Source organism: Moschus berezovskii, chromosome 3 (assembly GCF_049115385.1).
Source record: "Moschus berezovskii isolate FMDL1 chromosome 3, NW_MosBer_1.0, whole genome shotgun sequence".
Lineage (NCBI taxonomy): Eukaryota > Metazoa > Chordata > Mammalia > Artiodactyla > Moschidae > Moschus > Moschus berezovskii.
In genome coordinates, this window is record NC_142462.1 from 93,884,773 (window position 1) to 93,956,861 (window position 72,089).

Genomic DNA, 72,089 nt, shown 5'->3' on the forward strand with positions numbered 1-72,089 from the left:
TATCACTATGTCTTTGAAAATTGAATGACATTGAATTTTATATTTAGCAGTAAAGGAGATATAGATGTTTTTCTTGGAGAACAGTGCAACGTTTGAAATATATTACATATGGGGATAAGCCAATCTTGCTCTGGCCAGTCATATTAGGAAAAAATGGTTTTGCTTTGTTCTAAAGGCTTTACTGGGCTTTTTAATGAACACCAGTTCTCAGCTCCAGCAGTGAGAGCAAGAGCAATAGAGAGAGAATAAGAAAAAAGAGAGAGGAGTCAGAGAATGATTGAGCCATCATGAAACTTGTAATACAAAAACAATGTACTTGGAGACATTAGATCTGATATCAAATCCTGGTGAAAGGGTGAGGATATCTTATTATTTCTATATATTTGTGTAGATATTATATTTTTTCCTTTTCCCTCAGGCCTACCATGAAAAATAAATTAATCATGTATAATGATCTTAATATTGTTTAATATTAATAATTACATTTTGAACTGAAGTGTTTATATAACAAAGGAATAGAAGTAACACTGCCATTGTGGTCTTCTTGTTATACATAAAGAAAGTATATTAAAAACTTTGAAAGACCCGGAAAAACGTTTTGTTTTTATAATGACAAGCCATGTTCTATTGCTGAGGAAATGCTGTTGTTCTCTGAAAAAATATTCTGTGAAACAAGGTAACACATTGAAAATGTTTACATCTAGTGAACATTGGAAAACATGTTAGTTCCTGCTTTTTCTAAATCTTTTTAAAAAGACTATTTTGAAAGATGTAGAGCTATTTTGTGTAACGTGGTTTCCAGGTATCACTATGTGGGTTGTGTCCTTTCTATTAGACCAAATGTCGCCATCTACCTCCCATGCGGATCAATGAACTAAGCAGTAATTGGAGATATTAACTAGATAGGTGCCTTCTCTGCATCTTTGCCTTAAATACCAATATATAACCATTCTAAAGTGAGAGAGTGATGAGGAGGAGCATTGTAGTAGAAAATCTAAACCCAGTCAAATGAGAAAAAGAGTCCTTCATGTTCCTATTATATTTTTGCTCGCTTTAGCACAAGTGCTACCTTCACTACTCACTTCGATTTGGTGATTAAAAACCCTTTCCTGTGCTAGGACCCATTCAAACAGAGGAAAAATTGAATCATTTCCAGGAGCTGTATGCCTCTTTTCCCCTAGGTTCCTTATAGCCCTCTGGATCACCCAGCCCTATAATCTAAGGCAAAGAAGCAAAGACAGTCTATCACTTTTCAGAGAAAGATTCCACTCTCCTATATTCTAGATATGTGACCTCTGCTTTTTGTCTCTCTCCTGGTAATCTAGGATCAAAGACACTACATCACTGGATTTATTCAAACTGTAAGACCTTTAATGAAATGCTAACTATAAAACATAAAAATGTTTTAATGTTTTCTGAAATGTTAGACTAAGAACAAAGTTTTGTTAAGTTATTAGGAAACATTAGGGTATAATGAGATGAAATGGAAATCAATAGACATAGAGATGTGGATTTAAGATTAGACACTGTTGCTATTTTGGTTTTGGAGGAAGTCAGTTCAGTTCAGTTCAGTCACTCAGTCGTGTCCGACTCTCCACGACCCCATGAATCACAGCACGCCAGGCCTCCCTGTCCATCACCAACTCCCGGAGTTCAGTCAAACTCATGTCCACAGAGTCGGTGATGCCATCCAGCCATCTCATTCTCTGTCGTCCCCTTCTCCTCCCGCCCTCAACCTTTCCCAGCATCAGACTCTTTTCCAGTGAGTCAACTCGTTGCATGAGGTGGCCAAAGTTTTGCAGTTTCAGCTTTAGCATCAGTCCTTCCAATGGAGGAAGTCAACTACTCAGCTAAACGCTGCTTTTTGCCACATTCATAAAGTTTAGGTGTGAATAGAGGATCAACATGGTATCAAATGCAATTCTAAGTACCAACATTCTAAGAGTTTAGGCTGCTCTGATACCAGAAGCTCTTCTTATGTCATTCTCCTTTATATTAAATATGAAGCAATCAGTTAGTGACTTTTTAAAATCAATTTTTGCATAGCAACCTCTAGTTAATCATATATTCAAAACCCAAATTTATTGGCAAATCTGATTGCTGAGATGATGTTGTTCAGTTGCTAAGTCAAGTATGACTCTTTGTGACACCGTGGACTGCAGCACATTTTTTTGGGGGGGAGGGAGTGTTAGTTCTAAAAGGTCTTGTATGTCTTCATAGAACCATTCAACTTCGGCTTCTTCAGCATTAATGGTTGGGTCATAGGCTTGGATTACTGTAATATTGAATGGTTTGCCTTGGAAACAAACAGAAATCATTCTGTCGTTTTTAAGATTGCATCCAAGTACTGCATTTCGGACTCTTTTGTTGACTATGATGGCTACTCCATTTCTTCTAAGGGATTCCTGCCCATAGTAGTAGATATAATGGTCAACTGAGTTAAATTCACCCATTCCAGTCCATTTTAGTTCACTGATTCCTAGAATGTCTATGTTCACTCTTGCCATCTCCTGTTTGACCACTTCCAATTTGCCTTGATTCATGAACCTAACATTCCAGGTTCCTAGGCAATACTGCTTTTTACAGCACTGGATCTTGCTTCTATAACCAGTCACATCCACAACTGGGTATTGTTTTTGCTTTGGTTCCATCCCTTCATTCTTTCTGGATTTATCTCTCCACTGATATCCGGTAGCATACTGGGCACCTACCAACCTGGGGAATTCCTCATTCAGTATCCTATCATTTTGCCTTTTGATACTGTTCATGGGGTTCTCAAGGCAAGTATACTGAAGTGATTTGCCATTCCCTTCTCCAGTGGACCACATTCTGTCAGACCTCTGCACCTGACACGCCTGTCTTGGGTGGCCCCAGACGGCATAGCTTAGTTTCATTGAGTCAGACAGGGCTGTGGTCCGTGTGATCATATCGACTAGTTTTCTGTGATTATGATTTCAGTGTGTCTGCCCTCAGATGCCCCCTCACAATACCTACCATCTTATTTGGATTTCTTTTACCTTGGTAGTGGGATATCTCTTCACAGCTGCTCCAGCAAAGTGCAGCCAATGCACCTTACCTTGGACAAGGGGTGTCTCCTCAAGGCTGCCCCTCCTGACCTTGAACATGGAGTACCTCCTCTTGGCCCTCCTGCGCCCATGCAGCCACCGCCTCTTGCCATGGACTAACTCCTCTCGTCTGCCGCCCTGACCTCAGGCGAGGGCTAGCTCCTTCGCCTCTGCCCCTGACCTCCTGCGTGGGGTACCTCCTCTCAGCTGGCTCCCCTGACCTCTGGTGTGGGGTAGCTCCTATCAGCTGCTGCCCCTGACCTCGGGCATTATAGGGGACTGGAATGCAAAAGTAGGAAGTCAAGAAACACCTGGAGTAACAGGCAAAATTGGCCTTGGAGCACGAAATGAAGCAGGGCAAAGGCTGTTTTGCCAAGAGAAAGCACTGGTCATAGCAAACACCCTCTTCCAACAACACAAGAGAAGATTCTACACATGGACATCACCAGATGGACAACACCGAAATCAGACTGTGGAAAATTCTGAAAGAGATGGGAATACCAGACCACCTGACCTGCCTCTTGAGAAACCTGTATGCAGGTCAGGAAGCAACAGTTAGAACTGGACTTGGAACAACAGACTGGTTCAAAATAGGAAAAGGAGTACGTCAAGGTTGTATATTGTCATCCTGCTTATTTAACTTCTATGCAGGGTACATCATGAGGAACGCTGGGCTGGAAGAAGCACAAGCTGGAATCAAGATTGCAGGGAGAAATATCAATAACCTCAGATATGCAGATGACACTACCCTTATGGCAGAAAGTGAAGAGGAACTCAAAAGCCTCTTGATGAAAGTGAAAGAAGAGTGAAAATGTTGACTTGAAGCTCAACATTCAGAAAACAAAGATCATGGCATCTGGTCACATCACTCCATGGGAAGTGGATGGGGAAATAGTGTCAGACTTTATTTTTTTGGGCTCCAAAATCACGGCAGATGCTGATTGCAGCCAGGAAATTAAAAGACGCTTACTCCCTGGAAGGAAAGTTATGCCCAACCTTGATAGCATATTAAAAAGCAGGGACATTACTTTGCCAAGCAAGGTCCGTCTAGTCAAGGCTATGGTTTTTCCCGTGGTCATGTATGGATGTGAGAGTTGGACTGTGAAGAAAGCTGATTGCCGAAGAATTGATGCTTCTGAACTGTGGTGTTGGAGAAGACTCTTGAGAGTCCCTTGGACTGCAAGGAGATCCAACCAGTCCATTCTAAAGGAGATCAGTCCTTGGTGTTCATTGGGAGGACTGATGCTAAAGCTGAAACTCTAATACTTTGGCCACCTCATGTGACGAGTTGACTCACTGGAAGGCTCTGATTCTGGGAGGGATTGGGGGCAGGAGGAGAAGAGAATGAGATGGTTGGATGGCATCACCGACTTGCTGGACATGAGTCTGAGTGAACTCCGGGAGTTGGTGATGGACAGGGAGGCCTGGCGTGCTGTGATTCATGGGGTCGCAAAGAGCCGGACACGACTGAGCGACTGAACTGAACTTGACTGCAGCACCCCAGGTTTCTCTGTCCTTCACTATCCCCTTGAGCTTGCTCAGATTCACATCCACTTAGTTGGTGATGCTATCTAGCCATCTCATCCTCTGCTGCTCGCTCCTTTTGTCTTCAGTCTTTCCCAGTATCAGGGTCTTTTGCAGTGAGTCAGCTCTTCACATCAGGTGGCCAAAGTATTCCACTTCAGCATCAGTGCTTCAACGGATATTCAGGGTTGATTTACTTTAGGAATGACTGATTTGATCTCCTTCTGAGATACTCTACTCTATAAAATACTTTTTTAAAAATCCTTTAAAGTCTTATGAATTTTGCATACTTTTCCATCTAGACAAGTATAATGAAGACTTTGTTTCACAAACAGATATTAGAGTATATCTAAATTTTCCATTTCTTAAGACAAAATAGAATCATTTAGGAAATGTAAAGACAAAGCAGAAGATTAGCGTTATATCTTCTTTAAACAAGATAAGAATACAATGGTAGTCATAAAATTTCCTAAATTTCTGTAAAATTCGACTTATATTTACATTATTTTCTTTCACCCAAAATTGGTACTTTTAAAATTTTACCAAATGTGGTTTATTGATTTATACAGGGGAAAGAAATCCACAGGATCTCTAATCATATTGCAAAACTAATTAGCTCTTTCAGGACTCAAAAAAAGTTAAATTTTTGAAAGCTTTGGATTCATTTCTGTGAGAAATATATGAGCAAATGTGTGATTTTAAAAGTAATAATGACTAAAAGATTGCCTTAAACCTTGAGCTAATTTCTCTGTGTGATGTCTAATTATGGAACCTCAGAAATTTCACTGAAAGAAACAGCCCATTTCAGTGATGAAGGGTTATCCTGCTTTTTTTTACACCCTCTTGTATGATTTCCTTTTCTCTGGTATGTGGAAAAACCCTTATGGATGTGTGCAGGAACAATGTGTTGGCTCTCAAAGAAATGGTGGGCAGACGAATTAGGTAGAAATGAACAGTTAATCTAAGCATCACAAGTGACTGTATGTAGAAGCAGATGATATGTCACTTTCATTTTTAGCAGGGGTATGCTTTTTCTTTCTCTTTTTAACGATCAAAATGACCCTAAAATTTATTTCCTTTATAATATTTCATTGTTATGGAGGTATGAGGTGTGATTTTACAACATATATGCTAATGATGTTTTAAAAATACCTTCATTGTTGTTGTGTCTTAAAACATCCCTCTGATCTAATATGAATATGTGATGACAATGTCCTCTATTTTACTTTTTGGTAGGTAACTATATAATCATATCGCTAAATTTAGATGTGTGTTAATTAAATTTTATTAAGACACACGTGGTATATGCAGACTTAATCAGATAGAAATGTAAGTAACTTAATTGTAGCTCCAAAAGTTTGAGTCAGAAAAATTCATTGTTAGACCTGAGGAATTACATCCTAAGAGAGAGAGAGAGCATCTGAGTCCTTCAGCATCTCAGTACAATTTATTGGCCAAGTGAAGTATCGCAGTGGGAATATCACCTGGAGCATTTGACTTTCACTTTTAATTAATTCAACTCTAGTTCCTATTTTCCAGCATGAGAAGTTGATTAGAGAAAAACGAATGTTAGGGCCCAGGGCGAGATGCCCCAGAATGTGCCTCAATGGCATATTGATTGTTATGAATTAAAGTTAGAGATGGTCAGAGCAAGAGGGACACTTTGACCCTCTTGTCTCCCTGAAAGAAGGAAATAAATCTCTCATATGAAAGGTATACTTCCTGTATCTGGAGGTGGAAGGACATCCTTATCCCCAGAGACAGGGAATTTGGGCCAAGAAGACTTTATAAACAAACCTTGTTACTTTTAAATTTTCTACCCCAAGCCCAAATTCTGTTGAAATTCTTCACTAACTAAGCACTCAAAGTTTGTTTCTTTGTTCTGTCAGTTCCTTACAAATTTACTGTATCTTTATCTAAAAAGTATAATAGCTGCCTGCTTTGGTCACTTCTTAGGTCCCACGTCTGTGAGAGTTCTATGTGTCCAAATAAAATGTGTTTCTTTCTCTCCCGTTAATGTCTTGTGTAAATTTTATTATTAATCCAGTCATAAGAACTCAAGAAGGGTAGAGGGGGAATTACCACTCTTCCCAACACATTGGGACTCAGATGATTAGTATTCTTGGGACAGTTATGTCCTCAGTTAGCTCTTTGACATTACCAAAACCCCAAACCTTTCTTATTTTTTAAATATCAAATGGAAAGCTATGTTGATCCAGTTTCTCACAGGACTATAATGAGAACCTCATAAGAAGTAGATCTCTGAAATCTATAAAGCACTATACCAACACTGGCTAACATTATTGATAGTGAAAATATAGGACTATACATTGAGAATTTTGGTAGTTTGTGACAATCATAAGTCAGTATTAGCTGATATCTCTAATAAATAACATTAAATTGTCTAAGTACCAACAAAATCACAGGTCTTCTCAAACTCTGATTAACACTCAGTATTTTTTTTTTGTCTTTCTTTGGTATTATTTTTTAATTGAAGGATAACTGCTTTATAGAATTTTATTGTTTTCTGTCAAACATCAACAAGAATCAGCCATAGGTTCACTCATGTCTCTTCCCTCTCACATTCAGTATTATAGCAATATTAATTCTATTCTACTATATTCAGATTTTAAAATCCTGATGTTAATACTTAAGTCATAAGCAACATTACCTCACTTAGCCAATATTATTGAGTCATTGTTATGCATGAAATTTTGATAAAGCAATATACGAGAATCAGATAAAGATCCTGGTGAAGATAAATCAGCATACAAGAATCAGGTAAATAACTGATTGTTCTAAAATATATATTTACACTCCAGGAATGTGCATGCAGAGAGGAAAGATCATGTGAGGACACTGAGAGGTTAGCCATCTGCAAGCCAAGGGGAGGGGCCTCAGAAGAAATCACACCTAACTCTCACCTTGATATTAGACTTCCAGCCAAGTTGACAGCAAAGTGTGATTTCTTCTGAGACCCATCTCCTTGGCCTGAAGGTGATCTTTCCTCTGCACATGTACTTTCCTGGTTTCTCAATGTAAGCCTAAATTTCCTTCTCTAACAAGGACACTAGTCAGACTAGATTGAGGCCCACCGATGTGATCTCATTTAATCTTAATTACATCTACAAGGACTCCATCTGCAAATACAGCTACATTCTGAGGTACTAGGGCTGATGTCTTAGCCATCAATGTATGAATTTGAGGGGACAAAATTTGTCCATAATAGTATAAGAAAGGAATCTCAGGGCTGAGATTTGTAAAGGAAGGGAATCTCAAGGCTGGGATTTGTAAAGGAAATGAAGTTCAGTAAAACTGCACACGTGAAGACTCTTACTTCCTGGTATTTTGTTTATTTACTTTCAGTGTGATTACTGAAATATAATTACTGATTAAAGTTTAAATTAATCATAATTATTTTCTGCTTTGTTTTTATTTATTCTCTCATTTTTAAAAATCTTTCTAGGATTGATTGCATGTATTTTTATCATTTTATTCCTCCTCCTCTACTGATTCATTAAGGATTCTTTCTATCTTTTCAGCAGTTATACTAAAGAATACATTCATTTATCCTTGCCATTGAGCTCCCTAATATGAACTGTTACTTTTTCAGTTTACCAATTGATGTTAGGACCCTTATTCCTTTCTGCCACCCTTCTTCCTTTTATGCTATTCTTAACATATATTTTGCATATGTGAACAATTTTAGTCCTAAAATATATTACTGTTATTGTATTTTTAAGTTAACATTTATTCATATAATCCATTTATTTTGCCCTTTTTTCCTTCTTTAATTCCTGTTCTTCTGTGTAATAATTTTCTTTGATTTGAAGAACTTTCACAGATAGACTTTGAAAAAAAATCATGATGAATTGTACTAATTATATAGAAATACACTTTTATTTAAGTTTAAAGAATAGTTTAAAGAAGTTGTGTAATTAGGCTTCCCTGATAGCTTAGTTGGTAAAGAATCTGCCTGCAATGCAGGAGATTCCCCGTTTCATTCCTGGGTTGGGAATATCCACTGGAGAAGGAATAGGCTACCCACACCAGCATCCTGGGGCTTCCCTATGGCTCACCTGGTAAAGAATCTGCCTGCTAATGCAGGAGACCTGAGTTCAATCCCAGGGTTGGGAAGATCCCCTGGAGAAGAGAAAGGCTACCCACTCCAGTATTCTGGCCTGGAGAATTCAGTTCACATGGTCACAAAGAGACGGACTTTCACTTTATGTAATTGAAAACTAGTAGCATTCTTGCAATGTTTTAAGATGTCATGGCATTTTTCTGAGGCTTCCATATTTTTATTTTTAATTTTCTTGGATTACAGTTGCTTTACAATATTGTGTTAATTTCTGCTGTGCAGCAAAGTGAACCAGTTGTATATACATCCACTCTTTTTGAGATTTCCTTCCCACTTAGGTCACCATGGAGCACTGAGTAGAGTTCCCTGTGCTATACAATAGGTTCTCATTAGTTATCTTTTTATGTATAGTAGTGTATATATGTCAATCTCAATCTCCCAAGTCATCCCACCCCCACTTCTCCCCTTGTTAACCATAAGTTTGTTCTCTACAACTGTGGTTCTATTCTGCTTTGCAAATAAATTCACCTCTACCAGGTTTCTAGATTCCACAAACAAGTGATGCATAATATTTGTTTTTCTCTTTCTGACTTACTTTGTTTTCTGTATGACAGTATCTAGGTCCATTCGTGTCTTTGCAGATGGCACTATTTCATTCATTTTTATGGCTGAGTGATATTCCATTGTATATATGTACCACATCTTCTTCATCCATTTCTCTGTCAATGGACATTTAGGTTGCTTCTATATCCTAGCTATTGTACCTTGTGATGCAATGAACATCGGGTTAGAGCCATCCTTTCAAATTTTGGTTTCCTTTGAATTGTACACCTAGTAGTGGAATTGCTGGATTGTACAGTAGCTCTATGTTTAATTTTTTAAGGACCTTTATACTGTTCTCCATAGTGGCTGTACAAGTTTAAATTCCCAACAGTGGGAGAGTTCCGTTTTCTCCACACCCTCATCAGCATTTATTGTTTGTAGATTTTTTTGATGATGGCCTTTCTGACCAGGGTGAGGTGACACCTCTTTGTAGTTTTGATTTGTATTTCTCTAATAGTTAGTGATGCTGAGCATTTTTTATGTGTTTATTGGTCATCTGTATGTCCATTATTGTTTTAACTTCTAAAGTAATATGATTTTTTATTGTCTCCTTTAAGTTTTGTCTTAGAGTGTCTGTAGTTTTACTGTGATATGCCTAGGAACGTGAATTTAACCAGCTTTAGTTTAGAACCAGCCATATATACTAAGGAACTCAAGCATAATATAGTGTTGATGCTAATTGTGATGCTGACTAGTGTGTGGGTGGGTACTTAATAACTATAGATTTTCATTGTAAGAGATCACTCTGGTGAAAGTACAGTAGTGGAAGAGGAAGTGGATCTACAAAGACTAGTAAAGATATTATGGCATAAATATAAGTTTTGAATGCAAGTGAGCATAATGAAATGAAGAGAAGGTATTTGTTACATAATATTTGCTTTGTATGTAAATAGAATTTTATTATTTATAAGATGTTAAATAGGTTATACAGGAAAGTGAGTAATGAAGTATGTCTTCCAAATTTGTGACTTAGATAATAATGTGGATAATGTTAAGACTGATTAAAAATAAATAATGACAAGAAGGTGAATAGATTTTTTATGTTAATACCAGTGTGACAGAGAAGAAAGAATTCTATAAAACTGCATAATTATTCAAATTTTAGTTATTGCCTACAAAGTGTTCATAGATAAGTTGCATAATCTCTTCGGTGCTCAGTTTACTCACTTGTAAAATGAAGTGCCAAGCCTAGATAAAAACCCAGTTTATTTTCCTAGCTCTAAATCTTTTTTTTTAATTTATTTATTTTAATTGGAGGCTAATTACTTTACATTATTGTATTGGTTTTGCCATACATTGACATGAATCTGCCCCAGGTGTACATGTGTTCCCCATCTTGAGCCCCCCTCCACCTTCCTCCCTATCCCATCCCTCTGGTTCATCCCAGTACACCAACACCGAGCATCCTGTATCACGCATCGAACATGGACTGGCGATTCATTTCACATATGATAATATACATGTTTCAATGCCATTCTCCCAAATCATCCCACCCTGGTTGCTTCCATGTCCTGAATATTATAAACAGTGCTGCGATGATCATTGGAGTACATGTGTCTCTTTCAATCTTAATTATTTAGATATAATAGTATTGCTAATATATTAATTAAATATTTATATTTAATTTTATTCCAAATTATTATCTTCCTATTGAAAGTACATGCACTAAATAGAATTATAATAAATTTAACATAAGTGACCAGTCCAGGTTCGACGCATAAATTTTCCTCTGTTCATTTCTTTGCATTTGTGCTTTTTTAATAAAATTCTTTTAAAAATAAATAAATAAATAAATAAATTTAACACAGTAATATAACTAAAATGCATAATTAATCAATAATATGTATAAACTTATTAATCAAATATAGAAAATGAAAGAGACTGAACATAAAATAAATATGCTACTAGCCAGTGGTAGCCTCTCCATGTGAATAAAAAGAGAAAATCAGACTCTTCCTTTAAAATCTCCTAAAATATCTCCTACCTCCTTCTTCCCCTAGGCATAACCATATATTTTAAGCTCTAATCACACAAAATTACTTAACTAGATTTTGTCATTAAAAGAAATCGATGTGTATGTGTGATGTTCATATATTTTATTTTGATTAGCTGTCCTAAACTGTATTCATTTTTTCTTCATTTCATCTTGAACATCACCTGGAAATTTTCTTCACATAAGTGCCACACTTTCTCAAAATGTTTTTGCTTACCATCATATCTGGAGACTTATATTCAGAATTCAAGATTTAGGGTGAACATCTCTCCTTGGAAGATCACAAATCTCCCTCTGGTAAACAAGACTGACTATGCATCCATGTGTGTTCATGCAACTTTTCATATTCTTCCATCATAATCTATCTCTTCAGTTCACTTCAGTCGCTCAGTCATGTCTGACTCTTTGCAATCCCATGGACTGCAGTACACCAGGACTCCCTGGCCACCACCAGCTCCCAGAGCTTGATCAAGCTCGTGTCCATTGAGTCAGTGATGCCATCCAACCATCTCATTCTCTGTCATCCTCTTCTCCTGCCTTCAATCTTTCCCAGCATCAGAGTCTTTTCCAGTGAGTCAGCTCTTTGCATCAGGTGGCCAAAGTATTGGAGTTTCAGCTTCAGCATCAGTCCTTCCAGTGAATATTCAGAACTGATTTCCTTTAGGATGGACTAGTTGGATCTCCTTGCAGTCCAAGGGACTCTTAAGAGTTTTCTCTAACACCACAGTTCAAAAGCATCAATTCTACAGCTTTATTTATAGTCCAACTCTCACATCCATACATGACTACGGGAAAAACCAAAGCTTTGACTAGACAGACCTTTGTTGGCAATGTCTCTGCTTTTTATTACGCTGTCTAGATTGGGCATAACTTTTCTTCTAAGGAGGAAGCGTCTTTTAATTCCACCATTTGTAGGGACTTTGGAGCCCAAAAAAAGAAAGTCTCTCACTCTTTCCAGTGTTTCCCCATCTATTCGCCATGAAGTGATGGGACCAGATGCCATGATCTTAGTTTTCTGAATGTTGAGTTGTAAGCCAGCATTTTCACTGTCCTCTTTCACTTTCATCAAGAGGCTCTTTAGTTCTTCTTCACTTTCTACCATTAGAGCGGTATCATCTGCATATGTGAGGTTATTGATATTTCTCCTGGCATAGTGTAAATAGTTTAATGTTGTGCCATCCTTATCAATCTCTGAGATACAGTAGTGTGAATAATTTTTTTAAAAACCTCTTCTTAAAAAACAAATGAAGTAAAAAAAAAATAGATTAAAAAAACAATGGTTTGCAGACAGGATTTTCAATGGATTGGACAATGCTATGGTCCAGTCATAAACTTTTAGTTTTATCTTAGACACTAGAGCCATTTCAATATAACACATTAATAACTGCTTAATTCATCCAGTGTCAAATCATTCTATACCCTCCCTCTTGTTGCAATAGCAAGTTTACAGTGACTATGCTACACAGGAGCAATTTATTTATTTTGACATTATGTAGATGTGCAAAACAGGTTGTTAAGTGTTGCATTATCACATAAAATGGAATATACTAACTGTTGTTGTCATTGATCATATGTTAAAAACAAAATACAATGTCAACACGGCATACTTGGGTCTGTCAGTTGATATGGCAATGTTAAGGAATTTAATTTGTTTTGGGCTTTAGTGATAGCAATAAAAGATTAAACATAGTTTATCCTATGAATTAAAATGACCTTCAGTTCAGTTCAGTCACTCAGTCGTGTCCGACTCCTTGTGACCCCATGAATCACAGCACGCCAGGCCTCCCTGTCCATCACCAACTCCCGGAGTTCACTCAAACTCATGTCCATCAAGTCGGTGATGCCATCCAGCCATCTCATTCTCTGTCGTCCCCATCTCCTCCCGCCCCCAACCTTTCCCAGCATCAGATTCTTTTCCAGTGAGTCAACTCGTTGCATGAGGTGGCCAAAGTACTGCAGTTTCAGCTTTAGCATCAGTCCTTCCAATGAACACCCAGGATTGATCTCCTCTAGAATGGACTGGTTGGATCTCCTTGCAGTCCAAGGGACTCTCAAGAGTCTTCTCCAGCACCACAGTTCAAAAGCATCAATTCCTCAGCGATAAGCTTTCTTCACAGTTCAACTCTCACATCCATATATGACCACGGGAAAAATCATAGCCTTGACTAGACGGAACTTGGTTGACAAAGTAACGTCTCTGCTTTTTAATATACTGTCTAGGTTGGTCATAACTTTCCTTCCAAGGAGTAAGCGTCTTTTAATTTCCTGGCTGCAATCACCATCTGCAGTGATTTTGGAACCCCCAAAAATAAAGTCTGATACTGTTTCCACTGTTTCCCCATCCACTTCCCATGAAGTGATGGGACCAGATGCCATGATCTTCATTTTCTGAATGAATGTTGAGCTTCAAGCCAACCTTGTCAGTCTCCTCTTTCACTTTCATCAAGAGGCTTTTGAATTCCTCTTCACTTTCTGCCATAAGGGTGGTGTCATCTGCATATCTGAGGTTATTGATATTTCTCCTAGCAATCTTGATTCCAGCTTGTGCTTCTTCCAGCCCAGCGTTCCTCATGATGTACTCTGCATATAATTTAAATAAACAGGGTGACAATATACAGCCTTGACATACTCCTTTTCCTATTTGGAACCAGTCTCTTGTTCCATGTTCAGTTCTGACTGTTGCTTCCTGACCTGCATACAGGTTTCTCAAGAGGCAGATCAGGTGGTCTGGTATTCCCATCTCTTTCAGAATTTTCCACAGTTTAATGTGACTTTAGTATTAATGATTAGCCCATAGCTATTTTTCAATGATAACAAAGAAATGATAAATATATGAAAATTATCCTAATCATATTTGACATGCACTGTAGCTATTATTCTCACACGTTACTATGTTATTCTTTTTTAATTTTTTTAATTTTTAGTATAAATTTATTTATTTTAATTGGAGGTAATTACTTTGCATTATTGTATTGGTTTTGCCATACGTTGACATGAATCTGTCATGGATATACATGTGTTCCCCATCCTGAACCCCTCTCCCACCTCCCTGCCCATCCTATCCCTCTGGGTCATCCCAGTGCACCAGCCCCGAGCCCCCTATATCATGCATTGAACCTGGACTGGCGATTCATTCCATATGTGATAATTTACATGTTTCAATGCCATTCTCCCATATCAATACCACTATCACCCTCTCCCACAGAGTCCAAAAGACTTTTCTATACACCTGTATCTCTTTTGCTGTCTCACATACAGGGTTATCGTTATAATCTTTCTAAATTCCATATATATGTGTTAGCATACTGTATTGGTATTTTGCTTTATGGCTTACTTCACTCTGTATAAAAGGCTCCAGTTTCATCCACCTCACTAGAACTGATTCAAATGTATTCTTTTTAATTGCTGAATAATACTCCATTGTGTATATGTACCAAAGCTTTCTTATCCATTCGTCTGCAGATGGACATCTAGGTTGCTTCCATGTCCTCGCTATTATAAACAGTGCTGCGATGAATATTGGGGTACACGTGTCTCTTTCAATTCCAGTTTCCTCGGTGTGTATGCCCAGCAGTGGGATTGCTGGGTCAAGTTGCAGTTCTATTTCCAGTTTTTTAAGGAATCTCCACCCTGTTCTCCATAGTGGCTGTACTAGTTTGCATTCTCACCAACAGTGTAAGAGGGTTCCCTTTTCTCCACATCCTCTCCAGCATTTATTGATTGTAGACGTTTGGAGAGTAGCCATTCTGACTGATGTGAAATGGTACCTCATTGTGGTTTTGATTTGCATTTCTCTGATAATGAGTGATGTTGAGCATCTTTTCATGTGTTTGTTAGCCATCTGTATGTCTTCTTTAGAGAAATGTCTGTTTAGTTCTTTGGCCCATTTTTTGATTGGGTCATTTATTTTTCTGGCATTGAGCTGCAGGTGTTGCTTGTATATTTTTGAGATTAATTCTTTGTCAGTTGCTTCATTTGCTATTATTTTCTCCCCTTTTGAAGACTGTCTTTTCACCTTGCTTATAGTTTCCTTTGTTGTGCAGAAGCTATTAATTTTAATTAGGTCCCATTTGTTTATTTTTGCTCTTATTTCCAATATTCTGAGAGTTGGCTCATAGAGGATCCTGCTGTGATTTATGTTGGAGTGTGTTTTGCCTATGTTTTCCTCTAGGAGTTTTATAGTTTCTGGTCTTATGTTTAGATATTTAATCCATTTTGAGTTTATTTTTGTGTAAGGTGTTAGAAAGTGTTCTAGGTTCATTCTTTTACAAGTGGTTACCAGTTTTCCGAGCACCACTTGTTAAAAAGACTGTCTTTTCTCCATTGTATATTCTTGCCTCCTTTGTCGAAGATAAGGTGTCCATAGGTACATGGATTTATCTCTGGGCTTTCTATTTTGTTCCATTGATCTATATTTCTGTCTTTATGGCAGTACCATACTGTCTTGATGACTGTGGCTTTGCAGCAGAGACTGAAGTCAGGCAGGTTGATTCCTCCAGTTCCATTCTTCTTTCTCAAAATTGCTTTGGCTATTTGAGTTTTTTTGTATTTCCATACAAATTGTGAAATTATTTGTTCTAGCTCTGTGAAATAATATTGTTGGTAGTTTGTTAGGGAGTGCATTGAATCTATAGATTGCTTTGAGTAGTATACTCATTTTCATTATATTGATTCTTCCAATCCATGAACATGGTATATTTCTCCATCTATTTGTGTCTAAATATATAGGTCTTTTGCTTTTTTAGGTAGATATATTCCTAAGTATTTTATTATTTTCGTTGTAATGGTGAATGGAATTATTTCCTTAATTTCTCTTTCTGTTTTCTCATTGTTAATGTATAGGAATGCAAGGGATTTCTGTGTGTTGATTTTACATTCTGCAACTTTACTATATTCATTGATCAGCTCTAGTAATTTTCTGGTGGAGTCTTTAGGGTTTTCTGTGTAGAGGATCATGTCATCTGCAAACAGTGAGTGTTTCACTTCTTCTTTTCTAATCTGGATTCCCTTTATTTCTTTTTCTGCTCTGATTGCTGTGGCCAAAAATTCCAAAACTATGTTGAATAGTAGTGATGAGAGTGGGCACCCTTGTCTTGTTCCTGACTTTAGGGGAAATACTTTCAATTTTTGACCATTGAGTGTAATGTTTCCTGTGGGTTTGTCATATATAGCTTTTATTATGTTGAGGTATGTTCTTTATATTCCTGCTTTCTGGAGGGTTTTTATCATAAATGGATATTGAATTTTGTCAAAGGCTTTCTCTGCATCTATTGAGATAATCTATTGAGATAATATGGCTTTTATTTTTCAATTTGTTAATGTGGTGTATTACATTGATTGATTTGCGGATATTGAAGAATCCTTGCATTCCTGGGATAAAGACCACTTGGTCATGATGTATGATCTTTTTAGTATGCTGTTGGATTCTGTTTGCTAGAATTTTGTTAAGGATTTTTTATCTATGTTCATCAGTGATATTGGCCTGTAGTTTTCTTTTTTTGTGACATGTTTGTCAGGTTTTGGTATTATGGTGATGGTGGCCTCATAGAATGAGTTTGGAAGTTTACCTTCCTCTGCAATTTTCTGGAAGATTTTGAGTATGATAGCTGTTAGCTCTTCTCTAAATTTTTGGTAGAATTCAGCTGTGAAGTCGTCTGGTCCTGGGCTTTTGTTTGCTGGAAGATTTCTGGTTACAGTTTCAATTTCCATGCTTGTGATGGTCTGTTAAGATTTTCTATTTCTTCCTGGTTCACTTTGGAAAAGTTGTACTATTCTAAGAATTTGTTCATTTCTTCCAAGTTGTGCATTTTACTGGCATATAGTTGCTGCTAGTAGTCTCTTACGATCCTTTGTATTTCTGTGTTGTCTGTTGTGATCTCTCCATTTTCATTTCTAATTTTGTTGATTTGATTTATATCCCTTCGTTTCTTGATGAGTCTGGCTAATGGTTTGTCAATTTTATTTATCTTCTCAAAGAACCAGCTTTTGGCTTTGTTGATTTTTGCTATGGTCTCTTTTGTTTCTTTTGTATTTATTTCTGAGAGTCCTTGGACTTCAAGGAGATCCAACCAGTCCATTATAAAGGAGATCAGTCCTGGGTGTTCATTGGAAGGACTGATGCTAAAGCTGAAACTCCAATACTTTGGCCACCTCATGCGAAGAGTTGACTCACTGCAAAAGATTCTGATGCTGGGAGGGATTGAGGGCAGGAAGAGAAGGGGACGACAGAGGATGAGATGGCTGGATGGCATCACTGATTCGATGGAGATGATTTTGAGTGAACTCCGGGAGTTGGTGATGGACAGGGAGGCCTGGCGTGCTGTGATACATTGGGTTGCAAAGAGTCGGACACGACTGAGTGACTGAACTGATCTGAACTGCCCTAATTTTTAATATTTCTTTCCTTCTACTAACCCTGGGCTTCATTTCTTTTTTTTCTTGTTGCTTTAGGCGTTCAGTTCAGTTCAGTTCAATTCAGTCGCTCAGTCATGTCCGACTCTCCGTGACCCCATGAATCACAGCACGCCAGGCCTCCTTGTCCAGCACCAACTCCCGGAGTTCACTCAAACTCATGTCCACAGAGTCGGTGATGCCATCCTGCCATCTCATTCTCGGTCGTCCCCTTCTCTTCCCATGCTGCTGCTGCTGCTAAGTCACTTCAGTAGTGTCCGACCCTGTGTGACCCCATAGACGGAAGCCCACCAGGCTCCCCCATCCCTGGGATTCTCCAGGCAGGAACACTGGAGTGGGTTGCCATTTTCTTCTCGAATGTGTGAAAGTGAAAAGTGAAAGTGAAGTCGCTCAGTCGTGTCTGACCCTTAGCGACCCCACGGACTGCAGGCTCCTCCATCCATGGGATTTTCTAGGCAAGAGTACTGGAGTGGCTTGCCATTGCCTTCTCCGTCTCCTCCCCTAGAGTTGGGTTATTTATTTGACTTCTTTCTTGTATCTTGAGGTATGCCTGTATTGCTATGAACCTTCCCCTAGCACTGCTTTTACAGTGTCCCATAGGTTTTGGGTTGTTGTGTTTTCATTTTCATTCATTTCTATGCATCTTTTGATTTCTTGTTTGATTTCTTCTGTGATCTGTTGGTTATTCAGCAGTGCGTTTTTCAGCTTCCATATGTTGGCATTTTTTAATAGTTTTTCTCCTGTAATTGACATCTAATCTTACTGCATTATAGTCAGAAAAGATGCTTGGAATGATTTCATTTGTTTTGAATTAACCAAGGCTAGATTTATGGCCCAGGATGTGATCTATCCTGGAGAAGGTTCCACGTGCACTTGAGAAAAAGGTGAAACACATTGCTTTGGGGTGAAATGTCCTATAGATATCAATTAGGTCTAACTGGTATATTGTATCATTTAAAGTTTGTGTTTCCTTGTTAATTTTCTGTTTAGTTGATCTATCCATAGGTGTGAGTGGGGTATTAAAGTTTCCCACTATTATTGTGCCATTGTTAACTTCCCCTTTCATACTTGTTAGCATTTGTCGTATATATTGCAGTGTTCCTATGTTGGGGAGCATATATATTTATAACTGTTATTTCTTCTTGGATTGATCCTTTCATCATTATGTAGTGTCCGTCTTTGTCTCTTTTCACAGCCTTTGTCTTAAAGTCTATTTTATCTGATACGAGTATTGCTACTCCTGCTTTCTTTTGGACTCTATTTGCATGGAATATCTTTTTCCAGCCCTTCACTTTCAATCTGTTTGTGTCCCTTGTTTCAAGGTGGGTCTCTTGTAGACAACATATATGGGGGTCTTGTTTTTGTATCCATTCAGTCCGTCTTAGTCTTTTGGTTAGGGCATTCAACCCATTTACACTTAAGGTAATTTTTGATAAGTATGATCCCGTTGCCATTTACTTTATTGTTTTGCATTCAAGTTTATACATCCTTTCTGTGTTTCCTGTCTAAAGAAGATCCTTTAGCATTTGTTGGAGAGCTGGTTTGGTGGTGCTGAATTCTCTCATCTTTCGCTTGTCTGTAAAGGCTTTGATTTCTCCTTCATATTTGAATGAGATCCTTGCTGGGTACAGTAATCTTGGCTGTAGGTTATTTTCTTGCATCACTTTAAGTATGTCTTGCCATTCCCTCCTGGCCTGAAGTGTTTCTATTGAAAGATCACCTGTTATGCTTATGGGAATCCCCTTGTGTGTTATTTGTTGTTTTTCCCTTGCTTCTTTTAATATTTGTTCTTTGTCTTTGATCTTTGTTAATTTGATTAATATGTGTCTTGGGGTGTTTTGCCTTGGGTTTATCCTTTTGGGGCTCTCTGGATTTCTTGGATTTGGGTGATTATTTCCTTCCCCATTTTAGGGAAGTTTTCAACTGTTATCTCCTCAAGTATTTTTTCATGGTCTTTCTTTTTATCTTCTTCTGGGACTCCTATGATTCGAATGTTGGGGCATTTAACATTGTCCCAGAGGTCTCTAAGGTTGTCCTCATTTCTTTTAATTCTTTTTTTTTTTTTTTCCTCTCTGTTTCATTTATTTCTACCATTCTATCTTCTACCTCACTTATCTTCTGCCTCTGTTATTCTACTGTTGGATCCCTCCAGAGTGTTTTTTATTTCACTTATTGCATTATTCATTATATATTGCCTCTTTTTTAAATCTATTCTAGGTCCTTGTTAAACCTTTGTTGCATCTTCTCAATCCTTGTCTCTAGGTTATTTATCTGTAACTCCATTTTGTTTTCAAGATTTTGGATAATTTTCACTATCATTATTTGGAATTTTTATCAGGTAGTTCCCTATCTCTTCCTCCTTTGTTTGGTTTGGTGGGCATTTATCCTGTTCCTCTACCGGCTGGGTATTTTTCTGCCTTTTCATCCTGTTTATATTGCTGTGTTTGGGGTGGCCTTTCCATTCTGGCAGTTTGTGGTTCTTCTTTATTGTGGTGGTTCCTCACTGTGGGTGGAGTTGGACGAGTGGCTTGTCAAGGTTTCCTGGTTAGGGAAGCTTGTGTCGGTGTCTGGTGGATGGAGTTAGATTTCTTCTCTCTGGAGTGCAATGAAGTGTCCAGTGATGAGTTTTGAGCTGTCAGTGGGATTGGTGTGACTTTGGGCAGCCTGTGTATTGAAGCTCAGGGCTATGTTCCTATGTTGCTGGAGAATTTGCATGGTATGTCTTGCTCTGGAGGTTGTTGGCCCTTGGGTGGTGCTTGGTTTCAGTGTAGGTATGGAGGCATTTAATGCGCTCCTATCGATTAATATTCCCTGGAGTCAGGAGTTCTCTGGTGTTCTAAGGATTTGGATTTAAGCCTCCTGCCTCTGGTTTTCAGTCTTATTCTTACAGTAACCTCAAGACTTCTGCAGCTATACAGCACCAATGATAAAACATCTAGGTGAAAGATGAAAAGTTTCTCCACAGTGAGGGACACCTGGAGAGGTTCACAGAGTTACATGGAGAAGAGAAGAGGGAGGAGGGAGATAGATGTGACCAGGAGGAGAAGAGGGGGAATCAAAAGAGGAGAGAGCAAGCTAGCCAGTAATCACTTCGCTATGTGCTCTCCACAGTCTGGACCGCTCAGAGATGTTCAGGTAGTTATACAGAGAAGAGAAGAGGGAGGAAGGAGAAAGAGGTGGCCAGGAGGATAAAGGGGGAATCAAAAGGAAAGAGACAGATTCAGCCAGTAATCAGTTCCCTAAGTGTTCTCCACAGCGTGGAACACACAAAGAGATTCACAGGGTTGGGTAGAGAAGAGAAGGGGGAGGGAGGAGATAGAGGTGATCTGGTGGAGAAAAACGAGAGTCCAAAGGAGGAGAGAGCAGTAATCTTGCCCCCAAGCCAGTAATCTTGCTCCCAAATAAAAATGGGTACTGAAGATTGGGTTCTTAAAGGTACAAACTTGATAACAAATACCAAAGATACCAAAAAGCAAAGATTAAAAATCTAGAGTAGAGGTTAGATTCTCAAAAATACAATATTAAAGAAAAAAACAAGGTCATAAAAATTATAAATATATATATATATGAAGTTTGCTTTAAAAATAGGGTCCTTTTTTTTGCAAAGTAATAGTAGGTTATAAAAATGAAAATTAAAGGAGTAATAGAGGACTTAAAATTAAAAAACAATTTAATAAATGCTAATAGTAAAATTATATCTAGGACTTTCTCCAGAGTTGTTATGGACAGTGTGGGGTCAGTTAATTTTCAGATAGTTTCTTGATCTGGCTTATACTTCTCAAGATCTATAGGCACCTTCTGACATAGTCGATGCTAACTGTAGGGTTTTAATCTATTCCACCTGTCACTTTCAAAGCAGTTCCCTCTGTTTATTTTAGCTTCTTCTGTTTGCTGGTCTCTTTAGTGTCTAATTTCCGCCCTGGCACAAGAGGGTGGTGATGGTCACTTTTTTAGGCTTACTTGTTCAGTCATGCTGTGGGGAGGGAAGAACACTGCAAACAAATATCACTGGCGTGTGAGGAGTGCTTGCAGTGTCTCCACCCTCTGTGTTTGCCCCCGCTCACAGCGTGTGTGTTTTCCCAGTCTACATTCTTCAGGCTCTAGGTTACTCTGTTGGGAACTGTCTGAGGTGGGCCCCTGGGTTGCATGTACTTCCCAGGTCTAAGCTGCTCAGGTTCAGGTTCTCGGGTACTCCACAAAGGCACAGGCTTGGTTGGGTCTGCGTTTTGTGCCCTCCCCAGTTCCGAGCAGCTCAGGTGACCAGGTGCTTGGCGAACAGTCACCCCCAGTTGTGGGCTGCGGCTTATCGTCTCCCCCGTCCCAGCCGCTTGGTTTTCTGGGTGTACAACCAGCGCACCTTCTCAGGTGTGCCGTGTGTCACTTCTGGGGAACTGATCTCTGGCTGCGACCCTCCTGGCAGAAATCAAACATCCAGAATCCCAAGAAGTCTTTGTTAGCAATGAAGCCTGGTTGCAGTTTGGTAGATGATGCCTCTCTGGGGCCACGATTGCCCACTTCAGGCTCTGGCTGCCCTCACATGCCTGTCTCCTATAGGGGATGGGCCAGTCTGCAGCCAGCTTGCTCTGCTCAGTCCTTTGTTCTGTGAACAGGCCTGGCAGTGTCTTAGGCTAGGGCTTTTCATGGGATAGCTATCCCATAGTCTGTGTTGCTATCTCAAGTTAGTTCCTTCAGATTGCCCTCAGGGCATTCAGGCCCGGTCCTTACCCTAAACAATGCAGCCCCAGTGCCTCCCTGTCCAGTCCCCACTTGCTAGTGGCAGATGTGAGCATCTGGGATGCTTCTCCACTGGGAGTTGCCCTTAGGCACGTAGTCTGTGGGTTTTAATTATTTATTTATTTTTCTTCCCAGTTATGTTGCCCTCTGAGGTTCCAAGGCTCACCACAGACCCACCGATGAGAGTGTTTCCTGGTGTTTGGAAACCTCTCTTTTTTAAGACTCCCTTCCCCAGATGGATCTCCACCCTTAACTCTTTTGTCTCTCCTTTTATCTTTTATATTTTTTTCCTACCTCCTTTCGGAGACAGGGGGCTGCCTTTCTGGGTGCCTGATGTCTTCTGCCAGCATTCAGAAGTTGTTTTGGGGAATTTACTCAGCGTTCAAATGTTCTTTCGATGAATTTGTGGGGGAGAAAGTGGTCTCCCTGTCCAATTCCTCTGCCATCTTAGGACCGCCCCCTATATTATTCTATTTGGAGGACAACAGAGAGACATTAGTTCAACTGTTGCCTGAGCTCCCACATGTTTGGATTAAAGCCAAGGATGTAATTGTTATAAAGTTGTTCTATTGTACTGATTCATATGTCCTTCACCAGTGGACATCAAGGATAGACAAACGGTCTTCTAGTTTCTTCTTTTATGATAATACAATTTAAAAACCAATGATACCCATTAGTGACTATACTGAAATGAACCTTCATTGGATTTAGGAGAATTCTTAAGATACGATGATCTTCCATACTTGCTTACTATTGTCCATTTCAACAACAGGATATGATACAAACTGCCTCTGCCTACTTTGAGTATATATGAGGCTAGAAATCTAGTTGCTGTTTGCCAAGGAAATGTATTTATTTATGTTCAAAATAGTGTAGGAAGCACTTAATAATCGATTTCAGGCATAAAGTCTACACACACACATACAAATACACTGTAATACTTGAATATATTTTCAATCAAATTATTTTGTGTGCATTATACTCACTAATTTTCCACCACCTACATAAACGTACTTTTACTACTTCCTGTTGAAACAATTCTGTTAGAACACTTTTCAATGAAGTTACTAGGTTAAATGTCAAATTTGGATAATATCCTAAATAGTCAACTATTCTGGAAAGTTCTAATTATGACTTTAAGTTTCTGTTCTTAATTGTGTATTTTCAGTCTTTATCAAAATTTTTAAACATGAAAATATTTGTCAAGGAGTATAATATAAAGTTTGAGCAAGCTCTCAGAGTTGGTGATGGACAGGGAAGCCTGATGTGCTACAGTCCATGGGGTTGCAGGGTCAGACACAGGGCTGAGCAACTGAACTGACTGAACCGATAGTGTAAAACAGTTATATCTATTTAAGTTAAAAATTTTGAAATGAAGTGATTTAACACTGAGTACTACCAGACACCCTTTGCTATTCGCATTACTCTCAATATTTTCAACAGTATATTGTCTTAGAATGAAAATCAAAATTAAATGAGCCATGATAAGTTATATGTAAAATTATGAGTTCTTTTTATCTTGACTGCTAAATAAGAAGTGTTTCAAGTGTAACAGTGTGCATTACTCTTGTGGAGGAAAATCTACCTATTAACACAGAGAAGGGATTGCTCTTTCAGATTTGCCCATGTGCACTTCCCTGATGGCTCAGTGGGTAAAGAATCTGCCGGCAATGCAGGAGATCTGGGTTCAGTCCCTGGGTAGGGAAGATCCCCTGGAGATCCTGTGGGTTACATGGCAACCCACTCCAGTATTCTTGCCTGGAGAATCCTCATGAAAAGAGGAGCCTGGTGGGCTGCAGTCCATGGGTCACAAAGAGTCAGACACGATTGAGCAACTAAGTACATTACTTCTCAGTCTAAGTTAATAAGCTGAAAATCACAGAGATTTCCAATAGCAGGGAAACTATGGTAAAAAAGTAGAATTTTATTTTCAAGCCTATAACTTGAATGAGCTTCAGCCTTGATTAGGATGATTTGTTAATTTGTATTGAGATGTGGTGGGGAAAATTGGAATCATTTAAATTATCACTGAAGCTGCTGCTGCTGCTGCTGCTAAGTCACTTCAGTCATGTCCAACTCTGTGTGACCCAATAGACGGAAGCCCACCAGGCTCCCCTGTCCCTGGGATTCTCCAGGCAAGAACACTGGAGTGGGTTGCCATTTCCTTCTCCAATGTGTGAAAGTGAAAAGTGAAAGTGAAGTTGCTCAGTCTTGTCTGACCCTTAGAGACCCCACGGACTGCAGCCTACCAGGCTTCTCCATCCATGGGATTTTCTAGGCAAGAGTACTGGAGTGGCTTGCCATTGCCTTCTCCGTCACTGAAGCTAGTCAGGTATAATTTTAGTGAAAATATGAGTGTTGTGTAGGGGGGAAGTAGGTCCATAAGAAAAAATTAAATTTTTTTCAAGTATGTCTGTATTTTTATTTCAATCCCTCAATTAGGTCTTCTTGAGGATGATCTATAATTAATTTGTACACAATGACTGCCGTCTATTTTTAATACTTTCAAATCCCTCATAGATTAAATATCTTGTCCGCTCCAGTTCAGTTCAGTTCAGCCACTCAGTCGTGTCCGACTCCTTGCGACCCCATGAATAACAGAACGCCAGGCCTCCCTGACCGTCACTCAAACTCATGTCCATTAAGTCGGTGATGCCATCCAGGCATCTCATTCTCTGTCGTCACCTTCTCCTCCTGTCCCCAATCCCTACCAGAATCAAAGTCTTTTCCAGTGAGTCAACTCTTCGCATGAGGTGGCCAAAGAATTGGAGTGTCAGCTTTAGCATGAGTCCTTCCAATGAACACCCAGGACTGGTCTCCTTTAGAATGACTGGTTGGATCTCCTTACAGTCCAAGGGACTCTCAAGAGTCTTCTCCAACATCACAGTTCAAAAGCGTCAATTCTTCGGTGCTCAGCTTTCTTCACAGTCCAACTCTCACATCCATACATGACCATGGGAAAAACCTTAGCCTCGACTAGACAGACCTTTGTTGGCAAAGTAGTGTCTCTTCTTTTTAATATACTATCTAGGTTGGTCATAACTTTCCTTCCAAGGAGTAAGCATCTTTCAATTTCATGGCTGCAATCAGCATCCGCAGTGATTTTGGAGCCCAAAAAAATAAAGTCTGACACTGTTTCCACTGTTTCTCCATTTCCCATGAAGTGATGGGACCAGATGCCATGATCTTAGTTTCTGAATGTTGAGCTTCAAGCTTTTTAGTTTCTCTTCACTTTTTGCTATAAGGGTGGTGTCATCTGCATATCTGAGGTTATTGATATTTCTCCTAGCAATCTTGATTCCAGCTTGTGCTTCTTCCAGCCCAGCGTTCCTCATGATGTACTCTGCATATAAGTTAAGTAAGCAGGGTGACAATATACAGCCTTGATGTACTCCTTTTCCTATTTGGAACCAGTCTTTTGTTCCATGTCAGCTTCTAACTGTTGCTTCCTGACCTGCATACAGGTTTCTCAACAGACAGGTCAGGTGGTCTCATCTCTTTCAGAATGTTCCACAGTTTATTGTGATCCACATAGTCAAAGGCTTTGGCACAGTCAATGAAGCAGAGATAGATGTTTTTCTGGAAATCTCTTGCTTTCTTCATGATCCAGCGGATATTGGCAGTTTGATCTCTGGTGCCTCTGCCTTTTCTAAAACCAGCTTGAACATCTGGAAGTTCACGGTTCACGTATTGCTGAAGCCTGGCTTGGAGAATTTTGAGCATGACTTTGCTAGAGTGTGAGATGAGTGCAATTGTGCAGTAGTTAGAGCATTCTTTGGCATTGCCTTTCTTTGGGATTGGAATGAAGACTGACCTTTTCCAGTCCTGTGGCCACTGCTGAGTTTTCCAAATTTGCTGGCATATTGAGTACAGCAATTTCAAGGCATCATCCTTTAGGATTTGAAATAGCTCAATTGGAATTCCATCAACTCCACTAGCTTTGTTCGTAGTGATGCTTTCTAAAGCCCACTTGACTTCACATTCCAAGATGTCTGGCTCTAGGTGAGTTATAACAGCATCGTGATTATCTTGGTCGTGATGATCTTTTTTGTACAGTTCTTCTATGTATTCTTGCCACCTCTTCTTAATTTCTTCTGCTTCTATTAGGTCCATACCATTTCTGTCCTTTATCGAGCCCATCTTTGCATGAAATGTTCCCTTGGTATCTGTAATTTTCTTGAAGAGATCTCTAGTCTTTCCCATTCTGTTGTTTTCCTCTATTTCTTTGCATTGATCACTGAGGAAGACTTTCTTATCTCTCCTTGCTATTCTTTGGAACTCTGCATTCAGATGCTTATATCTTTCCTTTTCTCCTTTGCTTTTCGCTTCTCCTCTTTTCACAGCTATTTGTAATGCCTCCCCAGACAGCCATATTGCTTTTTGCATTTCTTTTCCATGGCATGGTCTTGATCCCTGTTTACTGTACAATGTCACGAACCTCCATCCATTGCTCATCAGGCAATCTATGTATCAGAACTAGTTCCTTATATCTATTTCTCACTTCCACTGTATAATCCTAAGGGATTTGAGTTAGGTCATATCCGAATGGTCTAGTGGTTTTCCCTACTTTCTTCAATTTACGTCTGAATTTGGCAATAAGGAGTACATGATCTGAGCCACAGTAAGCTCCTGGTCTTTTTTTTTTTCCTAACTGTATAGAATTTCTCCATCTTGGCTGCAAAGAATACAATCAATCTGATTTCGGTATTGACCATCTGGTGATGTCCATGTGTAGAGTCTTCTCTTGTGTTGTTGAAAGGGGCGGGGGCGTTTCTATGATCAGTGCATTCTCTTGGAAAAATTCTATTAACCTTTGCCCTGCTTCATTCCGTGTTCCAAGGGCAAATTTTCCTGTTACTCCAGGTGTTTCTTGACTTCCTACTTTTGCATTCCAGTCCTCTAAAATGAAAAGGACATCTTTTTTGGGTGTTAGTTCTAGAAGGTCTTGTAGGTCTTCATAAAACCGTTCAACTTCAGATTCTTCAGCCTTACTGGTTGGGGCGTAGCCTTGGATTACTGTTATATTGAATGGTTTGCCTTGGAAACGAACAGAGATCATTCTGTCGTTTTTAAGATTGCATCCAAGTACTGCATTTCGGACTCTTTTGTTGACCGTGATGGCTAGTCTATTTCTTCTAAGGGAATCCTGCCCACAGTAGTAGATATAATGGTCAACTGAGTTAAATTCACCCATTCCAGTCCATTTTAATTCACTGATTCCTAGAATGTCTACGTTCACTCTTGCCATCTCCTGTTTGACCACTTCCAATTTGCCTTGATTCATGGACCTAACATTCCAGTTTCCTACACAATATTGTTATTTACAGCATTGGATCTTGCTTCTATCACCAGTCACATCCACATCTGGGTTTTGTTTTTGCTTTGGCTCCATCCCTTCATTCTTTCTGGAGTTATTTCTCCACTGATCTCCAGTAGCATATTTGGCACCTACCAACCTGGGGAGTTCCTCATTCGGTATCCTATCATTTTGCCTTTTCATACTGTTCATGGGGTTCTCAAGGCAAATATACTGAAGTGGTTTGCCATTCCCTTCTGCAGTGGACCACATCCTTTCAGACCTCTCCACCATGCCCCCCCGCATCTTGGGTGGCCCCACACGGCATGGCTTAGTTTCACTGAGTTAGACAAGGCTGTGGTCCATGTGATCAGATCAACTAGTTTTCTGTGATTATGATTTCAGTCTGTCTGCCCTCTGATGCCCTCTCACAATACCTACCGTCTAACTTTGTTTTCCCTTACCTTGGATGAAGGGTATCTCCTCACGGCCGCCCCACTGACCATGAACGTGGTTAGCTCCTCTCAGCCCTCCCGCGCAGCCACCACCCAGCCACAATGAGAATGTATGCTTCTACTATAAAAACGTAAACGGTAGAAGCAAGACAGTAGTGAGAAATTATGGAAACAGACAGACCTGTGTGAAGGTCATCATGGTTAGATGTGATGGCAGAGAGACACCGAAGTACCATGCTTATTTTGTCCTTACTCTACCCTATTCCATGACCAGCTCCCCTTTCTGATTGCCAGTCTTGTGGAGAAATAGCAGCCAGTGATTTTATAACATACCTTCAAATTCTCCTTAATTCTTAGAATTCCCAGCTTTGTCCTACGGCTGAGTTAGGTCTTTTGCTTATAATAATCATACTGTTTCTGCTTCCTTAATTGAACTTTAATTGATGAAGATGATTTTCAGTTCAGTTCAGTTCAGTCACTTAGTCGTGTCCGACTCTTTGCGACCCCATGAACCCCAGCGAGCCAGGCCTCCCTGTCCACTAATTCCCGAAGTCCACCCAAACCCATGTCCATTGAGTCAGTGAAGCCATCCAACCATCTCATCCTCTCTTGTCCCCTTCTCCTCCTGCCCTCAATCTTTCCCAGCATCAGGGTCTTTTCAAATAAGTCAGTTCTTCACATCAGGTGACCAAAGTATTGGAGTTTCGGCTTCAAAATTAGTCCTACCAATGAACACCCAGGACTGATCTCCTTTAAGATGGACTGGTTGGATCTCCTTGCAGTCCAAGGGACTCTCAAGAGTCTTCTCCAATACCATAGTACAAAAGCATCAATTTTTCGGTGCTCAGCTTTCTCTGTAGTCCAACACTCACATCCATATATGACCACTGGAAAAACCATAACCTTGACTAAATGGACCTTTATTGACAAAGTAATATCTCTGTTTTTAATATGCTATCTAGGTTGGTCATAACTTTCCTTCCAAGGAGCAATTTTTAATTGCTTTTAATTTCATGGCTGCAATCATCATCTGCCGTGATTTTGGAGCCCAGAAAAATAAAGTCTCCCACTGTTTCCACTGTTTCCCCATCTATTTACCATGAAGTGATGGGACCAGATGCCATGATCTTAGTTTTCTGAATGTTGAGCTTTAAGCTAACTTTTTCACTGTCCTCTTTCACCCTCATCAAGAGGCTTTTTAGTTCTTCTTCACTTTCTGCCATAAGGGTGGTGTCATCTGCATATCTGAGGTTATTGGTATTTCTCCTGTCAGTCTTGATTCCAGCTTGTGCTTCCTCTAGCCCAGCATTCCTCCTGATGTACTCTGCATATCAGTTAAATGAGCAGGGTGACAATATACAGCCTTGACATAATCCTTTTCCTGTCTGGACCAGTCTGTTGTTCCATGTCCAGTTTTAACTGACTTGTTGCTTCCTGACCTGCATACAGGTTTCTCAAGAGGCAGGTCAGGTGGTCTGGTATTCCCATCTCTTTCAGAATGTTCCACAGCTTATTGTGATCCACACAGTCAAAGGCTTCTGCATAGTCAATAAAGCAGAAATAGATGTTTTTCAGGTACTCTCTTGCTTTTTTGATGATCCATTGGATGTTGGCAATGTGATCTCTAGTTCCTCTGCCTTTTCTAAAACCAGCTTGAATTTACCTTAATCTGACAAATCAGACTTGCTATAATGACCTTGTGGTTTTCTGTTATTCCCTCTATCTATAATTCTAACAGTTCTTTTCTTACTTGTATCTACTTGTTGAACTCCCACACATCCTTTAAAATATTGATTCATATACTATTTGCAAGAAAACTTCTAATCATACTAACCATTGATAGTATCATTTACTATCTAAATTTCATTTTAGTTTGTCTCTTTAACTTGATTCTGATTTTGTTATCTCTATTAACAAATGAAACATTGACTATCTGGCTCAACAATACTGATATCTTCTTTTTGGACAGTTTGTTTTCTGATTGTGATTGTTCCACCAATGTTAAGCACAGTGTTGAGCACGTAATCATTTCTTGACAATTTAGTCAGCAGTAATATCTAATCTTATATTTCTTTAGAAGTAGACTTTTAAAAATTATTTTAAACTGCTAAAGTTGATGGTGATTTCTCCTTTCAATATAATAAATTGAAATATATATATATATATATATATACACTATGTAAAATCACTGTTTTATACCCTTTGTTATGGTTGTTTCTCTGACTATAATATATATTATATATATATATAAAACAGTGATTCTACATAGTATATATATAATACTTTTATATACATAGTATATATATATACACACATACTGTTTTATATCCTTTATTATGGTTGTTTCTGTGGCTAATTTCCCCTACTAGGTTATTAGCATCTGAATGAAACACATTGTTTGCCTTTTTGCATCTGGAATATTCAAAATATAGAGTGGATATCTTAGATAGTTTAGTTCAATAGTCATTTTTAAATTAGAAGAATAACTTTCAGAAGAAGACTACAATCAAAGGAAACCTTCAGCTGATTAAAACTTTTCAGATGTTTTATTCTGTTTTTGCTAAGGTATCGGCTACTCAGAAATTATCATTATCTAACTTAGATTCTGAGCTCATCTATGGTTAGCACATATTCATCTAAGTAGAAAAGCTTTTTTGTAGATGATTTTGTTTTTACACATTAGTGGTAAACATTTATGATACTTAATTCCTATGCCTTCTTAGGTAACAGATGTTGTCAGTTGACCTTTCTAACTACTTCACAGACTGTGATTTTGTACGTAGGCTGCTCAGATTTTGTTTTTGCTGAACGACTTCATAAATGTTTATTAAACCTGTTTTGACAAAAATCGTGTCCTTTATTCTAGAAAATACTGAAGCCCAGAGTAGATTTATTGATAATGAATTCTGAGTAGAAAAATAAGAGTTTGAGATATGTAAGACAGAGAGCAAAAGGGAGAAAAGAACCCCTATGTCATTGGTCCCCAACCTATGGACTTCTATGCTTAGGGAACCTTTAGCTTAATGCAGTCAAAGAGTAAATCCAAGCATTCACCAAGCATTTTTTGTAGATTGTTTGAATAGCATTTTCCATACGTATATAATTTTTTCAAAATATATAAATGCTTAAAATATCTATTGCCTTGAATGTGTCTGTTAAAGCTTATCACATGTATCCTTATGCTCAGGTAGATCAGGAATTACTGCTGTGTATTAAAGTATCTATGGTGTGTTTTCCGTTTGTTGCCAAAAGGGTAGTCTCTGCAGAATAAGAACTATGCGTAACAAATAATGAATGTTTGTAAAGTTTGACTTCAATATCATATAACATTGCTCTTTCAAAATAATTTAAAAGAATAATACAAAATAAAACTTCCAAATAATAATGCCAAAAACACCTTCACTTTCTCCTCTTTTAGCACTAATTTGATTTTACTATTACTATCAAACCAAATTATTTTGCAGTTTTTACTTAGAGGAAATAATAATGAACGTTTAAATTCAAAACTAAGGTAGAAATGTGAGGTATGGGAGTCAAATAAAACATGAAAATGAGGCTGACATTCAACAGTTTATTTTTAAAATTTAGTTTTTACCTCTTTGCCTTTTTAAAATAATCTTTGTTTTAGCCCTCACTATCAAAGTTAAGGTCAAGCTTTATCTGTTTATTAAAAAGTTCTACTCAAATGTGCTAGACATCCTCAATATGTTATTACTTTTATTTATTCTAAGAATCTAGAGATTTGAACTGCCAACTTAATCAAATGAGGTTCATTGTGTGGACTTTTGAATTCCATTCAATACAATTTTAAAATACTTTTAAAGGTAAATAAAGCACATATAATTGTAATAAACTTAGTCATACTTCAATGACCTTCAAAATAATGTCCTCGAAAATATTGCTTATTCAATTATATTTTTAACAAAAAGAAGATTGTCATGTTTATAAGATGTGGGTATGCCCTTATTCTAAATGCAGACAGAAGGTACTTAGAATATTACTGAAACAGGGATCTTAACATCCGCTCAGCAAATGACCAAAGCTCTCTTGCTAAAGGTCAGTCAAGTCCCTCGTGAGTGACTCATCCCCTCCCTACATCTTCATTGAATTTTCCATTTATTTCATTCTTTAAAAATCTCAACCTAGGAAGTTTTGATACCAAGACTCATAAGAAAACATACATTGTGCCATTTCTTTTCTAAAGAAACTTTTTATATTTCTTTAAACTTTTTGCTACAATATGTTTGAAATTAACAATTTATAGTTTAAGGTGCAGCATATGTGTCACATAGACAGAAAGTAATGTGATTGTCATTGTACCAAAAGTAAACATTTATGTCAAGTCACATAATTGCTTATTTTTGCGGACGGAATAAAGATGTTATCTCAGCAAGTTTAGTGATTATAATACAATATTGTCTATATTCACTACACTGTACATTTGATCTCTATTTCTTATATGTTAATAGTTGCTGGTTTGAAAGCGATGTTAAGGGTGGGTTGTGAACTTCATCTCACAAGCTTTCTCTGAATCATGTATATGTTCCAGCTCATCAATTAATATGTCTCTTCTTCTTTTTACCTTTTTAATATATTGGGATTCCAGATTTAAGAATCACATTTGTAAAAGGTTTTAAATTTTAATTAATATGTAAATTCAGTGAGTTTCTGATAAAAATATAAACAATTTTTTAAGAAACTTAACAAGCTGAATTCATAATCAATGTAGAAAGATAAGTAAGCATTATAGCGGGTGTTTAAAAAAACTAAAAACAAGGTAATTATCTTTCAAACATTGATGTTTAATAAACGTAGTCATTTATTAAACAAAATTTTGGTGCAGATATGGGAAAATGTATCAATTCAATAAAAAGGGGATTCAGTAATGGAATGTAAGTAGTAGATGATTACTAGTCCATCTCAAAGAGATGGGAAAAGGATAGTCTAACAATACCTGATGTTGGAACCACCTGGTTTTCACTTGGAAAAGTGTAAAAAGACACCTCCATTTTATATTACAAGAATCGAAACAATAGCTGCTGCTACTGCTAAGTTACTTCAGTCATGTCCAACTCTGTGCAGCCCCATAGACAGCAACCCATCAGGTTCCTCTCTCTGCAAAATTCTTGAGGCAAGAATACTGGAGTGGGTTGCCATTTCCTTCTCCGCCAAATGATAGAAACAGAAACAATAAATACACTAGGAGAAAATAGAACAGAATTATGTACGAAGTTCTTGCAGGAAAGAATTTTTTGCTAGTTGAAACAGTAAATAAAATATTGATACACATTTTCCTAAATTAACATTCATCACTTCTTTAAGATTAAATGAAAAGTAGATGGAATGTAGGAAGAAAAAAATTATACAACAGTATGATAGACGTAAGTGTGCTTCCCTGGTGACTCAGTGGTAAAGAATCCACCTGCCAATGCAGGAGACACGAGTTTGATCCCTGGGTTGGGAAGATCCTCTGGAAAAGGAAATGGCAACGTACTCCAGTATTCTTGCCCGGAGAACCCCAAGGACAAAGGAACCTGGTGGGCTACGTCCATCGAGTTGCAGAGTCAGACACAACTGTATAGAGCTATTGTAGTAGAAAAGACCAAGGTATCACTAAACTTCACTTGCCAGTATTTCAGCATGTCACAGTGGTGGACACATCCTATGAATCAACTGCTCCTACCATATAACATCTAGAAGCTGCCAATTAATAGTGATCAACTGGTCTCTGAGAGGTGCAAATCAGATGTGTTAAAGATGACATTCTGCAAAAGCAACACAGTTCTTCAGGATAAGAATAGCTCTTATACTAATGCCAGTTATGTGGTACTGGGTCCCCCAAAGGTATTACACATGGGTTCAGTAACCCCATGGTAGTAAAAAAAAAGTAGGAATAATGATACTTCTTGCACCTAATTAGACCCATTCTGAGAATGTGTGCTTTTCATCCCCCAATTTTTATATGAAAAGTGAGTTCCTTAGTAAATTGTCTAGTAGTACAATTTCAATCTGTTATATTCTATCTGCTTTTTGTTAGACTGCTGAAGTAAATGTGACTATGAAGAGAATCATCATCTTTGCATTTCAAGATAATTTGAAGATCGTGCCACCTAAGAGACTTGACACTTGAAATATCCCACAATTTCCTTATTCTGGTGGGGTTTAAGTTTCCTCACACAGAAAATTTTAAACTAGATATTAGTGGTGGTTTTAAAACTATGATTTTAATGAAAGTTTTATTCCTTGAGTTGCACTAAAATATTCAGACTCTTGATCCAAACAATTTTTGTTTTTATTTCTTTACAAAGAAAACAAGCTAATAAATACAATGTGCTCAATTTTGTTTTCATCCGCTAATATTCTTGTCTTCAAAACACTAGCATTCAGTTCTTCTGTCTACTTTATCATTAGATACAGTATTGCCTGACTTGCAAAAATTGCTCCCATGATCGTCACATAAATGTACTACATCAGTAACTCATGATGTAGTATATACTTTAAGGAACACTATGACCTCCAGACTCTTTACCTCATGATGAGTTTTGAGGACAACTAAAACTCATGATCATCAAAATCTTTTCCAGCTTTAAATTTTAATAAGCATCTGCCATCTGTTTCTTCTTTCACATGTTCTTATATCATCTGCTAGTGCTGCTAGTGTTATAGCCTGGAGGGCTATAGTCCACAGGGTCTCAAAGAATCAAATACAACTGAAGCAACTTAACACAAACACACATGCAAACACACACACAGAGTGTTATTAGTTCCCTTAATATAATGGCTGAATAATTCTGTATATTTATTTGTGGGAATCATAATGCAAACTGCCTATATAAATAAGTCACTCATTGATTTACCATCCTAAGTCTCAACAGTTTTCTAGACAATGGGACTTTTTTGTATAGAAATATAGGAAAAAATTTCTTTCTTATATCCAGCAAAGTATCTAGTATCATTTGTTTTTGTGTTTGGATTGAAGTTTTCAGAAAGAAGCCTTTATGAGACTTACTGAGAAAATTATTATAATAGATTCCCTTTTCTATGAACATATATATGTGTGTGATAAATCTCTTCAGTAGAGTCCGACTCTTTGCACCCCATGAAGACTCTGCCAGGCTCCCTGTCCATGGGGATTCTCCAGGCAAGAATAGTGAAGTGGGTTGCCATGCCCTCCTCCAGGGAATCTTCCCAACCTAGAGATCAAACCTGTGTCTCTTAGCCTCTGCCTGCTGCATTGGCGGACAGGTTCTTTGGTACTAGTACAACCTGGGAAGCCCTCATAATTATATATATATATATATATATACAGTTCCGTCACTTAGTTATGTCTGACTCTGCAACGCCATGAACTGCAGCATGCCAGACTTCCCTGTCCTTAACCTTCTCCCAGAGCCTGCTCAAACTCATGTTTAAGGGCATGTCCTTTGAGTTGGTGATGCCATCCAACCATCTTGTCCTCTGTTGTTCTCTCCTCCTGCCTTCAATCTTTTCTAGCAGCAGGGTCTTTTCCAATGAGTCTACTCTTCTCATCAGGTGGCTAAAGTACTGGACAACTTCAGCATCAGTCCTTTCAATGAATATTCAGTACTGATTTCCTTTAGGATTGACTGGTTTGACCTACTTTCAGTCCAAGGGACTCTCAAGAGTATTTTCCAGCACCACAGTTTGAAAGGATCAGTTCTTTGGTGCTTGATCTTCTTTACGGTCCAATTCTCACTTAGCTTACAAAGAGCTGAATAGATTTCTCTTAATCAAAAAAGAAAATTACCTCAGGGTTGACGAAGCATAGAAAACTTATGCTGAGGAAAAAATTCTAAGAATTATATGGCCCCGATAAAGTAGAAAATTATAAAAATAAATCTTCTTGGACTTCCCTGGTGGCTCAGAGGTTAAAAGCATCTGCCTCCAATGAGGGAGACCCGGGTTCGATCCCTGGGTCGGGAAGATCCCTTGGAGAAGGAAATGGTAACCCACTCCAGTATTTTTGCCTGGAGAATCCCATGGACGGAAAAGCCTGATAGGCTACAGTCCACGGGGTCGCGAAGAGTCGGACACGACTGAGCGACTGAACGGAACGGAACGGATAATATCATTGCTATCTCTAAAACACATCTAATCATATATAAATTTTATTTATTTGCTCAAGTCCTCATGTTACATGTGCATGCCATTTACACTGAGTCCTCAGTTCTGCTTGAGCATAAAGTACGATCCAGGAGAGTATTTTAAAGCAACGTTTAAAAAGAATTTAGGCTTGTTGTTGTTTTGTCACTCAGTCATGTCTGACACTTTGAGACCCCATGGACTGCAAGCAACACACAAGGCTTCCCTGTCCTTTACCATCTCCTGGAGCTTGCTCAAACTCATGTCCATTGAGTTGATACCATATCACCATCTCATCCTCTGTCATCCCCTTCTCCTCCTACCTTCTGTATTTCTCAGCATCAGGGTCTTTTTCAATGAGATGACATATAGGCTAGGAAATTATTTTTATGTGGCAATGGAACAGATTTTTATCAGAAAGTTATATCTAACTACTAGTTTAGGAGTACACAGAGTATAGAGATACCAGGTCAAATCAGAAACCAGGGTTCCTGTTTGCTTTCTTCAACCATCTTTATTCATCCCAGTCATGCCCTGGTCTGCAAATGGTACGAACCATGAGTAGTCTTATTATTGTTCCAAGTGCCACAGTTTGCACTTTAATTCTTTCCACACTAAGGACGAATTTTGAGGTCAATTCTCAATTTTTTTTGGTGCTATGTTTATCTACGTTTTGCTGATGTTATTGTTCAGTTGCCCAGTTGTGTACAACTCTTTGTGACCCGATGGACTGCAGCACACCAGGCCTTCCTGTCCCTCACCATCTCCTGGAATTTGCCCAAGTTCATGTTCATTGCATCAGCGATACCGTCCAGCTGTCTCATCCTCTGACACCCTCTTATCCTTCTGCCCTCAATCTTTCCTAGCATCAGGGACTTTTCCAATGAGTAATGTGTGTCCATCAGATGACCAAAATACTGGAGCTTCAGGTTTAGCATCAGTCCCTCCAGTGAATATTCAGGATTGATCTCCCTTAAGACTGACTGGTTGATCCTCTTGCCATCCAAGGGACTTTCAGCAGTCTTCTCCAGTACCACAGTTTGAAGGCATCAATTCTTTGGCATTCTGCCTTCTTGACGGTACAGCTCTTACAACCATATGTGACCACTGGGAAGACCGTAGCCTTGACTGTACAGATCTTTGTCTATCTCTGTGTGGTGGTGGTGATATAGTCACTAAATCATATTCAACTCTTGTGATCCTGTGGACTGTAGCCCGCCAGGCTCCTCTGTCCATGGAATTCTCCTGGCAAGAATATTGGACTGGGTTGCCACATCCTTCTCCAGGGTATCTCCCTGACCCAGAAATCGAACCTGGGCCTCCTGCAATTCAGGCAGATGATTTACCAATTACTATGAGGGAAGCCCCTATCTATGTGTAGACTTTTAAATATAAATTTATTTTTTTGAAGAGTATTTGTACTCATTCAGGAGCATGGTGCATCACACATTATTCATTTCAGTGTATCTAAGTGCAACTAGATGTAAAAATAGAGATTACAGAAGAGATTTAAAACCAAGATTTCAAGGAGCCTACATGTTTGTTTCATTTGTTGCAAAGATAGCACATCTGCTAAACACTTTTTCCATGTAATAATTTTTTTCATGTAGTTGTTGTGATGTGGCCCTGAACAAGATACTCTCTAATACATGTGTGCATATTCAGTTGTGTCTGACTCTTTGCGACCACATGGTCTGTAGACTTCCAGTGTCCTCTGTCCATGAGATTTCCAGACAAGAATACTGGAGTGGGTTGCCATTTCCTTCGTCAGGGGATCTTCCTGATACAGATACTCCCTAATAGAGGGAAAGCTAGCTAGACAGTAACACATTCAATGAATTGTTGGCATAGTCTGCCCCATCCCCTATCCTCTGTTTTCAAGTTATAGCTGAGTCTTTTCTACAAATTACAAGCAATCAGATCATCACTATGGGTTTAACTCCCAGGTACCCCTAAGACTCTGAGTGCTCATAACTGATGCTACTCAAAAGCACAGATCATCAAGTCTTCATTCTCGACAACTATTGTCACCACACTGAGTCACCATATGTGCTCCAGTCTTTGCCTGAAACCACAGAAGTTCCTCGGGCTGAGTGCAGGGAAACAGTGGAGCACTTTCTAAATATGTTCATAGTAGCTTGGCTTAGCATTTGCTTCCAATTTTCACGTAATTTTCTTCCTTAATAGCCTCAAATCACAGCTAGGATATGCACCATGCCCCAGATCAAAGAATAAGTAGAGCACGGTACATTTCTCAAATAACCCCATCATTACACAAGCAATTTTTTCTCAGTCTCCTTCTGGGAAAATCCTTTCACCTTCTTCAGATCTCTGGCAGGGTGAAAGTAGAGCCTAATAATAGTATTAAGGAGGGCAAAAAATCAATCTGCCTGCATGCATATAATTCAAATTTAAAGTGACCCTAGTGTTTTCTTCAAAAACAATGAGGTGTAAAGCATTATAATTATCCAAAATGAGAATTTATCACTGTCAGTTTCATCAAATCAATGAAATGCTGGAAATTATTTCCTAATATAGGATCTGAAACCTGTAAATGCATGGCCAAATCATCAAATGCCAGCATCTTTCCATCTACCAATTTCATATGTGCACTTGCATGTGTGTGTCTGTATTTCTGAATAATATGGATGATAGTGAACCTCTCTATTCTTTCCTTAATTAAGCAAACATTTTCAAGTCCCTATATTGCATCATACAATGCACTATGAGAGGAGTAAAAGGATAACTAAGAAGATAATCCTTATTCTAATGAAAGTTACAGTCTCAAGGGAGAGATATTAATTTAAATGTAAAATAGCTCTGATGAGTGCTCTGAAGGAAATATTCAGGGTTCAGTAAATGTCTATAAGAGGACACTTGACCTCATCTGAGGGGTTAGGCTGGCTTCACAGAGGAAGTGATATATCAATTCAAATTTGAAGAATAATTTGGAGTTAAGTAGACAAAGAGGTGGAAAGCTTTTAATATGTAGAGAATATCAAGTGGAAGAACCAAGGGGTGTAAGGAGCATGGCATTTTTGAAAGCAAGTCTGGGCAAAATGCATTTTCAAGGAAGTCAAGTGAAGTCAAGGAAGTCAAGGAAGTGAAAGGTGTGAAGCTAAAGGAATGAGAAGAAGCCAAAGCGTGCAGAAGGCAGAACTGTAAATATGATCACCTCAAAACTCGTCCTCCCTCTCAGAAACGTATTCCCACTCCCTTGCAATGCAAACCATAGGCACATAGTCTATTGTATCTTGTGTGCACCCTCTTGTTTATGTGTTTTTGTAAAATATTACCTATTTCTGACTTATGCAGATTGTATCATGATAGCAACTTCTCTTTTTCACTTTTCATTTATTGTTTAGTATCGTTTTTAAACCCATGAATATTTCTATATGTATGTCTCATCTACTCCTAGATACAACTCAAAGGAATATCATGAAGTGCATTTCAAATATTTCATCTGCACCCTCTATTAAAGATGAATACTTCACTTTAGCATCCTAACACCATAATTATGATTTATTAAATATTCTTGTATAGGTCCCACCATTAACATGTGTAACATGTTTCTTTATAGATAAAATAGATTCCCAGATAATAGAATGTGGTAAATCGCAAAGATGGCCACAAATTCTCCCTTTTATATGTAAATAATTGATATTGTTCTCCAACCCTTGAATCTTTGCTGGCCTTGTGACTTGCTTAGATCAATGGAACAATAACAAATGTGACACAGGCTAATACTTTTAAAAATATTTGCATATCAGGGCTTGATCTATTAATGTTTTGGACACTTTGCCATATGAGCAAGCCAAAACTAGCCCTTATGGGTTATGAGAGATATATGGTCTAGTCACCAGAGTTACCCCAGCTGGCAGCAAGCCACCTTGCAGATGCCAGGCAGAATAAGTGACCCTCAAGTTATTGGAGATTCATGAGTGAGCCCAGCTAAGGTTACCAAAGGAAATTCCTGACTGAATTCAGTTCAATTGTGAACAAAATAAAGATGCTATTTTGAGCCATTGTTTTCTAAATATTATTTGTGATGCAACAATAGATAACTGACACAGAAACAGAAACCTGAAAATGGAGTGCCACTGTAAGAAAAGCCTAAACTATGGGTTGAAGCTTCAGAAGATGAGGTGAGGAAACATCTAAAGTACACTGGGAATGTGGCAATCCATGATGTAGTAGAGCAGGTAAATATAACACCCACAATAATCTGGAAATTAGAAAATGTACCTAATTGTAGAACTTTAAATCATGATTTCTATGCAGAAAATTTGAAATCTCAGTTGGATTCTTTTTGCTGTCTGTATTAAGGTATAGGTGAATGATTAATTAAACCAGGGTTTTTGACCTCAGCACTGCTGACATTTTGGATGATAAGTCTTTGTTGTGGGGAGTATCTTGTTCATGTTTATCAGGGTACCTGGTCTCAGCCCATTCTTTGAGATGGGCCAAAGTATTGGAGTTTCAGCTTTAGCATCAGTCCTTCCAATGAACACCCAGGATCGAACTCCTTTAGAATGGACTGGTTGGATCTCCTTGTAGTCCAAGGGACTCTCAAGAGTCTTCTCCAACACCACAGTTCAAAAGCATCAACTCTTCGGTGAGAGTCCAACTCTCACATCCATACATGACCACTGGAAAAACCATCCAGTGACTAGACGGACCTTGGTTGGCAAAGTAATGTCTCTGCTTTTAAATATGCTATCTAGGTTGGTCATAACTTTCTTTCCAAGGAGTAAGCATCTTTTAATTTCATGGCTGCAATCAGCATCTACAGTGATTTTGGAGCCCAAAAAAATAAAGTCTGACAGTTTCCACTGTTTCCCCATCTATTTCCCATGAAATGATGGAACCAGATGCCATGATCTTTGTTTTCTGAATGTTGAGCTTCAAGCCAACCTATTCACTCTCCTCTTTCACTTTCATCAAGAGGTTTTTGAGTTCCTCTTCACTTTGTGCCATAAGGGTGGTGTCATCTGCATATCTGAGGTTATTGATATTTCTCCCAGCAATCTTGATTCCAGCTTGTGCTTCTTCCAGCCCAGCATTCCTCATGATGTACTCTGCATATAAGTTAAATAAGCAGGGTGACAATATACAACCTTGAGGTACTCCTTTTTCTATTTGGAACCAGTCTGTTGTTCCATGTCCAGTTCTAACTGTAGCTTCCTGACTGGAAAAAACTCTGATGCTGGGAAGGATTGGGGGCGGGAGGAGAAGAGGACGACAGAGAATGAGATGGCTGGATGGCATCACCGACTCAATGGACATGAGTTTGAGTGAACTCCAGGAGTTGGTGATGGACAGGGAGGCCTGGCGTGCTGTGATTCATGGGGTCGCAAAGAGTCAGTCAAGACTGAGCAACTGAACTGAATGAACTGAATATTAGTACACATATATTTGGTTTGCTTATTTTGTTCAGTCATGTCCAACTCTTGGTGACCACATGGACTGCAGCACACCAGGCTTCCCTGGCCATCAGCAACTGCCAGAGCTTGCTTAAACTCATGTCCATCGAGTTGGTGGTGCAATCCAACCATCTCGTCCTCTGTTATCTCCTTCTCCTCCTGACTTCAATCTTCCCCAGCATCAGGATCTTTTTCAATGAGTCAGCTCTTTGCATCAAGAGGCCAGAGTATTGGAGTTTCAGTCTCAGTATCAGTCCCTAAATAAATATTTAGGATTGATTGCTAGGAAAATTATGTGAAATGGGATGTGTAACGGATGTACAATAGAGCCTTACACAAAGTAAGATATTAATATTTATCTTATTTTTTTATTTTGTGGATAAGTATTTGCAAGATTGTACAAGCCAAAGAATAATTCAGAGCTTGTCTAAACAGGGAAAATGATTGATTGTGTTGCTTGTGTTGGGGACAGATGAAGCAAGTGTGAACAAATTGAAATTACTGTTCATCCTTTGTTCTGAGAGTACTAGAGCATTTAAGAGTTAAGTCAAATAAATTTGAGTCACAAATTCTAAGGTAATGAATGTAAGACTATGAAAGTATTTTTTATCATTTTATTCTAGATGTCACTACATATATTACTGAATTAACCATTGTTTTAAAACAAATCTGGTTTAGAACTATACCTCAAGTCATTCTGAATTTTCACAAGCAGAGTTCTAACTTGAAGATAATGTTCATGTCTCCCAACTGTATCAACTATGAATTAATCTCATACTGTCCTCAGGGTCTATTTTTCTTCAACAAGCTTTTAAAAGCCTGTCTGTATTAATCAAGACAAACAGAGCAAAGATCAAAGGACTGTGAAAGATATTCAATGAATATTTTATATTTATAATCTTATTGAAGCTTAAAAGTTAATCACTGAAATATTATTAATATAATGTTAAAGAATATTATTTGTTTTAATCAGGCAATTTAAGAAAAATTTGTCTGAAACCCTATAATAAGCATCTCCAAACCTGATTAAGTAAACTGAATGAAACAAGAATTTTCTCCTCTAGAGACTGTTGAAATCTCATTCACAGGAACTTAATATTGATAAACATATTAAAATGAAAGTGGGTAACAGAAGGAAATGAATAAGAAAAGGAATAAGAAAAGGAAAAAATAAGAGTATTGAAAACAAGAAGAAAAGTGGGAACAGGAAGACAAGTCGTGGGAACAGGAAGAACAATAAGAATAATAATAGAAGCAGGAAGAAAATAAAGGAAAACAACTCTTGGAAATTGGGAGTTGTTTGCTGTTGAAAGTTGTTTCTGTGAAACTGACTTCCTCATAGAATGCTGCCACTGAAAGACTTTTGAATCAGAATTAAAGATAACACTCAATTATAAGGGATTCTAAATTTATTAAGGTCCCTAAAAATGCTGATTCATGTCACATAAAAATGTATCAGGAAGAATGAGTAGATCTCTAGCCCGAATTCTGACAAGTTCACATTTAAGTGTCCTCAGTAAGGACAGCACAAACACAAATTCTGCCAAATAAATATGACAGATTTTGTATGACATATTTTATTTTACATAGAAAATGTATGTTTGAAAATAATATATTAATATTTCATGTTATTTTCTATTTTACTTTGATTTACCTAGTAAGTACGTTATAACAAATGGTATAGAACATAACATTGCAACTATAGAAAACAAGGTGTCTTCCAGGACACCTTAACTTAGTATGTTGGTACAGGTATAAACCAAATTTTATGTCAAAGTCTATGTGGGTGCATGTGTGTGTGGGTGTATGCACTGAAGGTAATATTGATCTACTCATTTCTTTCCTTTCTTCAGCTAATATTTTTGAGTCCCTATACTGAATCAAACAATGAACTAAATGAGAAGGATAAAATGACAAAAAGGATGTCAATATAATAAAATTTACAGTTTGGGGGAAGAGAGGGATATTAATTTAGATGCAATGTATCAATAATTAGAAGTGCTATGAAGAAAATATGCAGGGTTTCATGATAGTCTGAATGAGAGTACATGACCTAGTGTGAAGAGGTATCGAAGATAGAAAAGAATGACATTTTACTAGTGATCGAAGACTTAGGAGTTTATAGGTAAGGAAGTGGCATACAGTGGTGGGAAAGACCAGGGATGTAATGGTCACAGCTATTTTGTAGGCCTGAAAGAATGTCAGTGTGGCTAAATGCAGCTACGTGGTAGAGAAGGATGAATGGACCATACTGAGTGGAATTGCACTCATTGCTAGGCAATGATTTGTAAACAACTTGCATCTTAAAGTGATTGAGTCTACTCATACGTGATCCAGTGCATGTCTCTAGTTATTAAAGTCTTCATAATTCCTTTGTTTTTAACACATGAAACTTAAAGACATTTTGCCAGATTTAGCCCTAGTGATTTAATGTTTCTTAACACTATTATCAAAGGCATAAATTTTATGTAAATTTCCATTGCATTGTTATAATATAGAAGTAAAAATTAATTCTTACATGCATATATTGTTTCCATCAGCCTTGCTAAATAATTTAATTTGTGAAGTGATACCTAATATGCATATTACTTATCTTTTATAAATTGTCAATCCTTGTGTTTTGTTGTTTTAATTATAATGCCAATAACTTGTCATAGAATGGATACAATTGGAGGATCTGTCATACCAGATCATCCTCCCCACTGCCTTTGGGCATTCAGTCTACAAATCCAGTCCCCCCAGTTGAGATGAGTCTGTGATCCCTGGCAAGAGTCCTTATAAAGAACAGCTGGTCCTAGATTTTAGTTAGTAGGCTTGCTTACTTACGATGCCCAAGATTTTTTCCAAATATAAACTAAACAGAGAACTTAACATTTAACTAGAAGCCTATTGTATTGCAAAGAGTTCTAGAAAATTTCTTACACTCAACTAAAATGTGAAAAAGAATCTTAACTCTAAATGGGAAAGGTTTTGATTGAATTAACCAGCTGCATTAATTTTTTTTCCACTTTATGGTTTAAAACTTAAAATGCAGTGGTATTTTAAATTGCCATAGGAATTTGACACTGAAAACACCGGCTCCAGAAAGAAAATAAAAATAGGTTTTGATTTTTTTTTAGAAAGCATTAGTGACTATTATTGTCCAATAAGATTATGACTTACTAGCTAAATATAATTATTTATTGTGAAACTTAAAGCTTGTTACATGTAGACAAAAATCTAAATGTTTTACAACGTGATTTCTTTTCTTATTAACCCAACTCATTGAGACTAATAGAAGTGTTCATCAACTAGCACTGAAAGTTAAGGGTTCTTTTAAACTCAGGATGAACATGAAACCTACTATTTTATTTTATCACTGTTATTATTTAAACCTTAATTATAGCAGATCTTGCTGGCAGCATATTATTACAGGCACAGTTTTTCAGGAGTTTATGACTCAATGGTTTGAATTCACATTAGAACAAAACAGTGTACAAAATTGCCAGCCTGTATTTAATTTGCTTTCTAAAAAAAAAAAAAAAATTAAATGAGTAAGGTATTTTAAACACAAATTATACAGAAATAAATAAATATATAAATTAACTCATATTTTTCAAAGATCTATATTTTATTGACATAGAAAATGAAACAAGTTTATTTTAAAATATGAATTTTTCACACTTAAATTGTCTTCAGTTGCAGTCTTATGTAACTGTATTATAAATTATTGTAATTAGTATGATTATTAATAGTAATTCTAAAAATACTATTTTGCACAATATTATACCCCTAACATATATTTTAAAAGATATTACATAGACACTGGTAGAATCACTGTTCATCAGAAACACTTGAGATCTGTAAAATAGTGTAAACCTGAGAGCACCTTGTAGTTTTGTAAATCAAAACATTGGTTAAATGTACTGAGAGCATTGCCTATAAATTGTTTTTAAAAATCATATTTTCTGTTGTGTGAAAATAAGCCCCATTTATTGATATAATATTTTCTTTTTACTGTGGCTTAAAAATGTGGCAGAATAATTAGGGAAAATATAGACCCTCATTATTGTGAAATAGAATATAGTATAATACATATGACTGTGATGCCTTATACAGGATAATAATCATTGATGGTATTAGAGTCATTCACTCAGTCTTACTCACAAAGTGTGACTAGGATGACATTGCAATATACACCTACAAATAAACAGACTATTTTTTTTAAAAAAGGGCAAACTTCTTTAAAAAGGTCAATAAAATTGATACATTTTTAGGAAGTCTGACCAAAACAAAAGAATGAGAGAGAGAAGACATAAATTACTTTTATGAGGAATAAAATAGAGTATATTAGTTTAGATAATGCAGAAATCAAAACAATACTAAGAAAATAGTAACTAAATCTAGATTTCAAAATTGGACAATTAGATAACATTGATAAATTCCTTGAAAATAATAGACTAACAGAAATTATCCAATATAAAATAGATAATGTTATGGCCTTATAACTATTGACATTGAAATCATAATTTTAAAGACTTCTCAAAAAGAAATCTTCTGACCCTAGTGATTAACTGGAGAATTCAATCAAATTTTTCTAAAGGAATTAACAAACAATTCTCTATTATTATCTCCAAAACGTATAGAAGAAACTGTTTGCCTACCAATTCTATAAATTGAGAATTACCCTGACTTCAAAACCAGATAAAATAAATGCAAAACAACACACACTTTACCCAAATCTCCAAATCTATAAACCAATATCATTCATAGATATAGATGCAAAATTCTATATAAAATATTAACAAACAGAATTCAGTGATGCATATTATGCACCATGCCAAATAGGGGATATTCCAGGGATCCAGGACTAGTTCATGGCAAATAGATGCAGAAACAATGGAAACAGTGACAGATGTTATTTTCTTGGGCTTCAAAATCACTGCAGATGGTGACTGCAGCCATGTAATTAAAACACTCTTGCTCCTTGGAAGATAAGCTATTATCAACCTAGACAGCATATTAAAAAGTGGAGACATTACTTTGCCAACAAAGGTCCATCTAGTCAAAGCTATGGTTTTTCCAGTAGTCATGTATGGATGTGAGAGCTGGACTACAAAGAAAGCTGAGTGCTGAAAAATTGGTGCTTTTGAACTGTAGTGTTGAAGACTCTTGAGAGTCCTTTGGACTGCAAGGAGATTGAACCAGTCAGTCCTGAAGGAAATCAGTCCTGAATATTCATTGGAAGGACTGATGCCGAAACTGAAACTCCAATAGTTTGGCAACCTGATGCGAAGAACTGACTCATTGGAAAAGACCCTGATGCTGGGAAAGATGCTTGGATGGCATCACTCACTGGATGGACCTGAGTTTGAGCAAGCTCCAGGAAGTTGGTAATTGACAGGGAAGCCTGGAGCGCTGCGGTCCACAGGGTCATAAAGAGTCAGACACGACTTAAGCGACTGAACTGACTGAACAGTGAACACATAGACGTCAAAACTAATAATGCACTTCCAGTCACAAGTTCTCAAAGTATGAAATTCAGGGGTGTAAATATTTTTTAAAAAATGTACAGGATCTCTCTGCTGAAAACTATAAAGCATTAACTTAAGAAATCAAAGAGAGATAAACCTTACTTATGGATTGGAAGACTCAGCAGAATAAAGATGTCAATTCTTCTCACATTCAAGATTAACACAACTCTTATCAAAATCCAGGCAATAAATATTATAAATATAAAAATATTATTCTAAAAGAATGGAAAGATAAAGAAACAAAATGCTGAAATAATTTGGAAAAGTGGGATAAAGCATTCTATCCAATTTCTACACTTAATGGCAACCCACTCCAGTGTTCTTGCCTGGAGAATTCCAGGGACGGGGGGGCCTGGTGGGCTGCCGTCTACGGGGTTGCACAGAGTCGGACACGACTGAAGCGACTTAGCAGCATAGGTATAATACTCAGGTTGTTCATTTCTAAGTCATGTCCCACTCTTTGTGACAATATGGACTGCAGCATGCCAGGCTTCCCTGTACTGCACTGTCTCCTGGAATTTGCTCAAATTCATATCTGTTGAGTCAGTGTATTCAAGATTGTGTATGTACACACAACTCAATAAATTATAATAGTGTAAAAAATCCAGAAATGAACCTGCAGAAGTATGGCCACCTGATAAACATCATTTTGATAGATGTGCAAAAGCACTTCAATATAGAAAAAGGGGAAGACAGGGGATGAGATGGTTGGATGGCATCCACTGACTTGTACATGAGTTTGAGCAAGCTCTAGGATTTGGTTATGGACAGGGAAGCCTGGGGTGCTGGAGTCCTTGGGGTCACAAAGAGTCAGACACAACTGTACTGTACTGTAGGAACAGCAGATTTGTCAACAATTGGTATTGGAAAATTATATCCATAGGCTAAATAAATAAATAAAATGAAATAAAAAAAACTTGCCTTACCATACTTTATTCAAAACTTAACTCAAACTAGATCATAGATTTAAATGTATGAAATATATATATAAATATTTAAAATGCAAAGCAAAAAAAACTTTAAAAGATAAAATAGTAGAAAAGCTTGAGATTCTAGGGCTTGGTGAAGAGTTCTTAATCATGACACCAGAAGCACAATAAGGTAAAATAATTGACAAGGGGGGCTTCATTAAATCAAAGATTTATTCTTTGAAAACCTTATTAAAAAGATTTAAAGACAAGGTATCAAGCGGGAAAAAATATTTGCAAACCACAACTGTGACAATAGGACTCATATCTAGAATATGAAAAGAATTCTCAAAACTTGAGTATAAAAATCAAAATCCAAATAGAAAATGGAAAAAAAGATATAAAGAGGTATTTTGCAAAGTGTGTGCCGAAGTATATGAAATATGTGATAAGCTTTCCAAGATCATTAACTTAAATGCAACTTAAGGCAATGATGAGACATCATCACACACCTATTGGAACAGCTGCTAATATTTTAAATAAAACAAAACACTGACAATACTAAATGGTATTGAGGATTCAGATAAACTGCATCTCATACATTGCTGGTGAGATGCAAGTCAAATGATACAGCCAAGCTAGAAAACATTTTGACAGTTTCTTTTAAAAGCTAAACATCCACTTACCTTATAACCCAATAACTGGGCTCCTAGGTTTTTATCCCACAGAAATGAAAACCTGTGTCCACACAAATACTTGTACATGATTGTTCATAGCAATTTTATTTGCAATAGCCAAAAAAGTAGAAAGACCAAAATATCTCTCAATAAGTGAAGTTAAAAATAACTGCCCCACACCCAAGCCATACCATGGAATACTACTAATAAATAACAAGTAGTTATCTCTTAATACATGCAACAACTTGGAAGGTACTATGCTGAGTAGAAAAAGCTGATCTCAGAAGTTACTAGCATATAATTTTGTTTCTATAACATTCTGGAAATGACAAAATTATAGATTTGAAAAATACATTAGGGCTTGTCAGCTATTAGGAATGGTCAGCTGGGTATAAGTTTGTTTATAAAAGAATATATCATGAGGGAGATTCTTGTGTCATGGAATAGTCCTGTGCCTATGTTGTAATGTTGGTTATTCATATCTACACGTGTGACCATGGCATAGAATTATACATATACATTCTATCAATGTCAAATTTCTTGTTTAGATATTGTACTGCAGCAAGTAAGATGTACACACTGGGGGAAACTGGGTGAGGAATACAAGAGTCTTTTCTGTATTATATTTGCAACTTCCTTTGAGTATATAATTATTTTCAAAGTAAAGAGCAAGCAATAAAATTTAATACAGAAAGAAAAACAAGTAAACCTGAAAAACTTTAACACACCTTGAAACATAACTACAGTGCTCTTTCAGAGAAATCCCTGAGGTTTAGAGCAGTTGAATAATTAAATGAGTTATCAGATCTGAGAACTTTAAAAGGACTATTTTCCAAGCATTTGTTTTGGAACTTTATATAATTATAAAGTATTATTTCATATTCTATGTCAGATCCTATTATTACTGAAAAACTATCAGTTGACCTTATTACAATTGCAACTGAAAATGCACCAGTATTTTCAAATTTATTACTGAAAATTTTTTTTTTTTTTTTTGTGATGACTTCCCATTTAGTTCAGGGGTAAAGAATCTGCCTGCCAAGCAGGAGATGCGAGTTCAATCCCTGGATCAGGAAAATCCCCTCTTGAAGGAAATGACAACCCACTTCTGTATTCTTGCCTGGGAAATCCCATGGACAGAGCCTGGTGGGCTACAATCCATGGGGTCACAAGAATGATAAACATGATTTAGCTAATAAACAGCAACAACATTTTTAAAATAAATTTGAGCAGATCATAATCAAAATTAAGCACTGTATTTTCCTTTGGAAAATAATCAAATCACATTTGCAACAATTTAATCAATATTTGAAAATTTTACATATACATGATATCAAAATGGAAAAAATCAAATCACATTTGCAACAATTTAATCAATATTTGAAAATTTTGCATATACATGAAATCAAAATGATCAATAAGCCATAATCAGAAGAACATATCTATAAATATATTAACTCAAGGATTAAAAGTCATAACACACTCAAGACAACACAGATGTTTCACTAAAAATGCAACATTCATTATAAAAAGTGGAGAGATTTCTAGTATCTGTGAATATGCATACAGATAGGAGTTTCGCAACATTGCCAGGCATTGTGTGACAGCTGGTCTTAGCAGAATGCAGAATAAAAACTTTAGTTAAATTTAAGTATGCACTATTTTTTTTAAGAAATGATTGTCAACTGTCTGTAATGTTAATAAATTTCTTAGTAGATTAATAGTAATTCTGTTACGAAAAGGGAACATCTGTGAGGTTTCATGCCAATGATTGTGACAACCAAAGCAATAATTTACATTGCTACATAAGGTCTCAGTTCTTCTGAGATACATTCTTCCTGCCTCTCTCAAGGGTAAGCTAGCTTAGGATCCTTCAAATGTGATGGGCTTTTGTATTATACTTTGGAGGCTTAGCTACTGGTGATATTACAGAGGTGAAAACTGAACAGGGTTTCATCAGGGAGAATCGAGGAATGGAAGAAAGGGTTTACCTTCATTTCTTATCACCTGGTTTTTTAGTCTTTTAAATGCTTATTCAGGAAACACAAAGTATATGAAAAATAATAACAATTATAATAAAATAATAATAATGACTTAAAATAGAGCTCTTACCATGTGCCAGCATTCCTCCCTTTGAAGAAATAATAATTAGTCTAACTTTTTAATTTTGTAAGTAATGAAAATAAGGGTCAAAAATATTACCTCTTGTGACTGTTTTCATAATTATACATAATAACATTACATAATTTTACATAATAACATTTGCTGGGGTGCTGCGATTCATGGGGTCACAGAGACATACATGACTGAGCGACTGAACTGAACTGGTCTGAACTGAAGGTGTAACACATTTTTTCTTTATTTCTTCTCCAAGATTTTTATCAAAGGGCAGAATGTCTTGTTCCACTCCAGTAATCTGAAGTGCCTTCTTCATAGTCTATAGTTGGTTCAGAGATTTGGGCCATGTCAGATATTATATTCACCAGTCCAATATTCTTCCCCCCACCACTGTTTAAATACATAGATTACATGATATTTCTTGTTGATGTGTCATCAACAAAATATGAACAAAATCAATATATGACTCATTTGGGCCCATATAAGCAGTTTTCCTTTTTTATAACTTTATTCTCCATCTCCTGTATGCAGAAGACTCTCAGACCCAAAAACATAGTGGAGTCACAGAATGGAAGAAGCTGACTCAGATATTTAATATGTTTGCTTAGTTTTGATTATGTTATATTGACTTCTGTTGACTTCTCTTGTGTTGTTTATTGATGAGATTTCTGGTATCAGAATTTTTTGGAGTTAAGCATGTCTTTTAAAGAGGATTTGTAGATCTCCCACTACAATCCTGGGGTTACTATCAAAACTAGGACTTTAAATTATCTTGGATTTTTCACCAATTCTAGGGTGAAGTCTTATTTAAAATTTTGCATTCTTAGTGAAGGATGTATTTTCCCCTCAACCTCAAGATTTATGACATCAAGTGTAATTAGATCTCAGTGTATGGAATGGATTTTTTTTTGCTTGTTCATACTTTCATTGAAAGTTTTGACAAGGATAGGGTTATGTATTATGTGTGGCTCTCCTTGCTAGCTTTCTGTCTTTTACTGGCTCCAGGCCTCAGCTGGTAAAGAATCCGCCTGCAATGCAGGAGACCTGGATTCGATCTCTGGGTTGGGAAGATACCCTGGAGAAGGGATCAGCTACCCATTCCAGTATTCTGTCTTGGAGAATTCCATGGACTGTATGGTCCATGAGAACACAAAGAGTTGGACACGACTGAGCGACTTGCACTTTCACAGGCCAAGATATGCTACATGCATGTCCATTAACATCAGAAATTATGCCTATCACTCTGTATTTTAGGATTCTGCTGTGTCATTTACTTTTCAGCATGTTTAGTGTTTTAAATAGTTATTATAATGCACATGGTATATTATATACATATTATATAATACATGTGATATGTACATATTATGTAATTTATAATGTTCCTGTGACAGGCTATGGTTTTGTAATGATTTTCTGTCTTAAATCTGAAAATTCATTTATGATGTCTTTGTAAGCACTTATGTGAATTTCAATAACTATCTTGAAAATAAAAGTCCCAAAAAAGTCCAGTAGAAATTTATATGATATGATCTGATAAAAGTTTGATTATATGTGTAGTCTGAGCATTTTCTCTACTTTGATGATTTGCTTGCTTTCTTAGTACCCTTGACTATCGCTACATTTAAAGCCCTCTCTTCCTAAGGATTAGAATATAAGCCTATTCTCAAAAACAGAGGGAACATTTGTTCTATTTACTATTGCTCTCTGAGACCAATTTATTCTGTTTTCTAACATCCAATAGAAATTTAACTCTATCTCTAAAAATGAATCTCTATGTCTAAAAATGAATCATTCTAAAAATGTGCTCATACTAGCAAACTTTTGTTTAGTGATAACTACTAAAATCCTGACTTTGTGAAGAGCTAATAATTTAAGATAATTGTGAACTTTAACTTCTGGCTATATGGGAATAAATATTCTATTTAAAGAAAGTTTAAGCATGTGGTTAATAATTTAATGCAAGTACATAAATACGAATTAAAGATTTCAAATATATATTTAAATATAAAATTATGATGAATAAACTTAAATATGGTTATTCATCTAAATAAAAGATATACTGTTAGTAATATTTTTTCATTTTATATATAAAGTGATTATTTAAAAATGACATTTTATAATAAAGTTCATAAGAAAATCTAATAGACTAAATCAGCAATGGAATACAAAGTTCAGTTCAGTTCAGTTCAGTCGCTCAGTCATGTCTGACTCTTTGCGACCCCATGAATCACAGCACGCCAGGCCTCCCTGTCCATCACCAACTCCCGGAGTTCACTCAAACTCATGTCCACAGAGTCGGTGATGCCATCTAGCCATCTCATTCTCGGTCGTCCCCTTCTCCTCCGGCCCCCAACCTTTCCCAGCATCAGAGTCTTTTCCAGTGAGACAACTCGTTGTATGAGGTGGCCAAAGTATTGCAGTTTCAGCTTTAGCATCAGTCCTTCCAATGAACACCCAGGACTGATCTCCTTTAGGATGGACTGGTTGGATCTCCTTGCAGTCCAAGGGACCCTCAAGAGTCTTCTCCAACACCACAGTTCAAAAGCATCAATTCTTCGGCGATCAGCTTTCTTTACAGTCCAACTCTCACATCCATACATGACCACGGGAAAAACGATAGCCTTGACTAGACGGACCTTGGTTGGCAAAGTAATGTCTCTGCTTTTTAATATACTATCTAGGTTCATCTTATATTTATTGAAATAATTCCAATGACAATTTTAGAAATAATTTTGTTAATAGGAGAGTAATTCATCATTAGTGTGATATTTAGATCTATTGACATCGTTAGGAATGACTTCATGGATTCCCCAGAACTTCTTAGTGTAACTCTTTGACAGTTGCTTAAAAGTAGGGACATCAAGGTCTGCCAAATTTTTTAAAAGGAGATAGAGAGTACTAATGCATATCAAATTTGCTTAAAGGAACAGAGGATTGGTACAAGTCTTCAAAATTCAACAGTGAAATCCTACAAGAAAAAAATTGTTTCACAATAGGAGTTAATTGATAGAATTATTTATAGTACACCAAAATAAGACACATTAAGGAGAATTAATGCATTATACTTTTCACTGAATATGTCAAATATGTCAAATTTAGCATATCATGTTCTGTGCGGAGCTCAATAACAGCATTAACTGGAATGAAATTGATGGACTTTTCTGAGTGATTCTGAAACTTCATTGGATAATTAACAATAAAATAAAAGCAAAATCCATGATTATCAATAATTATATTTAGCCTTTGTTATCATTTATCAGTTCAATTTATTGCCCTGTTCTTTCCTCTTTTAAATGAAATTTCGTTGAAGTATAGGTGACAGACCATATTAAGTTTCAGAGACACAGCAGAGTGATTTGTGGAGAGTTTTTATCATAAACAGATGTTGAATCTTATCAAATGCTTTCTCTTCATGTATGTAGATGGTCATATGATTTTTATCCTTCATTTTGTTAATGATCTGTTTCACATGGATTGATTTGTGCATATTGAATGACTTTTGCATCCTGGAACAAATCCCACTTGATCCCAGTGTATGATCCCTTTGATGCATTATTGAATTTGATTTGGTAGTATTTTGTTGAGGATTTTTGTATTCATGTTCATACATAATATTGATCTGTAATTTTCTTTTTTTGTGTGGTGTCTTTGTCTATTTGGTAACAAGGTGATGTTGGTCTAGTAGAATAAGTTTGTAAACTTTCCCCCATCTTCAATTTTTTGGAATAGATTGAGAAAAGATAGGCATTGACTCTAAAATGTTTTGTAGAATTCACCTGTGAAGCCATCTGGTCCTGGATTTTATTAGGCATTTTGGTTACTGATTCAACTTCATACTAGTGATTGTTCTGTTCAGATTTTTTTCTTTTTCTTCTTGGTTCAGTCTTGGAAGACTGTATATTTCTAGGAACTTGTCCATTTCTTCTACCTTGACCAATTTGTTAGCATATAATGTTCATAGAATTTCTTGAGATCATTTTCATTTCTGTGGTTGGTTGTAATTTCTCTATATTTCTGATTTTATTTATTTGGGTAATCTTTCTTTTTTTTATGAACCTGGCACAAAGGTTATCAATTTTGTTTATATTTTAAACAAAACAGCTCTGTTTTATTGACACATATCTTAAAAGTAAGAACTTATTTTTCTTTCCCTTGGAAACTTTATCTTTCCTTTAGTCCCTGGAGAATAGGTTTTCTTATTTATATTAAATGATAGAGGTGACTACTATATATTTTCTGGCATCAAAATGATAAAAAGAAATGGTATGATTTTAGCTAAAGGAGTAAAAATCCAACCAGAAATCAATTAGCAATATTCAGATATTTTATAATAAGCAGTGCCAAACTGGTATTACTCCTAAAAGTTTAAATTATGTGATTTCTGTGATTGTACCTAATAGGCAATTAATGGAATGAAATCTTGAGTCTGTTATTCTGAACGTGAGTACCCTTCTATAATTTTGAGTTTATGCATGGTCACAATTATCTTTTGAAGAGAAAATCTTGCAAGTAAACATTTTGTTAACAATTTATTTTTGCATAAAAATTTGTATGCTTCTAATAACTTTTATTGATAATAAGGAGAAATTTGAGCCTATCTCCAGTGTCCATGCTTCTAGTTTGAAGTATATTGGATCAAGTAGAAATACACATATTAGTTTTAAAAGTACCAAATTGTTTTATCTGTCCTTTCCTTCTCAAGTTTACTGAAGCCAGATCATTAAACAATAACAATATGATCATAAATATTAAAAACAAATAAAGCAAAAAGATGAAGTGTGGAAGCTTTTTGGAAAGGTTATTAGAAACAATAACCCAAATTGACAGTTAAAGAGCACAAGTATAATACCAAGTTGTGCAAAGAACAAGAATGTGTGTAAATACTGTTTGCACAATGTGTGCTCATTGTACAGGTGAGACCAATTCATTTTCCAGAATCTCAGTTCATCCTTCTACTGCCTATCAAAATCTGACAACATCCTAGTCACTAGGAATGATCCGTTAGCTTCCCACTGTGATTAATGACAGATTTTCTTTGTCAATTTTCTCTAGAACAATAATATACTAAGTAAATATATCAATGGCTTTACAAATCCAAAGTCCTCAGAAATGTTCTAGAATAGTACAGGTAAAAGACTAGGATTTATACAATGCTTTACTTAAATTTTTTGTTGGTTTGTTTTGTTTTAAATCACATGCATTACCTAAGGGTTTCTACCATAGGAAAAAACCAAGCATATAACAAACTCTTTAGAAACAAGATAAATTTTCAGAAAGTATTAGTAAGAATTATTTAGTCTTGGAAAAGGGATATTTTCTAAAACTATTTATCCAAATTCCTTCAGCACTCCTATGACTAAAATTTTCTTCAAAATCACTTAAACACTAAAATTCTCTTCAAAGTTGTCTAAAGCCACCTTCTAAATCATTATTTGTTCACTTGGCATTTAGTTATAGTATAGTACTTATAATCATAAAAATAGTCTTTGTGGAAATATGTACTTCATTGATTGAACATATAAATTTTCATTTGTACAAAATGATTAGCGGCCAATATGCTCTGATTAATTTTAAAGTAGCCAAATTTTTTAATAATTAGTAAATATAAGCAAGTACAGCATCATACTAAAAATAGTTCTTATTTTTCATAGGCTATTCAAATACCTTGTAAATTTTAAATAACTGCTGTTAGTGTCAATTACCATTTCTACTAAGGGTCAAATAAAATATTACCGTTAGAATTTCCCTTTTATTTTTATTAGGTTTAGAGTTAATGATCATTCTCTAAAAGTTTTAAATTAAGATTCTGTTGTAATATAAAAAACAGAAGTCACTATAGTTTTGATGTGTTTAGATGATGTATTTTAGAAATCAGACAAATTTTGAAATTAATTGTGATTATTAATTATTAATTATAACATAAATGGCATTATTTTGAGAGAGGGATAACTTAGGTATGGTACTGGGTTTTTTTTCTTTTTGCAGATTGAGGCAGTTGTAAAATAACTTAATGTAGCTTTTTACAACTGTGTATTCTATAGTATTTTTTCATTTGGTGAAATTTTAACTGTTAATGTTTTTGTCATTGTGCTTTGTACCATTTATTAAATAAAAATTTAAAAAAAGAAATGAATTGTAGTGTCAGCCATAAAATGGAAGATGCTTTATGAAAGTATATAAGTGTCAATGTGAATGTAATTACTGTTCACAACACATCACAGGAGTCCACAGATGGCCACAAGAATCAGACTAACCTCCAATTAGTCTCACAAAGCTTACTGAAATTAGCAGGAAATATATTTTTTGTCAATTAATTCATATTTACTTAAAACCATACAACTTCCTACTATAATTTTCCTTCCATAAAATATATATTTAGTGTCCACTTTTCTCATTTCATATTAATGGTATAAACTATTCTCCAGGGAATGAAAAAGAAAAATGGTGATTCTAAAGGGAAAGGCTTTTAAAATATGGGTCATTTCAGATGAAAAGTGTTCTTAAGAGGGGCTTGGGAATAACTGTTCTTTTTGTAAAAAATAAATTTAAATCAATATTACAAAAGATAGCTCTACATAACAGAGAATACTCAAATGAATGCCTTTGAACATTAAAATGTAATGATTTAAGGTTATGGATCAGTGGCTAAAAACACACAGAGACCACAGACTCACTTTATTTGCTCCAGTCATGAGGAGAAAAGCCTACTCTCAGAGCTCCATCTGCTAGGATGACTTTCTGTCAGGATAGTTGTAGAATTCTGGGTGGTAGTTTTGAGCTAAAAATAATGCAAGATTTAGATTCTCCAGAGACTAGCTGACTTACTATGCCAGGATTTGAAAAGTTCTGAATCATTTGTGCTGACAGGCTCTTGATTTGCTCTTTTCAGATCTAGGGTTTGTTGTCTTCTTTTAAGATGTTGTCAGATTTTTAATGGTCTTTTTTTAATCCTCCAGGGGCTAGTGTGTAGTCCTTTGATTTGTAAGTGTCCTTCCCATAAAAAAGGGTGATACTGGTTATAATCTAGAGTTGGTTAAGGATAAAGTGTTTGGCACTGTTTTCTATCCTATTAAAGACTATGATGCACAAACTCTCTATGATGGGAGTCCTAATATTGATAGAGTACTTAGTTATAATAGCATTTTTCATTACTGGATAGTGCTCAGAAACATTTTCATAAGCTTATATACAGTAAAAATAAGCATGCACTCAAGGGTTCATATATTAAGCGATTGGAAGAAGTTTGCAACAATCATAGACTTGAGAGCTATTGTTAATTCTTCTTGGGGAGGAAACAGGGATTTAACTATTGCTTTTGACAAAGGACCAAGTCACGATTTTGTGATGGTACATTTTCTTGAGAGTCACGTTTAGATAGTTGGGGAAAAGGGAAAGGGATAATTTTAAAAGGTGATTTGTGAAGCTGGTTACACAACTGTTGATTTTTATCAGTTAAAATGTTTGGGTCTGAGTTCAGATAGACCAAAGTTCAAATACTGTTTTTAATTATGAAAAGGCCATGTGGCACTTGAATATATTATTTAACAGCTTCAAGACTCATTTTTTTATCTATAAATATATGATAATAAAGATCAAAAATTCATAGGAGTATTGTGAAAATTAAATTGCCCAATGAATGTAGAATTTGAGCATAGTACATGACACATTTTTCTTGAAAGGTATCTGCTGTTATTATTTTCATCATTACAATCCTCACCATCATTATTATGACTTATTCATCTTTTTCTCCACTGTAAAATCATGCTAAATAACTTGCCCAGATAAGTTTCTCCATATGTATTAATTATGTTGAATAAAATATCAACATTGATCCTATTTTGTATTACTTTAGGGTCAAGGTACCTCTTCTCTCTATCTAATATTTAGCACTTGGCAAATACCCAGTTTTTAAGGGACTGGTGTACAGTTCTGACATAATGACACCATGTGTGCTGGGTCTAATGTGTGTGTGCCAAGTCACTTTAGTCATGTCCGACTCTGTGCAACACTATGGACTGTAGCCTGCCAGGATTCTCTGTCCATGGGAATTTCCAAGCAAGAATACTGGACTGGGTTGCCATTTCTTCCTCCAGGGGATCTTCCAAACCCAGGGATCTTCCAAACCCAGGGATCAAACCTACCTTGTCTCTTGTCTCTCCTGCATTGCAGGTCGGTTCTTTACCGCTAGCACAATTTTTTTTAAGCTTATTTATATTTTAATTGCTTTACAGATCTCATTTTGTTCTTTTCTGTCAAACCTCAGCATGAATCAGCTATAGGTATATATATATCCCCTCCCTTGAACCTCCCTCCCATCTCCCTCCCTATCCCACCCATCTAGGTTGATACAGAGACCCTGTTTAAGTTTACTGAGACATACAAAAAATTCCCATTGGCTGTCTATTTTACATGTGGCCTGGCGTGCTGTGATTTATGGGGTCGCAAAGAGTCGGACATGACTGAGCGACTGAACTGAACTGAACTGAACTGAATGTAAGTTCCCATGTTACTCTCTCCATGCCAATTTTTATCCATTTTTTTAATTCTAAATTTTGGATAAAAATTGCATTCACAAGAAACTTTAGAGATCAATGCTAAGAACCCACATTAAAAAATAATATGGGCAAAGAATATGTAAAATTCTCACTATTTTACACAGGATTTTGATTTAACAGGGAAAACTAACATGTCTTTTTTTTATAAAGAGGGTAACAAAAGCATATACTCTTAGCATTAACTTTGATGCCATGATATTTGGGAAAGGAAAAGAGATCCATCGTATTTGCAGAAAGATGAGGTTTCTCTTTTGGAATATAAAATAGAGGCTCACTGTGACCATAGAGCAGAATGCCTAATGCACCCTAATCATTTTATGTACTGCATGGAAATTGAAGCACCTAGCTCCATCTCTGTGATTGATTAGATATAGGTATTGAATAAAGTTCTTGATTTCACAGAGCTTAAGTATTTTTAGCTATAAGATGAGGGTAATCATTTCTGACCTTCTTGACTCACAGGGATCAAATGGCAAACTGTCAAAAGCCAAATGATATGAACATGTAAAAGAATATAAAATACTATAGCTAACAGGTGCTCTAATTATAACAGGTATGATAACATTTTAGCAGTTTAACAACTCTAGAATTTTAATAGAAATATATATCAGTGTCAAAGTGTTAATCACTTTGTTGTGTCCAACTCTTTGTGACCCCATGGACTGTAGCCCACCAGGCTCCTCTGTCCATGGGGTTTCCTAGAATACTGGAGTAGGTTACCATTTCTTTCTCCAGGGGATCTTCCTGACCCATAGATCGAACTCAGGTCTCCTGCATTGAAGGCAGATTCTTTACCACCTGAGCCATCTGGGAAGCCCATAAATTGTATTTATATTCTCTTCTGTTTGTACCCATTAACTTCTGTGTTTGTTTAATTATTTTCCCAGTGTGTTTTCGAACCCAGGATAATTCAACTTTCCTATCTATATTTCCATTATCTCCCTAGATACAAAAATGGCCATAAGAAGGAGTCTGATTCTCATATATTAATATCTTTCTACTCAGTCTTCCACTGAAGTAAGCAATCCCTAATGGCCTTTAGCATTCATATATTCTAGCTCATACTTTGATAACTCTCTGTCCTAGTAATATCTTACCATCCTTATTTTCCTTCCCTCAAATCCAGGGCTTATATTTATTCTCTTCTTATCTTTCAGTAACTTCTCCTTTCTACTCTAGAGAGCTGACATTTTGCTCTTGTTCTCATGTGGAAAACTCAGAATCTGCCTTCAGGCATCTACCTACATAACTTAGTTATTACATTGCCAAAAAGGGTTAAGTTTCCTTACTCCACTCCATTTGAATCCTTTGAGAGGTTGAGGTCCCCTAAATTTTCTAGTTAAGGAAAAAACTAGAGTCCCTTTTAAAATAGCCACACTAATAAGGATACCTCAGTTAAATCACCACCCTAATTTTCAGCTATCTTGCAAGCCAACTGACTTTTGCTTTTAAACCAGAAAAAATCTCTCTCAAATACACATGATTTTCCCCAAATCTGAGGATACATGTTAAATTTTAAGTTCTCTTTGTTCAAGAATCAGATTTTACTTTGTTAAAGCCAGGTTTTATAATAGAAAAAAGAAAAGCAAAAAACATTTTATCTCTCCCCAGGTCTCTGTAAATCATCCCATCTTAGTTTCCAAAATTTCATTCTATATTAAGATTCCAAACACCTGGTTAGGAGATCAATTGACTCCTTTGTACTTTCTTTCTTCTTTCATATCCTCTTTCCTAAGATAAATGAAAACTGCCCTTGAAGTGATGAAGTCATTTACTCTTAAGAGAGATGAAGGCTGCAAGGGTCATATATTGGTTTGCTAGGACTGGGATTGGGCTTCCTTCATGCTTCACTAGTGGCTTAGACAGTAAAAAATCTGTCTGCAATGCCAGAGACCTGGGTTTGATCCTTGGATCCGCAAGATATTCTGGAGAAGGGAATAGCTACCCACTCCAGTATTCTTGCATGGAGAATTCCATGGACAGATGAGCCTGGCAGGCCTCAGGCCATGAGGTCACAAAGAATCAGATATGACTGAGTGACTAATATTAACATGAAGGGCTGCCATAACCAATACCACAAATTAAGTAAGTGAAGTCGCTCAGTCGTGTCCGACTCTGTGCGAACCCATGGACTGTAGTCTACCAGGCTCCTCAGTCCATGGGATTCTCCAGGCAAGAATACTGGAGTGGGTTGCCATTTCCTTCTTCAGGGTATCTTCCTGACCCAGGGACTGAACCCAGGTCTCCCACATTGCAGGCAGAGGCTTTAACCTCTGAGCCACCAGGGAAGCCCATACCACAAATTGAGAGACTTAAATAACAAAAATGTGTTGTCTCAGAGCTATGGGGGCTAGAATTCCAAGATCAAAGTATTGATGATTCTTTCTGAGGTCTGTAACAGGCAATCCATTCCATGATTCTCTCTTAGTTACTAGTGATTTGCTGGCCATCTTTGACATTCTTAAGTACATCACCCCAGTCCTTGCCTTTAGATTTACAATACATGGCATTCTCCCTGGGCATGTGGACATGTCCAAATCTCCCCAAAAGTGTATTAGTCATGTTGAATTAGGGGCCCACCCTACAGTAATATGACCTCATCTTAACTGATTATCTGCAATGAACCTACTTACTTCCAAATAATGACACATTATCAGAGCTTTAACATATGAACTTTTAGGGGATAAAATTCCCATAATAAGCCACAAAGACAAAAATTCTCTTAGTTAATAAATCGGCTTTCTGTCTTGCCATGTTATCCTTATTAGCTATTCACTATACCTTTTCCTTACCAATGTATATTCTGTGATTCTATAATTCTTTGTAATCTAATTTATAGCAAAAATGCTGGTTCTTACCCCCTTGTGTCCTCTTTAAAGACCAGAGGGAAAGGGTGCTCATATGAATCTTTAAAGAAAAATCTACACTTATCCACGTATATCTGTATAGGTGCTATTAGGAAGAAAGTGTTAGTTGCTCAGTCATGTCCAACTCTTTGCCATCCCGTGGACGGTAGCCCACCAGGATCTTCGGTCCATGAGATTCTTCAGGCAAGAATACTGGAGTGGTTGCCATTTCCTTCTCCAGGCGATCTTCCCAACACAGGGATTGAACCTGGGTCGCAGGCAGATTCTTTATCATCTGAACCACCAAGGAAGCCTCCATTAGGAAGAAAAGAAGTAGTAAAAATGAAAGTTATCAAGAATATGTGATTCTTGTTTCCAAGATAAAAATCATATAGAAATTAGTTTTTGACTTGTGACTGTTGAAAATTTCCTTTTTGCATTTCTAGTATTTATTATGAAATAAACAGTAGCAACTTTTTGGGAGAATAGCTTATAATGGATGTGAGAGTTGGACTGTGAAGAAAGCTGATCACCGAAGAACTGATGCTTTTGAACTGTGGTGCTGGAGAAGACTCTTGAGAGTCCCTTGGACTGCAAGGAGATCCAACCAGTCCATTCTAAAGGAAATCAATCCTGGGTGTTCATTGGAAGGACTGATGCTAATGCTGAAATTCCAATACTTTGGCCACCTCATGCGACGAGTTGACTCACTGGAAAAGACTCTGATGCTGGGAGGGATTGGGGGCAGGAGGAGAAGGGGACGACAGAGAATGAGATGGCTGGATGGCATCACCGACTCTGTGGACATGAGTTTGAGTGAACTCCGGGAGTTGGTGATGGACAGGGAGGCCTGGTGTGCTGTGATTCATGGGGTCGCAAAGAGTCGGACACAACTGAGCGACTGAACTGAACTGAACTGAAACAAATTATCCTGCTTCTTTCTCATGGTGTAAATATATCTAAACAAACTATAAGAAGTTTGAAGAGTAAAGAGTTTATGAATTATTTTAGCTATCCCAAAAGGTTAAAGTGATATTTCATTGTGGTTTAATTAGCATTTCCTTGATGATTAGTGATGTTGCACACTTTTCCTATACTTGTTGGCCATTTGTAAATCTTCTTTGGTAAAATGTCTGTTCCAGGCAACTGTCCATTTTTCAATTGGGTTATTTGGTTTTTTGTTTCTTTTTTTTTTTTTCCTGTTGAGTTATATAAGTTTTATGAAGCAATGGTACAGAAACCTCCTGCTAAACAGGAGACACAAGAGATGGGGTTCGATCCCGGTGTCAGGAAGGTCCCCTGGGGTAGGAAATGGCAACCCACTCCAGTATTCTTGGCTGGAAAATTCCATGGACAGTGGAGTCTGGCAGGCTACAGACCATGGAGTTACAGAAAGTCGGACACAACTTAGTGAATCAACAATATATTTTTAATATTAAGCCCTTATGAGTTATATCATTTGCAGATATTTTCCCCCATTCTATAGGTTGTCTTTCATTTTTTTGATTGTTCCCTTTGCATATTATTTGGTCATTAAAAAAAGAAAACCCCGTCATTTGCAACAACATTAGTGAAACAGTTCATAACATTAAGTGAAATAAGGCTGTCAGAGAAAGACAAGTATTTTATGATCTCACTTATATGTGGAATCTAAAAAGACACACTCAGAGCCAGAAAGTAAATGATAATTGCCAGGGACTGTAGGGTTGGGAAAATGGGGAGATATTGGTCAAAGGGTACAGAATTTCAGTTATAAGATGAATGAGTTCTGGGGATGTAATGTCTAACATGCTGACTGTAGTTAATAATACTTTATTGTATACTTGAAATCTGCTAAGAGAATAGTTCTGAAGTAATGTCACCACATCAAAAAAAAATGTGATGTGTGAGCTGATGAATGTGTTAGTTAGCTTCATTGTGGCAATCATTCACAATGTATACATATAGCAAATATCAAATCATGATATTGTATACCTTAAATACAACTTATAATTTGTAATGTTTGTCAACTATTCCCTATTAAAGCTGGAGAAATAATGAAAAATAATTGTTTATTTTGAAAGTTAAAATAGGAGTTAACTCAGCTTTTTCTTTCAGCAATGTGTATTTCTCTTCCCTGGTGGCTCGGTGGTAAAGAATCTGATTGCCAATGCAGGAGACACAGGTTCCATCCCTAAGTCAAGGAGATCCCCTACAGAAGGAAATGACAACTCATTCAAGTATCCTTGCCTAGGAAAGCCCATGGACAGAGGAGCCTGGCAGGCTACAGTCCATGGGGTCACAGAGAGTCAGACACAACTTCGCAACCAGACAAAAACAAATAATTCTTCCTTGTTCTTCTTTAAACCATTATCTTTTTGATAAAAAAATTCTAATGTTTCTTCTGTATACTATGTTACCAAAAACACTCAGTTGATGTTTTTCATTTGCCTAACAAAAAAGCATTTTTATAATGCTGTATAATTTTTCAAACTGTTACTACAAACACCATACATATGGAATGTAAGGAGCATGTACTAGTCTCACCTCTCCCAAACAATGGAAACTAATTTATAAAGAACATAAACTGGAAAAGCCAAAGTTATACATGCATAAAAATCATACCTTCTAGTATTTCTGAGGAGGCAGTATAAGGTCAAAATACATTTTTAATATTTCTGATTTTTCTCATTATTTTAACATGTGAATGAGCACTTGAATGCATGTAGAATTCTATGATCATGACACCACAATTACTTTATTTGTAATTACTATTTTGAAGAAATAAATAGCTTGACTTTTATTTCATTGCAAGTAACCTAATTTCACTTGCTTCTATGTATGGAATTTATTCTGGGTAAAAAAGTCAACTGCCAAGAAAAAAAATATGAAGGTAATTGCAGCTGTCAGGAAATAATGTTCCATAAATATTTTCAAGTTACCTCACATTCAGAGCTTACTGAGCAAAGGTTACTGACAACCTATGTAAAGGATGATTGAAGGAAAAATGAGCCTTGGAAGTTAAACATAGAGACCTTCTGAGAGATTTATAGACAGTCTCCCCTGGAGCCATTTGTTTACATTCCAGGGGTTGTAAACCTAGAGACCTTCTCCTTTCACCAGAGTATTTATTTATATTCCATAACAGACATCAATTTCTTTCCATCTCTAGAGAGGTAGATGTACCAACCTCCCGGTTTCATAGTTTTGTGGTTACTCTCCTGTGACACATACCCTGCATCTGTTTTCATCCCGTCATCACCCTATGGGGATTCAGAGCATGAAAACTGGCATAGGTATTCTATGAGGAATTAGATGGCTACCTCTGATCCCAGGGGACTCCTGATTCTACGAATATGTGTGTATTTGGTATGTTAGTTTCTCAGTTGTGTCTGACTCTTTGGATTAAAACCCATCAGGCTCCTCTGTCTATAGAATTCTCCAGGCAAGAATATTGGATTATATAGACATCCCCTTCTCCAAGGAATCTTCCCGACCTATGGATCAAACCTGGGACTCCTACATTTCAGGCAGATTCTATAATAATGTATAATTATGAAAGGTAATATCTTGAATCATTCTTTCATAGTTTCAGACTGGCTAATTATACTGGAGAGGACCTGCCTCACAATGTTGAATAGATATAATGTTAATAGACATCTTTGTTTTGTGCAAATTTTCATACTATTTCACTTATAATCTAATATTACTTATTTTCTATGACTCAGAAATTTAGTAACTCAGATGATAAAGAATCTGCCTGCAATACAGGAGACCCAGGTTCCATACCTGGGTTGGGAAGATCCCCTGGGGAAGGAAATGGCAACCCATCCCAGTATTCTTGCCTGGAAAATCCCATGGACAGAGGAGCCTTGTGGGCTACAGTCCATGAAGTCATAACAAATCAGACATGGCTGAGTGACTAACACACACACAGGATAAGAACATACACACCCTAAGCTGGATGTCAAATGCATTTTCATGTATATTCAAACAGGCTCTTCATCAATTATTTTTTGAAATTTTATGTGCATAATAGTATCACCTTAAATAATGGCAACCTAGACAGCATATTAAAAAGCAGAGACATTACTTTGCCAACAAAGGTCCATTTAGTCAAGGCTATGGTTTTTCCAGTGGTCATGTATGGATGTGAGAGTTGGACTATAAAGAAAGCTGAGCGCTGAAGAATTGATGCTTTTGAACTTTGGTGTTGAAGACTCTTGAGAGTCCCTTGGACTGCAAGGAGATCCACCCAGTCCATTCTAAAGGAGATCAATACTGGGTGTTCACTGAAAGGACTGATGTTGAAGCTGAAACTCCAATACTTTGGCCACCTGATGCGAAGAGCTGACTCATTTAAAAAGACCCTGATGTTGGGAAAGATTGAGGGCAGGAAGAGAAGCGGACGACAGAGGATGAGATGGTTGGATGGCATCGCCGACTCAATGGATGTAGGTTTGGGTGGACTCTGGGAGTTGGTGATGGACAGGGAGGCCTGGAGTGCTGCAGTTCATGGGGTCACAAAGAGTCAGACACGACTGAGCAACTGAACTGAACTGAAATAACGGCAGGCTTATTTCTCCTTTTCTAATTATTATGTTTAAATAATAACTTAAAATTGCTGTTTAAAATATTTTCTATCTTAATTAACTGATAAAATAAACATTGAATAGAAGAGTGGATAGACCGCATCCTTGACTCTGTTCAGAATTCACTGGGAACTTTCTCAGTTGCTGTAAGATATTTGCAGAATCCATGAATTGCTGCCTCACAAGTAGTTCTCCCCTGCTTGGAAGGCAAATATATCAGTGCTTTTCTTTGGTTATTTTAAATATTGAGCAGTAGTCTCTACCTTTCACGGACGCTGCCTGACACATCAGCTAAATATATATTGTTCAAAATAAAATAACTGGCCTGTTGCTGGACTTTGTTATTAAAAAAAAGCTACCAACCCTGAGCTGTCACAAAATTCTGAGGGTTAAAATACCTGTAATGCCATGATTAACGTCAGAGAGAAATTCTAATTAGGCTGGAATGGCTCAGCAATACACAGTGATAAAATGAAAATGATGTATATAGAATCTTGCTGTTCTAGCAACCAAGAATGGAAATTATGAGGGTGTTTATTTTATTTATGGACAGTGTTACAGCTCACAATTTTCTTTGGTACTAATGACTAAAACTATAGTAAAACTAAAAAGCACTGGATTATGTAATCCTTAGTATCTGAGAGATATGTGAGAGCATTTAAAGACGTAGAAACAAAAATTCTTTAATAGATAAGAAAGTACCTATGGTAGTTTTTACAGAGACCCTCCTCTCTTCCACAGCTGAAGGACAGACTATACTGAAAAACAGGCAAACAATTTGATGAGTGTAGGAATTTTGGAAAAGCCTGTATTCACAGATGCAGTAAATTTCTAAACAAAGTGGTGGCTCTTACATGAAAGGAGTTGGACTCTGAGATTTGAGGTGAGGGCAAATGGGTGGATAAGCTCAAAAATATCAAACACCTGACTCCCATCCTCAGTGTCAAAAAATGGCAGTCTCCTCCTTGATGAAATCTTTGTCGATGTCTTACAAGCTATTACTTGTCCTCCTCAAGGCCTTCTCCCACTTCTGTCTTGGTCAGAAAGAGTGTCAACATGGTTCAATATGGAACGAGGGACAATGCAGGCTCTGCTAAGGAAGAAAATAAATCATTCACAAGAAATAGCAGGACCTGGATGAGACACACCATCATCATCTTGTAAAGCATGATGGAGTGATCTTGAAAGTCCTTGCCTAAGTAGAATAGAATATAAATCTTAATAGGGAAGCATTTGTTGATATGGTGGCAACTCCTGTTTCAGCATTTAAGGCCCCTGAAGACTTTCCTAACACAATGCTAAGATGACACTTGCAATAGTGGAAAAAGTTATTACCCATAATGTGTGAGTTAGAAAAGTGAGAACTACCTTGGCAGACTTTTAAGGAAGGAATCAAATATACATTAGAACAAATCAATGTTATATGATCCAAGGATCTACCAGATGACTATGTTCCTTGGGAAACTCCAGAAGACAGCCCCTTTACTGAAACAATTCATGAGTGAGTATAACATTTGTTTGTTTAGAAGTTCTTAAATAGTAACAACTGATGATAAGAGATACTGTTTAGTAACTGAGGATAACCAATGAAGAACAAATAGATTTGTGAAATAAACCTGGGGCAGGAACCTGACATAGGGAGAGAGAATATGAATATGAGATTGCATTGCCTATAAATCTCTTCTCAAATACTTGAGAATTTAAATTTGAGATATTAAGGGGTAGTTGATAATGGAGGAAGAGACACAAAGCATACAGAGAAGAGCTAATACATAGCAATTAATATTACTATTAGTTTAGTCAAAATCTTAAGAGGACCCAGGATGATATATCCAATTGCTTATGCTGCATTGTTTTCCGAATTGCCTTTGAGTTCCAGTTCAAATGAATTGTTGCTTTACTTGAGTTTCCCTCCTTTGTAAAAGGCCTTGTTCAATGTTTGAGGTCTAGTTTCAAAGCTATGCTATCATTTTTCTTTATTATCTTCCATCTGTTGCAATTAGTCCCCTCCTCATTATATAATTAAATTCTCATCTCCCAAAATACCCTATCTGCCACATTGTGCTGTCTATCTCTGTTTATGAGTATTTTGGTAAACTTCACGTTGTGACTGTTACCCATATGTCTAGCTTTAGAGATGATGGTCAAGTTGTAGGTATGCTTATACTCATTCCCTCAGGGATAGGCAATGTGGAGATCCAGTAAGAAAAAGTGCCTATAAAAATGTGTGATATATGTATGTATATTTAAAGTCATACATTTTTAAGCCAAGTTATGAGTGTATTTTTCTTACAGCAGAGCTAATTTTTATATAATAAGATGGTAAAAGTTTTGACTACATGTACTAATTAATAATTAACTTGCTTCCTGAAATCTTTACTTCTGAGGGAAGTTGACATGATCTATTTAGTAAAAGAAAAGAGAAGCTTTGTAAATTTTCCTGTAAGTTGGCATGCATGCCTACCACTTCCCAACTAACTGACTATTGGAACGGTATTTCATGGTCAAAGTAATCTCTTTCCAACATTGTTATACTGAAATATGTGTTAAATTTCCACTATCACAAAACTGCCAAGCTTAATAAATATGTGGATTTGAAAGACCATCTGTATGATTCTTTTGTACGATATTTTTTCTTTTATTTTTTGCTAAAATGTTTTTATATTCTTCTACTTCCCTAATTTAGATACTAAATCATATCCAGATGTCCACTTTATATCAAGTTGCCATAGTCTCAGTTATCAAATTTTATTGACAGCAAAACTAGTTCTTAGGTGCTAAATTAAGATGCTTCCATAAAGCAAATTATATAGTTCAAACTATCAGCTTTGTTCATGCTTCAGGCACGACTTAACAACTGAACAACGAATGATATTATTAATATGTGGTTTTGAAGTTGTTACTATCTCTCTTGTACATGTTATATTCCCATATTCATGTTTTAGGAAACTAATTAATTTCCCTCCTTATAAAACAGAACACAGAAAGTTATGCTTTAACACATCCTTTTCCCATTTGACTCTGAAGTGGTGATGCCTCTTTCCCCACACATCTCTCACTACAGGAGCTCTGTGTCATCACAGCGAAACTGTCATTCCATGTGATTCAACACTGTGGGCTTTATTTGCTACTAAAGGAATTAACCACTGTGTACAAATATCCACAAGTCTCTAATGTTTTCAGTACTAGAAAATATAACTGGAGAGAAAAATGATTATATTTTTAACAGATTTTTATTCCACACCTTCAGCGGTCCTGCTATTACCTCTGTGGATAGTATAGACAATTTTCTTTATGTTTCCTATTAAATTGCCTGAAGAAATTTTTCACCTTTTAAAAACTTACTTAATAAGATATTAATCATAAATTAAAAGGTTAATTAAGAAAACCGTGATAATAAAAGTGCTTATTTAAAATATGAAAACAGTAGCAAATGGGGGGAAATGATTCCCCTTTTTCGGAAATAAACATTATTTTCCAATTCTACCCAAAAAGTCACTAAATGCAAATCATTTTCAGGGAAAGTGTAAAACACCTTAAAATTGGTAAGCTATAAGACATTCTGAAAAACAAAAGATAACCTCCTTGTAACCAGTTATCAGATTTTCAGTTATCTTGCCACATGGAGCAGAGATTTTGAAAACTAATGTAGAAAAAAGAACAAAAAAAATATCAATAACAAGTGTAGTCATAAATTATCTTATACCTTATCAGAATGACCAATGGATTTCAGATTCTATCAAATATGTTGCCTAAGATACATTTTTTTGAAAACTGTATACTCCAGACTTTGCCAGAATGAGTAAGTCCTAGGTTCTCAGATATGTGTGCTGCTGATTATCAGTGAACAGCTGCTCAAGTCACATATCCTCATTTGTCTTCTCTTCTCTGGGCTTTTTTCCATTAGAATGTTTTAAATTGGTTTCCGATTAGTATCTCTTTGTGTGCATGAGCCTTAAGAATCACAAAGGAAAACAGATAAATCAAGACTATTGTGGTAAAATTTTTGTTGTTATTACACTCTATGGATTTTATAACAATTCTTAGGCAGCTAATTCTATTTACTCTATTCCACAAACTGGGCTTTTAGTGAAGAGATTCTATTGACTCTCCATGATTCTTGCTTTTTCATTTTTTATAGTCTTAAATGGGATTCCTTGGTGGCTCAGACGGTAAAGCGTCTGCCCGCAATCCAGGAGACCCGAGTTAGATCCCAGGGTCAGGAAGATCCCCTGGAGAAGGAAATGGCAACCCACTCCAGTACTCTTTCCTAGAAAATTCCATGGATGGAGGCGCCTGGTGGGCTACAGTCCATGGGGTTGCAAAGGGTCAGACACGACTGAGAGACTTCACTTTCTTTCGTCTTAAATAATCCTCTCTCCTTTAGTGTGGATAAAGCTTTTGGCTTCCTTCTAACCAACAAAATGTGGCAAACATGATGGGGTCTCATCCCTGTAATTGCAGTATATTATGTAAGATTCTATCCTCCGAGTAAATTTGCTCACTCAGTATTGTTGATTTTAAAGCGATTTTTCATGAATTAAGTGGACATGTTGCAAAAGGCTACTTGGTAAGGAACTTAAGATGCTTCTAGGAGCTGAGTGTAGCCACCCGCAAGAAACTAATGCCCTCAGACCTGACCACTTAAAAGGCTTCCCTGGTCACTCAGCTGGTAAAGAATCCACCTGCAGTGCAGGAGACATCAGTTCAATTCCTGGGTGGAGAAGATCCCCTGAAGGAGGGATAGGATACTTACTCCAGTATTCTTGGGCTTCCCTGATGGCTCAGCTGGTAAAGAATCTGGAGACCTGGGTTGGAGCCCTGGGTTGGGAAGAATGCCTGGAGAGGGCATGGCAACCCACTCCGGTATTCTTGCCTGAAGAATCCCCATGGACAAAGGAGCCTGTGGGCCACAGTCCTTGGTGTTGCAAAGAGTTGGACATGACTGAGTGACGAAGCACACAGTGTACCGCTTACAGGAAAAGATTACTGCTCACAAATCTAAGAGAGCTTGAAAAGGTTCTTTCTCTAGTAGAATCTTTGATAAGATCACAGTGCTCAGCGACACATGAATTGTAGTCTGATGAGAACCTGAAGCAGAGAATTCACTGAATCATGAACAGACTTTGACAGAAACAGAGAAATAATAAATCCATGTTGTTTTAAGCTGTGTGTGTGATAATTTTTTACACAGCAATAGAAAACAGAAATAA